Source organism: Electrophorus electricus, chromosome 1 (genome assembly GCF_041902795.1).
Source record: "Electrophorus electricus isolate QZ-2024a chromosome 1, ASM4190279v1, whole genome shotgun sequence".
Taxonomy (NCBI): Eukaryota; Metazoa; Chordata; class Actinopteri; order Gymnotiformes; family Gymnotidae; genus Electrophorus; species Electrophorus electricus.
The window spans coordinates 21,334,873-21,406,961 of record NC_137497.1 but is presented as its reverse complement, the minus strand read 5'-3'; the positions used below and the strand labels follow the sequence as shown (position 1 = coordinate 21,406,961).

Genomic DNA, 72,089 nt, shown 5'->3' with positions numbered 1-72,089 from the left:
ATCTTTCTCTCATACACGTACACACACACACACTTCTCACACATACATGCTACACATCTCTCTCTGTCATTCACTCTAAACCTCTCACTCTCTCACACACACACACACACACACACACACAATAAATGATGCTCAAATAAAAGACTGAGCTGCAGTTGATTTCCGTACATATGACATAAATACTGTTCAACAAGTTACACATGCTGTGGAATCACAACCTCACTGTGTTAAACTCTGTAGAAATCTACACATTAAAGGTGGAAATCTTTGGAAACTGAAAGGTTTTTCATTCTGTTTTCTGAGTGTTGGAGTGACACAGATACAGATGTTGTACACAGTATGAGTGAAATGTATTATAGAAATGTATTGTAAATATTTGAGATGAAATATTATTCTTATAATATGTTACTAGAGTTTAAGTATAATGTTTATCTAGCCAGAAAAGTCTGTATATTTGATTGAAGTAGGTAAAACAAAAGTAGATTAAGAGAAAAATAACATACCTGTGATTATTTTTGTGGAGAGACTTTCATGTTGTTTTGGAGGGAAAAGAAACCGTAGTGTGTTAAAGGGGACTTTTATGGGGAATATGCCTGCCCAAAGACAGGAAGTGACATCACCTCATTTGCTGTTTTTCCTTATTTAAGTTTTTAAGGGAAAATTCAAGAGTGATGTTTTGAAGTTGATTGATATTGGAGAATTTATGATTGCTGGACTTTTATTCTTGTAAATGCTAAACTTTCCTTTTTTGAACATTTTTGTATGTTTTTGATGGGATGTGGTTTTTCTTTTGCACTGGAGCACTGGGAGCCAATAAAAACCTTTTCTTTTGTATCCACTTGGAGTGCTTAATGTTACCGCCAGATATTACTGCATTACAGTAGTCCAATCTTGATGTAATAAATGCATGGACCATCTTTTCTGCATCATGTGAGGAGAGTGTTTTGATTTAAATTGTGAATGTGCTCATTATACCAGGGTACTAATTTTTTGTCCCTAATGATTGTATTCTTAAGTGGAGCAACATCATTAAAGGTGCACAGGAACAGCACAAACAAAGCACACGGGGCAGAGCTGGGCAGAGATCTATTAATAATAAAGACAGAAACAAGGGCAGTTAAATTCCAAACTTATATCATTCTAAAGGTCTGGAGTACCAAGAGCTGAGCAAAGAGAACAGTAACCTCACTCAGCTGGTCCGGAAATACAGTTCAGCATTAACACAGTAACACTACACTAACACACACTAACACTACACATGCTGAGGACCAGAAAATAACAGCAAACCTAATCAGAATTACAAACAACATCACTTATTGGGAAACTCAATCAAAATGTTATCTGGCCCTAAATCAAAAGTACAGTGTGGCAGATTACCTAAGAACACTGTCTGATCCAAAACTGAGGTCCACCCTGACCAAGTACAGACTCAGTGACCACCGCCTGGCCATAGAGACCAGCAGACATAAACAGTCCTGTTTACCTGAAGAGCAGAGACTGTGTCAGCAGTGCCAGGACTATAAGACCCAGATAAAGCTGCACTTTCTGAATGAATGTACAACATTTAGACAGATTAGAACTAAATTCTTTTAAAAAATTAGCCACGTATTTAAAAATCTCCCTGATGAGGAGAAGCTGCCGTATGTTGTTGGTGAACATAAAGATTCAGCACACTGGCAGCGCTGTACATTCACTCCTGCCACAGTCTGAGGGACAGTGAGGGACCAAGTCAGATACCAGAGATACAGAGACATTATTATTATTATTATTATTATTATTATTATTATTATTATTATTGGTATTATTATTATTGGTATTATTATTATTATTGGTATTATTATTGGTATTATTATTATTATTATTATTATTGGTATTATTATTATTATTGGTATTATTATTATCATTGGTATTATTATTGGTATTGGTATTGGGTGTGTTGTAGTTATTATTATTATTATTGGTATTAGTATAATAATAATTATTATTATTGGTATTGGTATTGGGTGTGTTGTAGTTCTATTATTATTGTTGTTACTAATATTGTAAGCGGTTATAATGTTGTTGTCATCTGCTGTTAGTGTTAATGTCTTTATCAAAGCTTTGGCAAGAGAGAGGGAGATGCACACGGGGACCCAGACTGCTGATGGAGGGAGGGAGAGAGAGAGCTATTATCTGTGTGTGTGAGAGAGAGACAGAACTATTATCTGTGTGTGTGTGTGTGTGTGAGAGAGAGAAAGAGAGAGAGAGACAGAACTATTATCCGTGTGAGAGAGAGAGAGAGAGAGACAGAACTATTATCCGTGAGAGAGAGAGAGAGAGAGAGAGAGACAGAACTATTATCCGTGTGAGAGAGAGAGACAGAACTATTATCTGTGTGTTTGTGAGAGAGAGAGAGAGAGAGAGAGAGAGTGACAGAACTATTATCTGTGTGTGAGAGAGAGAGAGAGAGACAGAACTATTATCTGTGTGTGTGTGAGAGAGAGAGAACTATTATCTGTGTGAGCCTGAGAGAGAGAGAGAGAGAGAGAGACAGAACTATTATCTGTGTGAGCCCGAGAGAGAGAGAGAGAGAGAGAGAGAGGGAGAGACAGAGACAGAACTATTATCTGTGAGACAGAGAGAGAGAGAGAGAGAGAGCGACAGAACTATTATCTGTGTGTGAGAGAGAGAGAGACAGAACTATTATCTGTGTGTGTGTGTGAGAGAGAGAGACAGGACTATTATCTGTGTGTGTGTGAGAGAGAGACAGAACTATTATCTGTCTGTGAGAGAGAGAGAGAGAGAGAGACAGAACTATTATCTGAAAGAGAGAGTGACATAACTATTATGTGTGTGTGTGTGAGAGAGAGAGAGAAAGCTAGAGAGAGACAGAACTATTATCTCTGTGAGAGAGAGAGACAGAACTATTATCTGTGTGAGAGAGAGAGAGAGAGACAGAACTATTATCTGTGTGTGTGTGAGAGAGAGAGAACTATTATCCGTGTGAGAGAGAGAGAGAGAGAGAGAGAACTATTATCTGTGTGAGAGAGAGAGAGAGAGAGAGAGAGAGAGAGAGGGAGAGACAGAACTATTATCTGTGTGAGCCCGAGAGAGCGAGAGAGAGAGAGAGAGAGAGAGAGAGAGAGAGAGAGACAGAACTATTATCTGTGTGAGCCCGAGAGAGAGAGAGAGAGAGAGAGAGAGAGAGAGAGAGAGAGAGAGAGAGAGAGAGACAGAACTATTATCTGTGAGACAGAGAGAGAGAGAGAGAGAGAGAGAGAGAGAGAGAGACAGAGAGAGGGAGGGCCACACTGTGACAGACTCTGAATGGAGGGAGAGAGTCTCCACTTCTCCATCTGGAGTTCTGGTCTCCTCCCTCCCTCTCCCTACATCCATAGTCCTGTACGGCCCTCCCTCTCATTCTCTCTCTCTCTCTCTCTCTCTCTCTCTCTCTCTCTCTCTCTCTCTCTCTCTCTCTCTCTCTCTCTCTCTCTCTCTCTCTCTTTCTCTTTCCATCTGGAGTTTGGGTCCCTATGCGGCTCACCCTCTTTCTCTCTCTCCCTCTATTTCTCTCTCTCACTCCATCCAGAGTCCGGGTTGCCGTGCAGCCCTCCATCTCTCTCTCTCCATCTTTCTCTTTCCATGCGGAGTCTGGGTGCCTGTGCACCCATCCCTCTCTCTCTTCCTCTGTCTCTCCCTCAATCTGGAGTCTCTCTCTCTCTCTCTCTCTCTCTCTCTCTCTCTCTTTCCGAGACCTGGACTCCAGATGGAGAAGGGGGAGACAGAGAGAGAGAGAGAGAGAGAGAGAGAGAGAGAGAGAGAGAGAGAGAGAGAGAGAGAGAGAGAGAGAGAGAGAGAGAGAGAAAGAAAGAGCAGCTTGGAAACCTGAACTCAAGATGAAGAAGAGGAGAGAAAGAGAGAGAGAGAGAGAGAGAGAGAGAGAGAGAGAGAGCCCTATGGGGACCCAGATGGAGAAGGACAGAGAGAAATTTTCAGATTTCTCAATAAAATTTATTAAACAATTATATACAAGCACATTCAAACACACCATACAATTTCAAAAAGGAAAAAGAAAATTTAAAGAAACACCAAAATCCACTCCCTCATCTTTCACAATACATCACTGTAACCCCAAATATTTTCAAAAGTAGTCATATCATTCATAGCAGAATAAAACTTAAAATCTAACACTATATGACTCTTCACCACCTTTATAATACTACTGTCACTCTGACCCTCAAACACTTCCTACTGAGCCACACTGCCAACTTATTAAATTCAGAAGTTGACATTGTGCTTTCTTCTTCTGTGTGTAATTATACCCACAAATAAAGAGTGCTTCCTTTTGTGAGACTGTCATTGTTCAGCACATCCTTTCCACCCACAGACCAGAAGGATTTGTAAAACTCCACTGGCAGTCCATCAATACCTGGGGCTTTCCCACCCTCCATGCTCTGAAGGGGAACCTGCAACTCCACCAGGGACATTGGCCCCTCGAGACCCAATACAGCCTCTTCTTCTACCTGAGGGGAACCATCTAAGTAAATATTTTCCAACTCCTGGTATGATCTATATTCGCTGGTATACAGCGTAGTTTAAACTGTGCTGCTCTTCTTCAAATCTCCACAGGATCTGAGAGTACAGTACCAGACTTCAAGGCATGTATCCATCTGCTCTGACCATGTTTATGCTCTACACCAAAGAAAAACTTGGACAGAGAGTACATCTGTGTCATGTTCTGAAAAGGAGAACATACCAGGGCCCCCTGTACCTTTACCCCAAGCAGGTCAGCTAGTTTCGTTTTTTGTTTTTTTTTTACTTTAAGAGCATCAATATCCTCCACTACAAATAGTGGAACCCAGCTGTTGGGAAGGGGCAGAGCCACGCCCCCAGACATGACACAGCCACGCCCCCAGACATGACACAGCCACGCCCCCAGACATGGTACTGTTGTGACTAAGGAAGGCTTTACCTTCTCACTCTCTCGGCCAGTCTGCTTCATTCTGTCTATCACTATAGAGCAAAATCTACATTATTTCCTTTAAATTTGATTAACTGAAAAAACTGTGTTCTTTTATTCACATCCCCGGCCCCATTAAGTGTTGCCACACCGCACACACTCATTTTGAAAATGAACATTAAATCTAAACAAAAAAGTGACACAAAAATTAAGCAATCTTCTTACCATCATCGTTAAGTTGCAGGTTTAGATCAGTAAAACCTTCCTCCTATAAATTGCTTCTCAAACACTGAAAAGACTGTATAAATCCTGCCAGATCTGGAAAGTCCTCTTCTACCCGAACCCCTTTTGCATGTTTTGTATTTTCCAAGAATGTTCTGATCATTTTCAAAGTACACATTTCTCGAGGTCCACAGGGCTGTTAATACAAGGAAATGTTTCTTTCCTGATATCATTCTGACACACAGGTAAACAGGAATGGAAAAGACCTCCTGCAGCTCTGACAAAATCTGGGTCTGTACATTGTCAACAGTAGGTTATGAGGCGACTCTTTGGGGAGATCCACCTTTTGCTCACCTCTTGGCAATACAGGGGATTACATGATAACAGATTTAGATCCTTTCTCTCTCAGTACATTCACTGTAAAGCTACTAACCTCTCTGTCTGATCACAGCCAAATCACTGTGTTCATTAGTAGGACAGAGACTAACAGTGCTGCACCCACACTGACCAGTCAGCTGTTTAATATCAGGAGATGATACAGATGGGCCCAAAACAGCACAGAGGAGTTCCAGAAAGCAATCAACTCTCAAGAAATTCAAACACTTTTAGACACATTTCTTGAACACTCTCAATAAATCTAAATAAGAAGAATTGGCTTTTCAAAACACATATTGGATAACACATATTAAATCTCTTTACAATCAATTATTCAAAAATACAAGACCTGAACAAAAGCATATAACTGAAAAATTTAATATATTAGAACTACCAATAAAAGACTTCTAGAATCCCTTGGACTCACCCATTACTGAGCAGGAACTTAGAAATCAAATTTCTATTCTTAAAACCAAAAAAACGCAAGTGTGTCTGATGGCATTTGAAATGAAATGATTAAACACAGAAGTATAAAATTCCTGAAAAAGACCAAAAGCATCATTTTCCAAAAAGAGCCAGATCTCAAGCAAACACACCACACAAGTTTCACATTATGGACACAAACGCTAGAAACATGTACAAATTATAATTACTCAGGATTAAAGATTATTTCAACTGGAAACTTCAATCCAGCAGCCAGTCAACTGAGAGAGAAAGCAAGCAGGGCATTCTATGCAATCAAACGTCAAATTCACATTCAAATACCAATTTAAATGTGGCTCAAAATATTCCAGTCTATTATACAACCAATTCTGCTATATGGTTGTGAAGTGTGAGGGCTACTCATAATGGAACAAACACCCAGCTGAAATTATGCACTCTGAATTCTGTAAAAATATCCTGAAAGTGCACAGGAAAACAACAAATAATGCCTATACAGCTGAATTAGGCCAATTTACACTATTATTTCAAATTCAAAAAAGGATTATTGAATATTGGCTATACTTAAAAAATGCTCACTACTACTGGTACCACTATAAAGCCCTGCAGTGCCAAGATATGAGCAGAGAAAATAATCCCCTCACACAGCTGGCCGTGACACTGAGTTCATTAACAAACACTAACACTGTAACAGACCAGGACCAGTCTGAAATACAAACAATCAGACCAAACCAAATGATAACACTACAGAAAACCCGTTGGAACACACAAACACAAGCTCAAAGCAAAATGCACTGTTATCTGACCCGAAAATGTCAGTACACTGTAGCAGACTACCTGTACAAAGTGAATGACATTAAACACAGAAACACGTTGACAAAGTACAGACTCGAGGAACACAACCTGCCCATCCAGACCAGCCAATGTAAGTCATGCAGTCTGCATAAGAACAGAGACTCTGTCAGCAGTGTAAAAATGACACTGTAGAGACAGAGCTGCACTTTCTCACTGAATGTGAAACATTCAGTCAAACACAACAAATTTACTTTACAAAATTTGAGACGACCCACCCCAACTCTAAGCATCTATTGAACACTGACAAATTTTCCATCCTATTGGCTGAAAAGAAAGCAGTGCTTTAACTGGACAATATACAGCTCTGGAAAAAAATAAAAGACCACTTCAATTTTTTCTTAAATCAACATCTCCACATGTACAGCAGCCCTTCCATTCAAGTGTTTGTTGACTTCCTATTTTTTAATGGTACCAATTGAGAACTTAAATGAACATTTATGACGGTTATTTTCTGCACTGTTTGCTTAAGTATATCTGTACTCTGTCAGCAGGGCACTTATTTTAAATAAAAATCTCCACAGGTAATAAAAAATAAATAAATAAAGAAGACCCACCTCTCACCCCCCACCCAACCTTCTCAGTCGACGGCAGGAAGGAAAAGAAGAATGCCAGTGCTGATTATAAAAAAGACATTTAATTGGCCAATGAATCGGTCGACCACTACTTCACCCTGTGCTTCATGATAAACAACTGACATGGTGAGGTCTCGTACGGAGGTCTAGGATCCATTCCTCGGCTATGATTCTACACCAATAAATTCCCCTCCAAAAAAAGAAACCCAGTTACCATAGCAACATGTTGTCACGGTTAGTCCCTCCCAGCTTCTGTGTTCCATGTGTTCCATCTTGTGTATTTTAATTCCATTCCGTAGTGTCGTTTTCTCCGCCCCTCGTTTGATTTTCCACACCTGTCCCTCGTTTAGTTCATGTATTTAAACACTGTCTTCTTGCCCTTGTCTTGGTTGTTCATGGCATTTGTGTGTTCATGGTGGTTGTTAGGCTGCATTGTGTTTGGTGAATGTTTTTGAAAGCCCGTATATGCACGTATTTAAGTTTGTACTCCGTGCCTTCGTGTTTCCTAGCCTTTGTTATATCCTGCTTCCCCTGTTTTCCTTCGTGTGTTTTGTTTGTTTGCTCATGTATCCACGTACGCTCCGTGTTGGCTCTATCACCCTGGACTGCTACAATGACTCTGATTTTGGATTTGCCCGTAATAAATCTCGTTCTTCTCCACACTTGCGTCCGCCTCCTTACCGCTCACTTACATTTGTACAGGTCATTTACTGAACAGTTCTGTGGTTACCACTGTATTCATCACCCATTCCACACTGCCACTCAGTTTTTAACTGTTTATATGTGATTGTCATGTAAGAGAGAGTTAAACAGATGAAATATAAATGACCACTGTGAACCACAAACATTACTGGGTGCTGAAATAGATTCAGTAATGAACCTTCATTAATTCTAATTAACAAAAACCTTATAGCCAGACCTGCCTAATCATGAACACACAACTAATTAGATCAGGAAACTAAGCTGTCCTTTAAACACACTTACACACCACCATAAAATAGACTAATAAACATTATCTACATGTAGCCCTGTGGGGAAAGGAATGTGCATATGATGTTATATGTGTATGTATGTATAAGTACTGTATATATTTATTTCCTTTCTTCTTGTTGTTTGAAGGAGAAACGGTGAAATTGTTTAGTTTTTCATGTGTATACTTGATTTCTGTGAGCGTTATTGTCACAGACTGCTACTCCGCCATAAGTCACGTGGTGAGGCCCGCTGCGTGCAGGGGGATCCACACGTACTGTGAATAAATGTTTTGTAACCACGCCACTTCGGGATTACATACACAGGGTTTATTGTTAAGTGTCAATGTGTCTATGTAAACCCTGTCCATGTGTCCCTTTGTTGGTCATTGTCGCTACATGTGTGTTAACTCCTGGCTCTGTAGCAGTAACGATGGTTTGTGTAGTTCCCGTTAATGTGTAAATGTCTTCGTATGCTGCTTACAAAAGGGCTGCTGCTTCTCATCTGTCTGTGAGTGATTTGAGTATAAAAGTTGATTTCTGCCTGTAAAGCGTCCTTGAGTTTGAGAAAGGCACTAAATAAATGTAACTAACTAATAATAATTTTTATTTCTAGTGTGGCTTATGTTTTTTTTTAGTTTGGCCTTGTCTGCTCCTGAAGCTCAATCCCTCTACATACGACCTCCAATAAATCAACAAATACTTCACCCTCAATATCACTGTTCACTGTAGTAATTATGATGTGTGTTAATATGTAAATGTAGTCAGTGATGGTGCAGTAATTATGCTGTGTGTTAATATGTAAATGTAGTCAGTGATGGTACAGTAATTATGCTGTGTGTTAATATGTAAATGTAGTCAGTGATGGTGCAGTAATTATGCTGTGTGATAATATGTAAATGTAGTCAGTGATGGTGCAGTAATTATGCTGTGTGTTAATATGTCAATGTAGTCAGTGATGGTGCAGTAATTATGCTGTGTGTTAATATGTAAATGTAGTCAGTGATGGTGCAGTAATTATGCTGTGTGTTAATAAGTAAATGTAGTCAGTGATGGTGCAGTAATTATGCTGTGTGTTAATATGTAAATGTAGTCAGTGATGGTGCAGTAATTATGCTGTGTGTTAATAAGTAAATGTAGTCAGTGATGGTGCAGTAATTATGCTGTGTGTTAATATGACAGACTGGAGCTTCAGCAGTGATCATAGTTATGACGGAGCACAGGTGGTGATCAGGGTGGTGGTGGTTGTTGTTGTTGTGTACCCCCCCACCCCCCTTTGTGTGGCTCATTCTCTCCACTGGTTCATTCACTTTGAACTCTGAGTATGTTTCTATTCTACATTTACAACAATATCTCTCTACAAGATCCAGATTTGTTTTAGTTTGATTTCTAAACAGTTCTCCATCACTGTAATAGTTACTTCCTGATGCTGAGCTCACTAGAGGACACAGACACAAATCTGTAGAAGTGGTTACTATGGTAACTGCTGAAACATTATGCATACCTACTTGTTAAGATCTTGTGCAGTGATGCTGTTGTGATCTTTCTGTCAGGAACTGGAGCTGAACTGCCCCAATCCCACAATCATTCTAGATCCCGTCACCGTGACCAATCTCGTGCATACACATATAATTATAACTCTGTATGTTTAAATACACACACACACACACACACACACACTACGAGATCCTGTGATGTAATTTAATGCAACTGTAAATACTTTTGTCAAGTCATGGAAAAACAGGCAATTTTGTCTGTAACATCTTTTAAATAGTTTAAATAGTTTAGTTGCCATTTATTTGTCAACATGTTTTATTTAAGAGTTCCCCTTATTGTTCAGGTTATTGTAACGGTGAGTGATAATGAGGCGGTTGCATGTGCGTAGGAGAGCGAAATTTATTAGGGGCAAATCCAGAGTCGTAGTCAGAGTAGTCCAGGGTCATAGAATGCATAACAAAAACAAGAGCTATCTGCCATTCATACAAAGGCAAGGAAGCTGGTGGGCTTTTAGTTTTATTTAAGTTAATTAACTATTTAAGTTCATAAAATTATTTTCACATTTGTTTACACATTGTGTTATATTGCTACATATGTAACGTTTAGGTTTTTATCGTTAAAGGGGAAGCTGGACCTTGTTTAAGAGCATATGGGAAAACCAAAAAAGAAACTGATTCAGGAGGTTGAAACAAGGTGGTACAGCAGCTTTCAAATGCTGGAGCGATTAGTAGAACTCAGGGAGCCTGTAAGCACTGGCAGGCTTACAAAATGCTATTCCTGCGCTGACCTCTGATGAGTACAATAATGTTTGTGAGCTCCTGTCTATACTGTCTCCTTTTCACAAGGCCACTGTGGTGCTGTCAGAGGAGAAAAAGGTATCTGGCTCCAAAGTGGTGCTATTATTGAAAATGGTGGAAAAGATGCTCCAGGAAGAGGTAGCAAAGGCAACGGTCCCAGTAGGTAGTGAACTGGGAGAGACCTCATCAGGCTCATTAGGGAAAAGCTCCACACAGCATGAGCATTATATCGCTGGGACCGCTGCTAGACCCAAGATACAAATCACTTGGATCCTTTATCCAAAAAAGGCAGATGAAGGAATAAAACAACTCACCTTTGAATGTGCCAATGTAATAGGGCACATTCAACCCCAGCTGCAGCTTCAACATCACAGGATGCTGTAGCTGAAAGACCTGGTTAATATTTTTGCATTGGTTTAAAGTCAATTTCAGAGTTATGATCTCATTCATATTATCTGGTTTTGCTTCTCAGGAAACAAACTGTGGTGTCATTTTGATGCCACGTTCATGGAGGCCAGAAGAACTCACAATGTCACTGCTGATGCCACAGTTGAAGTGCAGACCTGGCAGAACTGAACATCAGCAGAACACAGGATCCCCTCCAGTACTGGGAGAGGCAGAGGTGCATATATCCAAATCTCCACAGGCTTGCTGTGGGATACTTGTGCACCCCTGCTTTCTCAGTACCATGTGAAAGTGTTTTCTCCAAACCATTGTGGTTATTTCCAGACAGAGAAACCAACTGAGTCCAAGCACAGTGGAAAAAATATTATTTCTTAATAAAAGTGAATGAAGTCACCAGAGAATTCATAAGCATAACCATTGTCCCATCTTTGAAAAACACTGCAACAGTCTTAAAAACATCTCAACATAAATATCTCATGTCCTATTTGGTTTATTTAAACATTGACTAAAATCAACCTGTTTTTTGACACTAGTAGACCTCCAAAACCATCACCTACACATCAAAAACAGATTAGATGAATGAATGAACTGCACAAAATCATATTAAGTTGTTTTTATTTCTATTGTTGGCAGTGCCTATTCCCATGCTGACACTGGTGCAAAACAGCCAAGAGATCCATCACAAATAGTTGAAATGACAATAAAGGTTTAGCCAGCAGGGGGGGTATGTGTGCACATGAAGCCTCCAGATATGAACCTTTTTTTGAACCAATTGGATGGAAAGCTTGAAGGATTCATCTGGCCATCACTACAAAAACAAACAAAATGTTCAAAAAAAGAGACTTTAGTATTTACAAGTTACAAGTTCAATAAAAGAAATCCAGCAATCATAAATTCTCCAACATAAGTCAACATAAAAACTCCACTCTTGAAATTTCCATTGGAAACTAATACAAGGAAAAACAGGAAATTGGGTGATGTCACCTCCTGTCTTTAAGCAGGACAATTCCCCATAAAGCTCCCCTTCAAAGACAACATGGAAGACTCTCCACAAAAAAAATCAAAAGTAAGTTTTTTTTTAATAGACTTTTGTTTTACCTACTTAGTTAAAATATACAGACTTTGCTGTGTTAATCCTGTGTTTTAATTTACATACATATATATATATATATATATATATATATATATATATATATATATATATATATATATATATATATATATATATAAATATAAATAAATGTATATAAACACAGCATATGTGCATCTCAAACACACAGTCCATATGAACACACTGTGGTGGAGGGTAACTATCACATTACACTCATACTGTGTACATCTGCACCTGTATCACTCCACCACACAGAAAACAGAATGAAAAATATTTCCCAGTTTCCAAAGATTTCCAACTTTAATGTGTAGATTTGTACAGAGACTTCAACACAGCGAGTTATGATTCCACAGCATGTATAACTTGTAGAACAGTGTGTATCAGAAATCAGAAATCAACTGCAGCTCAACAGTCCTTTAGCATCATTTATTGTGAGGTTTTTTGGGAAATTTGTGAGGTTTTTAAAAAAATTTGTGCTCCGGGGGTTCCGTATCTTGGAAGCTAAGCCCATTTCTAATCCAGGACTAGTGTCTGAAATTTTGTCTGCATGTACACTACCAGCTTGGCTGGCTATCATAACGGTCAAGGGTCATGATTCAACCTCTGAGTCTGACACGGCCACTGGCAATGCTTCAGCAGATGAGATCCCACGTTGGGCAGCTGTTAATGCCCCCTTATGCCCATACGCTATATCCTCGATGTGTGAAGCTATCGCCATGTTTTCTCATTGCTTTGTGCCGAATAATATCAATCTGCGTTTCTTACAAACTCAGGGTACACAACAAGACTACTCTCACTGGGTTGATTAGGGCTGTAGTCCTGATTTAAAATGGTCTAATCCGTGACCCGGAGGGGCGTCACCCTTCCTAAATCTATTTTGCCATTTCTTGTGAGCCATTTTCATGGGATTTCACATATTGCACAAGGGGGAGTGACGGCTAGCACTCAAAAACAGTTTTGTATCCCTGCAAAACGTCTCACTATAAAACTCCTCCTAGATTGCTGTTTAACCTGTACCAGAAGCAACCAGGGTAAAACACAAGCCAAATATGATGGCTTACTGGCTCAAGAATATTCCTTTCAGTGTCTACAAATAGACTTTATGCACATTCCACCTTGTGGTCAGTTGAAGTACGTGCTAGTGATTGTAGACAGGTTTTCCAAGTGCACTGAGGCATTTCCTTTTCTAAGGAAGACTTTCAACAGGCCTGTCATCCCACTGGAACTTACGCTAACTTCATTTAGATTAAAAAAAATGATCAAAATATTCTCTTTCATTTAAATCATCACATCCGTGTTCAGGGAATTCTTGCATCCTTATGGGACTCCCAGGAAGTTCAAGAAACACATGTAAGAACCCTGCTGTTCATACTGCCTTGTGTAACCCTAGTCAGATGTTTCTATCAAAAAGAAAACAAAACAAAAAGAAGAAAAAAACTCCCCAAAACTGTGCGAACCATCATAAAACAATAAAACTTTTCTAGGTACAGCTGCAATGTAGCGATTCCTGAAAATTTTTTTCATCAAAAGTATTTTCATCTCGATCAGTTCCACTCCTTGGTCCTCTGTGTTTCTTCGCACCTATAAGGCTTGTCTTGTACGTATTTGTTTGTTGGTGGAGTTGTTTGTGTTAACATCACTTGTTTACACTCACCTGCTGTCAGAGGGTATATGTATTTTTTCTGTCATTTAGGCATCTGATAAAGTGAAAAAGGAATTAATCTACAAAACCAGACTGAGTCGATCTACTAACAGGTGGTAGTGTTATAACACTGACAGTGGTAGAAAAGAAAAAAAAAATTCAAGCAGAATTTATTTTTCATGTTATATTCTATATTAAATAAAAAATAAATTTACTTCAGATCTCAAGGCAGAGCTATCTACTGTATGGCAAATAGTAAATTGTTAATGCATAGATTTAATTAAGTATTTAATGCAGATCATTTGCATTGGCTGAATGAACCTTTCACTCTTCGGTCATGTCTATCTGCCTAACTATCAGGTGTGTGTGTGTGTGTGTGTGTGTGTGTGTGTGTGTGTGTGTGTGTGTGTGTGTGTGTGTGTGTATGTGTGTTTTTTCTCTCTCTCTTTCTCTCACTCACACTCACATTCTCTCTCCCTCCCGCTCTCTCTCTCTCACACACACACACACACACACACACATACACACACACTCTCTCTCTCACATTCTCTCTCTCTCTCTCTCTCTCTCTCTCTCTATCTATCTATCTCTCTCAATGTCACATTCTCTCACTCTCACTCTTGCATGCTGGCCTTTGGTAACACTGCCCTTCACCACCTGCACCTCCTGTTCTCCACCTGTACCTTGTGGCCTCTGCCCCCTGCCCTGTCCTGCGTTGCCTTGCCCTGCCCTTCAACTCACCTGGCTGACTGAGAGAGTACTTGGCCATTCCAGCCAATCCGAGCATCAGGGTCAGCTGTTAGAGGACAGACGAGTGTCACACAGTACACTGATCTAAGCCCTCCATTCACCCCTACACTGATCTAAGCCCTCTATTCACCCCTACACTGATCTTAGCCCTCTATTCACCCCATACACTGATCTAAGCCCTCTATTCACCCCTACACTGATCTAAGCCCTCTATTCACCCCTACACTGATCTTAGCCCTCTATTCACCCCATACACTGATCTAAGCCCTCTATTCACCCCATACACTGATTTAAGCCCTCTATTCACCCCATACACTAATCTAAGGCCTCTATTCACCCCATACACTGATCTAAGCCCTCTATTCACCCCATACACTGATCTAAGCCCTTTATTCACCCCATACACTGATCTAAGCCCTCTATTCACCCCTACACTGATCTAAGCCCTCTATTCACCCCATACACTGATCTAAGCCCTCTATTCACCCCTACACTGATCTAAGCCCTCTATTCACCCCTACACTGATCTAAGCCCTCTATTCACCCCTACACTGATCTAAGCCCTCTATTCACCCCTACACTGATCTAAGCCCTCTATTCACCCCATACACTGATCTAAGCCCTCTATTCTCCCCTACACTGATCTAAGTCCTCTATTCACCCCTACACTGATCTAAGCCCTCTATTCACCCCTACACTGATCTAAGCCCTCTATTCACCCCATACACTGATCTAAGCCCTCTATTCACCCCATACACTGATCTAAGCCCTCTATTCACCCCATACACTGATCTAAGCCCTCTATTCACCCCTACACTGATCTAAGCCCTCTATTCACCCCATACACTGATCTAAGCCCTCTATTCACCCCTACACTGATCTAAGCCCTCTATTCACCCCTACACTGATCTAAGCCCTCTATTCACCCCTACACTGATCTAAGTCCTCTATTCACCCCTACACTGATCTAAGTCCTCTATTCACCCCTACACTGATCTAAGCCCTCTATTCTCCCCTACACTGATCTAAGGCCTCTATTCACCAGTACACTGATCTAAGCCCTCTATTCACCCCTACACTGATCTAAGGCCTCTATTCACCAGTACAAAGATCTAAGGCCTCTGTTCACCAGTAGACTGTAATGATACATTGCAAACTGCCCTGACTGCCTCTGTCCCAAATGCAGAGCTCCAGGGTGAGATCTGTCATTAACTCCACTAGTCAGCAGTCTGGCAGGAATGATCCACAAAGCATCAGCTATTATGGATCTCTGTATGGACCTCCGTTCTCAGACAAGGACTTTAAGGCCCATGCAGTCAAGAGTTTGCCAGTCTAAGACCACATCTTGTTTTATTAATGGACTAAACAAGGTGCAGTTTGTTTGAGTCGAAACATCTGGTTTATGAAGCTCATGTGATACACCCATCATCTTTAACCCAAACTGGATCAACGGCACCAGTCGTTGAAGCTATGGCGGCATTCACGACAAATAAACAAAGAAGGATATACGACTGGAGCGGCTCAAAGTGGTGTGTGTTTTACTGCTTGCGGTGAGCTAGAAGAGTGGTGGATGTTGTGTCATAAGTATCTGGCGAAAAGCCTTTATACAAGAGTATGTGTCCCTGAATTATTTCCCTAAGGAGAGAGAGCATGAGGGGAAAACAAGAAAGAAAAGAGCCTGAGATTTGGAGAAACATGTTTACCCTCAGCACATCTTTGTCTGGCTTCCATGAACAAAGTTGAAGCTCTCAGATGAATACAATCTTCTGAAAGACACAAACAGGGATTGAAACTGTGGGCTTTGGTTTATAAAACTAACACCTTGCCACTTGGCCATCATGCCTTAGAAGCAAGTCATGAACTGGTCTTTAACAATGCACGAGCTTGCACCTTAAGTCTGACAGTAGAAAAGCCTTGAAAGGGTTGGAAGTTACTAAAATATTGACAGCCTTCTGACTCATGAGTAACTGTCATTGGAAGCTGATCGTGCACTATCGATAGCATCAGCGTAAAGCACAGCTGTATATGCTTCCAAAATGAACCCCTTCTAGAGAGGATATATTTAAATTCTAAAGCACATGCAGTTGTTCTAAAGATCAGTCAACTAGGCTGGAGGTGCTGAGTATGGAACCAAGGACCTCTGACATGCAAAGCATGCACTCTAGCACTGAGCTACACTCCCACCACTCTCAAACTTTGAGGTAATAACACTAAAAAGAATATCTGCAACTGTTTGTCAGCTAATTTGCAGGAGTCAAATGTGTAGCAGAAACGTTGCGTTGGGTGCCTGAGGACTGTTCAATTTCTCAATCAACATTTTGGTGTAGTCAACCAGGATCACGTCCATGTCACCTCAAAGAGAAACACCTGGGTTACCTCTGGCACATGGGGTGGTAAATAGTCTACCATAAATTACCTCAAATGGTGACAATTTGGTGGTGGCACTGGGTATCATTCTGATCTCACAAAACTGCTGACCACCTTGTGGTCAGATTCAGAGGTTGTGTCATGACCCTTGACCTTTATGATAGCCAGCTGAGCTGGTAGTGTACATGCAGACAAAAGTGCAGAGACTAGTCCTGGATTAGATATGGGTTTACTGTCCGAGATGCAGAACCTCCTGGAGTGCCAAATCTTACTGAAGTCATGAACAACCCCAAACGCATAATGGGAATCAGTGTATATGGTGACAAACCGATCCTGGAATAGATGGCAGGCCCTGGTCAATGCCATTAGTTCAGCTGCTTGAGCAGACCTGTAAGGGAGAGAGTAAGCCTCCCAAATGAGGTTAGACAGAGAGCAGACAGAATAACCATAGACAAATTCAGAGTCAGACGGTTTAAAACATGAGCCATCTACAAAAATTTAATAGTGCTAGAAAGTTCAGAACGCATGCTAGAGGACTCATGGATAACCTCCATGCAGTCGTAGGGCACAGAGTCAGCAGAATGATTTACCGATGTCAAAAATGATTGTAACAGACTAGCAGGTGAGCACAGGGTCATGTGTGATTTAATGGTTAAGTTCCGAGTGGCACAGAGGATGGCCTCGTAGCCCGAACGTTGCTGTGCTGTCATGTGATGTGTTTGAATGTTATTCAGAATAGTAATAACTTGATGTGAAGTGTGAAGAACCATTGGATGAGACAGTGCCAATTTCTCTACGTCAGTGACCAGCAGGGCTGAGGCAGCCACGGCGCGTAAGCAGGCTGGCATGCCTTGAACAACTGAATCAAAAGGTTTGGAAAGGTAGGCCACAGGGCGATAACTGCCACCGTGCTCCTGGGCCAGGACGCCCATGGCTGTGGAGCCTTGTTCAGAAACGTAAAGGTGGAGGGTCAGATTATAATTTGGTAGGCCAAGTGCTAGAGCAGAGCACAAGGCCAATTTCAGATTCCTGAATGAGTGATGCATGGGTTGAGTCCAGACTAATGTATCAGTACAGTTTTTTCCACAGCCCTGCCTGAGGACTTTATCATGAAACTCAACATGGGTTGTTTTGTGTTGGGCAGAGGGATGTCACGTATGATTCCCCACACTCATTAGAGAAAGGTACTGTAAGTATTTGAGATTAAATATTGTTCTTATAATTTTGTTTCTGGAGTTTAAGTTTAATGTTTATCTTGCCAGGAAAGTTTGTTTATTTTAACTAAGTAGGTAAACAAAGTAGATCAAGAGAAAAATTAACTTACCTGTGATTATTCTTGTGGAGAAGCTTCCACGTTGTTTTGGAGTGAAAATAAACTGTAGCCTGTGTTGAAGGGGACTTTTATGGGGAATTTTCCTTCCCAAAGAAAGGAAGTGATAGCACATAATTTCCTGTGGTGATGTTTCCTTATATATGTTTCTAAGGGAAAATTCACTAGATTTGTGTTTTGAAGTTGATTGATGTTGGAGAATTTAGGATTGCTGGATTTTTTCCCCTTGAACTTGTAAATACTTGTAAATACTGCATTTTCCTTTTTTTGAATATTTGTGTTTGTTTTTTATTGGATATGGCTTTTTGTTTGCACTGGACTACTGAGAGCCAATAAATACCTTTTCTTTTGTATCCACTAGGAGTGTATCCATGTGTCTTTACTAGTGGACCATTACAATGATATTTCCGTATGTGCAGGATTAAAATACTCTACAAATAAATGCTCTTAAAATAGTCCATAAATAAATATTCTTAAATACTCCACAAATAAGTACTCTTTAAATACTGTACAAACAAATAATCTTAAAATACTCCACAAATAAATGAGTCCAGTCTGTGTTTGAAGAAAGCAAGAGTGTTAGTTCGTCCCTCCATCTGGGAGACAGGTCAGAGAAGAGGGAATGGAGAGGGCATGAAGCATTTAAGGCTCACACTTTATAATAACGATAGTTTATAGAGCATTTATATGCTTGTAATTCATAATGAACTAATCATGAACTAATGAGTTAGTGTTATTCATCATGAATTAATATATTAGTGATCATTTATAAGATGTATCTAAGCTCTCACTTCATAATTATCTGATTATGAACAGATCAGGAAGTGAGATGTTATGCTTAATTGGGTTTTTAAGCACTATTCTTTATTACATAATGAATTATGCCATTGCATACGTGCAGGAACAATGCAACTACATTTAATTAAAGTAAATGTTCAGAATGTTGTTAGGTTACTGTGTGTAGGGTTTGGAGTTGGGGCTCCAGGGGCTTTAGGTGGCAGGTTGTATTTCCTAGAATAACAAGAGATGTTTCCTTACCTCTTGCCTTCTTTTAACATGTTTTACAATAAACCCTCTGTGTGGGCATTGTCTTTGAGGACATGTCCTGCTGTAATATTCACAGTCTACATGTCTTTGAGGCATCTTGGGACTCTACATGTCCTGCTGTAATATTCACAGTCTACATGCTTTCTTGCCCACACTTTATAAGATATAAGAATGCCCTGGTAACTCTGTCCGCTCGTGTAAAACATTGCTGTAGTCATAACCAGTTTCTGTCATGTCACGAGCCTTACAGTGGTGAAACCCAACCTGTACCTAGAACTCACTGAGCTTCAGGTGCAACCTGCTTAACCTCCATCCTTTAAGAGGCCTGGAAGACAAGCATCAAGACTCCTTGTTGTAGCCCTGCAGGTGGTGAAGTTTCTCTGGTTGTCTGAACACCAGAGTCCCTCATTGTCTTCATACGCCGACTGAAGATACACTTACCTGAACATTAGTTTTGCACTTATTAAAACTTATTAAAAAATAAAAAAGTTTTAATTGCATTTATGAAATATGCTATTGTGTTATGCACAACAAAGTCACTCTGGATAAGAGTCTGCTAAACACCTTAAATGTTAATGTAAATATGTATGTTACAATTTCAGAATTAATGGTAACCAATTCAGGAATTCAGAGGATATGCACCATTAGTTAATATATTATTAAAATGACAGCTTTACTAATCCTGGCTCCTAAGAGTCTTTGTGAACCTGTTAAAATAATTAAAAAGTGTAGCCATACAAATTATTTGTTAAACAGTAACAAACAGCAGCTGTAGTTTCTAAATTACTTGTCATATAGAAATTATCTGTAGCATTTTACAGCCACTAAGGTGAAAACTATTCAATATACACGAATATCTATAAATGTCTGTAGGCCATTTATAAATGACACACTTTCAAATAAACTTATCATTTTAAGTTGTTTGTTAAGAAATGTATAAATGACTTGGTAATAATTTATAAAACATGTTGGAGCCCCTTATCTAAAGTTGCAAAAAATCTCAATATATAGACATTTACAAAGGTTGGTAAACATTACTATTCTAAGTATGAATTACTGGCTATGACACATTTTTTATTTCCCCGCCTCCATAAAACGACAGAGATAATAACACCATCCAAAGGATTTGACCAAAATGTACCAAAAAGACAAGAAAGGAGCAACAGTATTTTGTTCTGTATAGTACGAGGAACAGAGGTTAATAACTGTGTAATCATCACTATTTGCTGTACTTCACCATGAATTTCACTAAAGTGACACTAATGAACAACCCTGAATTACATGACAATTCAGAATGACTATACATTAACATATTTATAACACATTTGAAATTGTATTTTAACTTTATTTGAACAGGTCTCACATAAACAGTAAAATACACACATTAAAAAAAGACTTAATGTCTTCAGACTAATGTGCTTGTTAATAAATATGCACAGTAGGACTTATTTCCAAGATCATGAATGAATTGTCCTAGAGGGCCATTATGGTGTTTTTTTTTTTTGCTAGCCATTCATACAATTCTATTACTGTCCAGTGCTCCTTTAACAGCTCATCTGTCCAGTTGCTTCTAAACCTCCAAACAGTTTCCTTGTATGTTCTCCAGGCCCTCTCTATATGCTGGGTGTGAGCCCCTGTAGGAGCATCCATGTATGATATACTGTGGTTAACTGTGTAATGTCTGTAGCCAAGCTGAGACAGAGCCTGCCGGTAGACACGCCACTCACCACTGAGGATTGTGGATCCCCTCCTTACATGCCAAATGATAAGTGGCACTAGTTCCCTTCTGGATCTTCTCTGAACTAGGTGAAGAACTGGCTCTCTTTGTTTAGTGTGGACAGTATTTTCACCCAGCATCCCAGAGACGCACTGCCTCCATCACAACACCCCAGCCATCCACCCTCTTCCATACTGTGTAACATACAAAGTAAAGCATTAATACATTAATTAAGAACTATTAACAAGATGAAAGAATTAAAGGTATGAAGCATGAAGACTTGTATGTCCATTATACATTATTAAGACTATACAAAATTCTATACCCACATAAAAGATGCACCTGCATTTCTTCTATGCCTGAAGTTACTCTCATCTATGACAGTGAACTGTCTGCTTCCTCCTTTCCTTCTTCTGAGTTCTTCCATCGCCACCACACAAGCCTCTCTCACTTTCTTAGACAATTTTGACAAGAAACTTGAGAAAACCTGAAGGGACATAATGGTGCTAAATTGATTAAATAACTGAATAAATGGATTTAACACTTAGTAAGATATTGAATGTACTCAGTAAAATTGTAAAGTTTATTTGTTAATTAAGTTAATTTGGTCATGTGAACTGCTCTGGTTATTTTGCTTCTTTTAATCAAACAATTTACTTGATTTGAATAAAACCAATTAACCTGCTCGTTACACATGGATGTTTGCGGTTGCACCATTAAAATATTTCCACACTGCAGAAAGTATCTAGATGTGCTGAACAAAAATCTGTTTGATTACAGTTCAAATTGCCACTCAGTCCACACTTGTTGTATAAAGTAAGACATATAAGCCTGCGTGTGTTAGCTGCTCCCACCTATACGTTGTAAATTAAAGTTACACTAAAACATCTAAGTAAGCTCGTTAGTCTACCATTCACATCAGTCCCAGCAGTCGCTGTTGTGTAGTTTCATTTTGTGATGACAAAGATCGCATTTAATCTCTTTGTGGTACTTTCTTATTTTGCAGCCACTTTATAAATTTTAAATGTTTCCTTTTTTATTTTTTGCCGTCCATCAACTTCCTCAATTTCTTCGGCATTTTGGTCCAATTAAAACCGGATGTGTCCCCTTTACATTTGTTATAGTGGAATTTATGGCATTCCAGATTCTCATCGAGTGTACAAGATTTTAAACTTAACAATGCAATGAGTAATACATCCAAATATTTTTATATATTGTGTATGCTTATATTCAGCAGACACATTCATATTTTCTGGACAAACAGCTCTTTGTGAATTTCATATAAACCATCAACAGTAAAGGTGGAGCGTTCGTGGACGTTGGAGTTCATTCAGGTCTGCGCCTCTAATGAGGAGACGCCGGTACAGGTGTGTTTGGAGTCGGATGACAGTGGAGATCAGCACAGCACCTGACGCTCGTCCTCACAGTACACAAAGAAGAAGAGAGTTCACAGTTCAGAAAGAAAGCCAGGGCAAAAATCATCATCAAAAAACAAAACAAAACAGCCAAGACACTGGAGAGAAATACAGATGGAGAGGCTGGAACAGGTCAATGCTGTACTGTACTGTAGCTACAGTGCAGCTAAACTAGCGTTAGCTAGAAATCAACATTAGCAGATGTGTTTTCAGTAGTTTTCTTGAATACTAACATTAGTGGGTCATGCTTGAACAACGCCATGGTAGTTCACCGTCTTTATGACCTTTAGTACATTTTATTCAGTATGAGTGGAATCTGAACACATCCGCTTTGTTAGATTACTCTGAAAGAAAGCTGTCGTACGTTAGCCAACTAGCTAGTAAACTAGCGCGACTGGAAAAGGTGCCGAACACCAGCTGACTGTCTCCGGATTACAGTGGAGATCAGCACAGCCGGTTTCTCCTGTTGTTTGAAGTTTAGCCCTTCGATCCGTTTTCGGTAGGTTTTACGCTCTGGTTCTTTACTGGCTTTTATTCCCCGTCTACGTGCGTCAAGAATGTAAAAGTGAGATTTAATGGGCGAAATTAGCAGGCTCGACCGACCGACCGAGCTAGCTCGCTAAATCGGTCGCTCGTCTCGGTCATTTATGTGTAAAATACAGAGTGTCTGACTATCTGGCTAGATGACATTAAAATGGCTGATTAAACACACCCAGTTAGCTTGCATGCGTGTCCGAAGTGGTGCTTCACAACTCGAGATCAACCGTATTGCTGTATTGTCTGTTTTGTCTGTATTGCAGACGTGCAGCGGTGTACCGCGTTCATTGTAAGTGTTCACTAAGCAAACCGCGACCATGTCGGTACTATTTTATATGTGGCACTGATGTGTGTGTTCTTCTTTCTACAGTTTGGGTATCGACTAGGGATTCAAGTAAGTAGCCTGTCAAAGATTTATGCGTTCACATGTCGTATTTTGTCTCCACAGACGTGCGTGCGCACCATGTCTCTTCCTCTCGTTACCTTTTGGACAGAATTGGACTGCTCAGTGGCCCAGCGTCAGCCACCTTGTCCAGGCCGTGTGCCTGGCGCTTTGTCGACTTCATCTGGCCGGTCAGACCATCGTCGGGGTCAGGGTGAACAGGTGGGTTGTCGTCATGAGGGACTACGGTGTCATCTGGGACGTAGTCCTCGGCAGCCTCGGCCTCATGGCCCAGACCCGTATTCAACTTTTTGAGTTGAATCAGCAGACACTGATCCAGTGCTGAGTTTACTGGGTTTTATATTGACCTTATTGGCACTGTGGACTATACAGGCTGAGCACTAATAGGCTGGGCTGCATTTTTTATTACGGGTACAATGCCAGGAAGAAAAAGCAGGAGCAGGATGTTCTGCGCCTGAGCATTGGCCAGTCCAACACTCCCATGGTGGCCCTGAAATCTCGCCCTCCCGCGCTGAGTAAGCTCCCAGAGCGTCTGACTCACGAGCACCCTGCTTTTGACCTTAACATCCAGCAGGATGTGTCTGGGCAGGCTTCTCAGCGTGTCAGAGGCTAGCCCCCTCTTCCTCCCGGTGAGACCCCGAGGAGCTCTGGTCCGGAAGGAGATGCTGCTTCTGCCACCATGGCCCCTGCAGCACTGGCTGAGCCCGAAGTACTCCAGACCACAGCGTGGTGTTGGAAGAAAAAGGCAGAGGCCTCTGCTGCCACTGCCCATGGACAGGCCGTCCCACCGAAGCGGCGCAGGCACGAACACCAAGCCTGCAAACCCAAGACCAAACAGTTTGGTCACAGCAGGTTTCGTGGGATGCACTTCATGGCAGCAGCGGGGAAGACTGAGGAGATGCTGGACAGGGTCAGTGATCTGCTGACCACCCCACTCACCCCTTTGTAAATAGTTGTACATAGTTTTATACTTATTCCAATTTTCATTATTTATTCTGTGTGTTGTGAATGAGCACTTCAGTATTATATTATACGTCACAAAGTGAATGAGCACTGACTTATTCTGCTTTGTACTTCACAAAGTGAATGGGCACCGATTTTAAACCACTTTATTAAAGTGAATAAATTGTTGGTAATTAGACACATTCTTACAAAAAATGCACTTGTTATTTTAATACTATTTATTTGATGAACAATAAACAAGTACTATTCAGAGTTCAGTTTCCTGTGTATAAATGACTCGGTTAAATTAACAATTCAATTAACATTCAATTAAGTCAGCATTATTATTATTATTATTATTATTATTATTATTATTAATCTTATTCTTGAATGAACATCCACTTTTAACAATATATATATAATAATGGGATATTTTTTTTTAAATGGAAAAACTGAAGACAATAAAATTGACATTCTGCTGAATGTCTGAATTTTTGCATGCAATCCTAATCATCATTAAAAATGAATATAATTACACACAGATTAAAAAAAAAAAAACAGTCTAACAACATGAAACACATGGTTACTTGACATGCATGCTCAACTGCACATGGCTCCTTAACATGCGAAACAACCTGACCCTCTATCCCATAGTCTCGATCACCTGGGACCGGAATGTTGGCAGGTCACAGAGATCACCTGGGACCGGAATGTTGGCAGATTCTGTGTTCTGGGTGAACCGTGGGTCCGGGAACACTGGAGAGGGTGCAGATGAGATTGCATGCCGCCGAAAGGGCCATGGTGGGTGCGAAATGGTTCTGGAGGGGCCCTGGACTGGCCACAGAGAATGACCACTGGTAACAGTTAGATAATCTCCACCTGCCCCCAATGAGCTCTGTGCCTTATAGTCCCTATGACCTTGTCGCCCCTTGTCGTTCTGTCGAACTTCATTGTTCTCACATGTTTTTCTCATTTGTAATTGTGTATATATACCTTGTGTTTGTACTTGTGTATATATACCTTGTGTTTGTGTATATATGTATATATACTGTGTTCGTATTGTGTATATACACAACCTATGTATATACTGAGGTAATAAAAAGAGTGTTTATAGGGAATAGAGGTTTTTAACATTGAATTAGACATATTAATAACATAAAACATAAGGGAGTATTGAGATTCTGTGTCCTCTCAGTGTAACGCGAGTGCCGAAGGGTGTGGAGCAGGATGCACAGACTCTCTCAACGTGGACAAACATTTATTTACATAGAACATAAAGACTATAGTGGCATTCCCATATAACACAAACAGTGAACATAGAGACACATAACACTAACAATTTTTAACATTAACACAAGCTAGACAAACATGGTTCCGAATGTTACATTTAGACATTAACTCACGCACCTCCTGCTAGGAAGTCGGTCATTTCCCGAGGGAGTAAGTGTCCTGTGGTGGTTGGTCATTCTGTAATGTTGCTGCTGGCCTGAGCGCCATAAGGCGTGGGCCAGGACACACAGACTCCCTTGACTTTGTGAAACATTTATTAACATTAAACACAGAAAACACAGGTGGCAATCACATACAACTATAACAGTGAACATTATTAAACATTTAACACTAACGATCTACACATACAAAAACAGTGAAAACAAACAAAGATGTTACTTGCTATGGGTTTTTTTTTACACAAGAGACTCAAGAGACTAAGCTAGAGACAATGACCAACAATGGTGCACACACTGACAGGGGGTTTAAGTAGACAGTAAACCCTGTGCAGGTGTGTGCAATCCTGGAAGCGTGGCTACAAAACAAACATACAAGATCCCCCCACTGCACGCGGTGAGCCAAACCACTTGACTCGTGACAGGCGAGCATTCTGTGACATTCGTCTTATGTTGGCCCATAAATTAATCTATGAGCCCAACCCAACCCGCTTGTTTATAAATTAAACAAGATCTCCATTTTTTAGATTTTTTGCTTCAGCATTACAGAGTATAAAATAAAAACATTTTAACTCTTCATCAAAGTAACATGCTGTTTTACAAGATGGAATATTTGTCCTGGAGATTCCTGAACCTTTCTCATGTTGATTATCCTGCTGCTGGACATTGCTTCCCTCTGGTTGTTTGCACAGACCTGAAGGTTGCTCAATGGAATGAGTATCTAAATAAAGCAGGAAGTCTGTCTGCATTCAAGATGTCAGGGGAAAAAGTGAAAGAAGTAAATGGATGAAACAAAAAAAGCCCCACCAGAGAACTGTGTCAGAGTGTCTGGACTTGCCACAAGTGAGCTGCTGGACTTTGTTGTTTCTGTTCAACAGATGGGTTGTGGGGTAAAAGGAAACGAGCAGCAGCTTTAGAGAAATTGTTCAGCTATTTTGTAATTCAACAAAACAACAATAAAGAATCTTGAAAACCTCTAAGCCTCATCCTACTCTTTGAACAGCTGCCCAGATTCACAACACAACAGCAACTGCAAAGCAAAAATTATGAAATTAGAGAAGACATCATTAAGTGACAACACACATTAGTGTTAAGCCACAACAAAAATGTGGCACATTGACAATGTTTAATTTTGGTTGATGTGTTTGTGCTGTGGCTGAATTAATGAATTTCCAGTGAAAAACAAGGATTTGAATCTGTCCAAATGTCTTGCTAGCTAACCTATCTAGTTAACTAGCAAGATTCCAACTAGATCATAAAGATAAGCATGAAGAGTAACTGTTAAGACAAAATTTGGAAACTATAACAATTTCCTGCCCAGCAAAATATTATAAAACACTTGTATAACTTTTATATAACATTAATCTTTCCTGTCACTAGCCATTTTAGAGGTCTGCAGAAGTGAAGATGAGAAAGTTTGTACTCAGAGGCTCCTCAGTGCAATGAGGAGTGGCTCATGGGTTCAAGGAGGACTCAGAAGCTGAAGTGAGCATTCGAGCGCAGCATGTTATGCTTGTGAGCTGAACATGGCCACGATCAGAACAGAGTCTGAACACAATCTTCAAAACCAATTTCACACTGGCTTGCAGCAAGCAGTATTCAATTTAAAGTTAGGCCTGCACTGGTTTTGCACCAAGTAGATGCAGAAACCGATTTACACACCGCAAGGCTTTAGTGAACCATTCAATCCCAAACAAGAGTCACAAACAACTGGAGGATAACATCAGAAAAAGCACCTGATGTTTTATTCTACCAGGGAAGCTGCGTCGTCCAGAGGAACTTAGTGGCCCCTACCAGCAAGACAACCTAGAACAGATGTCGGCTGAGCAGTGTGACAACCATTAGCATTGCTCAAGGGAGGGCTTTTTGTCCTCTCTTGGATAGCAAAGCATTCCTGAGGGAGAAAGCAGGATGACTTTCTATTTTCCTTCACTGTGCTCTAAAAAATAAAGAGGGTGTTACAATCAAGCCAACGCAGGAGGGCAGCTCAACAGCACACCAGTATGCTGCCAAGATGAAGACCAAAATGGCTGCCTCTGAAGGAAGGGCTGTAAGATGTGAAGTATGCTTCCCTCTTCAGAGGTCCACAGCATCAATATCAGAAGCCATAGTTTATTAATACTAAGCCCTCTTTAAGAATGAGTTGTAGATGATGTGAACTAGCACTGCAAATGCTTCTTTGTGGGATTGACATGTGTGAAGGAAATATTGTTGTGTTTCTTTCTCTATCATTGTAAAGCGTGAGAAAGCTTAGCATAAGATTAGAAGAGCAGGACGTTCCCTAGAGAACGTCCTTGAAGAAATACACTCCTTCCAGGGAGTTATCTGGTCTCAGCAGAAGCAAACCCTCCCTCGTTCTCTTGAACGCTACGGCTATTATATAAGGGGAGGGAAATCACCCAAAGGGGAGCGAAGCAAATAGGCACGCTCATTTTTTGAAACTAATAACTCAATAAAATCTTCTTATCCACATCTGACTCCTTGTTTGCTGAATTTCCACCACAGAATTTGGCGTAGTCGGCAGGATCAGTGAGAGGCACCATGCGGGGCAGCGGTGACTAAACTTCGAGGACGCTCCTCAGAGAGAGAACTGAGCTGGAGAAAGAGGGAAACCCACAAGAATACGGGAAAGTACCTAACCAGGGAGTGACGTCCCGCTTGACTCCGGTGGTGTGCTCCGCCTGATCTAACGAACATAAAGTAAGTGGTGAAGTTCAGTAATTCAATCCTAGAAGAAAGTGACGTAGTGATCCGCCTGAGTCTACCCTGGGGTGGGTCTGTAAAGTAGCATAGTATATGAGATACTAGGGCTTAAAAATAGGGTCTAGAGGACTCCGGAGTCTGGGACTCCGCCAGCCTAAGAGAATAGGCACACTGAGTAGACGTACTAGTGTAAGAAATAGGCCCGGGCCGACAGAACACCCCGCAGGGAAAGGAGTGGACTCAGTATACTAGCACGATTTGCTGGAGCGGAACTAATCCATATCGGGGGTAGATGGTGTGGATAATAAGATAAAAAATTGGAAAATTGTAGAGAGTAGGTAAGTTTCCTTTGTTCGTTTGTTGCCTGAATCCAAAAGTTAAAAAAAAAAAAAAAAAAAAAGAATGGGTGCGGGCAATAGTAAGGAGTATGAGTTCGGTAAGGACAAGCTCTCCAGTAGCCTATTCTTTCAAATGAGTAAAGATTATGGGGAACATGTAAACAAACATGTCCCGTTTTGGATTAAACATTATGGGTTTAATACCTCAGGGACGCTGAGTGTTGCATACCTGTTAAAATTAATTAAGAGAGTCGAGGTCAAACCTAGAGAAGCTGATAAGAAAGCACGGAAATATTTTGACAAAAACAGTGAGGATATGCTAGAAAAGGCAAAAATGTGGTTAGAAGAAGCTGAGAAAAGGCAGAAGAAACAGGAAGGGCAAAAGAAATGTAATAATGAAGTGTCTCAGTGTGTTTCCTTAGCTGATCCTGACCTCGATGCCGCCCCGCCGAGAGCCCCCCAGCTGATTCAGCAACCACAAGCGCTAGCAAATCCACCTCCTTATCCCCAACCAGGAACTTCATCAACACCAAAGCCGTCTCCATATGACGAATTAAGACGACAACTGGAGGCAATAACCTCACCAGTGGCTCATCGTACCCGAAGCCACACCTCTGCAGAGTCCTCCACAGAGCCTGAGGTAGGCTATGCCCCACAGTTCCCGATGGTGGAAGTGTCAGGACCTGAGGGAGTGATTATGGTCCACCGTCACTGGACTACAGACGACATCATGAAAGCGGCCGACGGACTGAGCAAGCCAGGTGACATCGGCGGACGACGCTTCGGACAAGAACTGATGGCATTCGTGCAGTCCTGCAGACCAACACAGGTTGAACTGAGACGGTTGTTGATGATTCGACTCGGACCACAGTATAATCGCATCGACAGAAACTGGGGGAATGGAGATGTCCGTCTCCATCTGCCGGAGTGGAATGCACCGCCCCAAGGCCAACCTGACCTAAATGGCCCATACAGAGAGATGATAAGAGGACTCATCGAAAGGGTGGAAACGGCCTATCCTACCACCATCAACACCGACGTGATCGCATCATGCAAACAGAAAGATGACGAACCCATCGCTGACTTTCTCGTCCGTCTGACACGTGTCCACACTGACCATTGTGGCATTGACACACCAGCACAACGAGCAGCAGGACCCGGAGAAGTAGGTGCGTGGGAAGCTCATCTGAGAAACAGCTTCCTAATGAATATGAGAAAAGACATCAGCGATCTCATTAGAAAAAACTGCATAGGCTACAGCAGAGCTCCCCTATCTACTATTGAGGAGCACGCCAAGCATCATGAGACGATCCTGGGAAAGAAAGACGCCAAACGAGAGCGTCAACGAGCAGATACCACGCACCAGGCAATGCTAACGCTAGTCCAGACGGCGGGAGACCAAGGGAAAGGTCGCGGACGAGAAAACAATCGTGGAAGGGGACGTGGCCATGGACGAGGCAGAGGCAGAGGCAAAGGAAGAGGAGGAAAAAACGAGTGGATGGAAAAGCAGGAATGCTACAACTGTGGAAAGCTTGGACATTTTGCCAGAAACTGTCCGGAGGAGGATAACTCATATGACGGGGGCACAGACCTGGATCCCACTATCCACGAATGACGGGCGGTGGAGAGGCAGGACAGCAGCGGACCACTGAGTGAAGACGGCAAAAGGGAAGTAACAAATTTAAATTACCAACTATTGCAACAAATTAGTAAGGGGCCAAAAGGCCTTCCTGAGGTAACTGTGAAAGTAGAAGGGAAAAGTGTTAGGTTTTTGGTTGACAGTGGTGCCACCCACTCAGTATTGAAAGAAGGGCTGATAGAATGTAAAATGAGAACAGGATATGGGATAACAGTAATCGGAGTAGGGGGTCATCCCATTGATGAAAGGATGTCCGAGCCTCTCCAATGTAGTTTAGGAAGCAGCCAATTCAAACACAGCTTTTTGGTGTCAGAAACCTGTCCAATTAATTTGTTAGCTAGAGATTTAATGTGTAAACTTGGGTGCACAATTAGCAGCAACCCAGAGGGGTTATTTGTTATGTGGGAAACACCTACACAGGGAGTCCAGCTAGAGGCAGGAGTCCCTTTGTACGTGTATGAATTGCAGTGCACTGCTGGGGAAGTACTAACACATTTTATGACTGAAGTTACTAACACGCTACCTGGTGAGCTGACAGTTAAACAAAGTGATTCTATTCACTGTACAATGAAGGTCCATGAGGGATCTGATGTTGATTTTGAACAGAAATTTGACTTAGGGGGCAGTGACAGTCTGATTATCACAGCTATAGCGTGGGACTGCGAGTGGGCTGCGGGAGTGGTGCAGCTCTCAGATAAACAGAAATCTTTATATTCAATCTCACATGCAGCACCTCATGTGTCGCTGGCTAGCGCACATGTTGACCCAGACTGGCAGAGAGTAGGGTTGTGGACAAAACGCATGTTGAGCACAACTGATTGGATAAAAGGACCCCAGTGTAAAGTCATGTACAGCCCAAGCATAGATGTGTGGAAAATGCCAACCCCGTATAGGCTAAATTGTAAAAGGGGGGTTGAGCTTGTAAGTCCTAATATAGTAATTATGGCAGCCTCTGTTACCCTCTCAGAGGAAGAGGAAGAGGAACTGAAAACAGTTCCTGCAGGGTTATGGGCACAGGGAAAAAATGATGTGGGCTTAATAAAAGGATGTGAGCCTGTCCACATCACCCCAAAATCTGATTACAGACCACACCAGCACCAATACCCTCTAAAACCAGAGGCAGTGGAGGGCATCAGGCCTGTGTTCCAATCATTAAAACAAGCAGGAGTTATCGTACCATGCCCAGATTCACCAGTACGTACTCCAATTTTCCCAGTTAAGAAGCCAGGGAGAGATGAATGGAGATTTGTGCAGGATTTGCAGGCTGTCAACACGGCAGTACACCCTAGAGCCCCAGAAGTTCCAAACCCGCACACCATTCTCTCTCAGATCCCACCAGACAGTAAGTGGTTCAGTGTAGTTGATTTGGCCAACGCTTTCTTTAGCGTACCTGTGCACAAGGATAGCCAATTTTGGTTTGCTTTCACTTTTGAAGGAAAGCCATACACATTCACGAGATTGTGTCAGGGGTATTGTGAATCACCAACTATTTACAATGCCGCCTTACATCGAAGCCTAGAGGCTTTAGAACTCCCTGAAGGAACAGCCTTGCTGCAATACGTTGATGATCTTTTGATTTGTGTTAGAACACGAGAAGCGTGTAAACAAGCCACGGTGGCACTGCTACATCATTTAGCAGGGGAAGGCCACAAGGCATCCAAATCCAAATTACAGTTTTGTAAGCAGCAAGTGCATTTTTTAGGACATGACATCACTGAACAAACGCGCATGCTGACTAAAGACCGAGTGAATGCCATTTTGACTATACCAAAGCCCATGACGAAAAAACAACTGTTGTCCTTTTTAGGAATGTGTTCCTATTGTAGGACATTCATACCATCCTATGCAGAACATGAGGGACCACTCAGAGAATATAAATTCCTCACAGCCGGAATGGACGCCGGAAGCTGAGGCGGCCTTCACAACACTGAAACAGATGTTACAAGTCATGCCAGCGTTGGGCATTCCAGACCCAAACAAATCATTTGAACAGACAGTAGACGTTAAAGGGCAATATATGACAAGTGTATTGACACAGAAACATGGGGACAAACAAAGGCCGGTGGCCTACTTCTCAGGAAAATTAGATACAGTCGCAGCAGGCCTACCTTTATGTGTAAGAGCTGTGGCAGCCGCCGAGAAGGCACTAGTGGCTTCCAGAGACATAGTAGGCTACGCCAAGCTTACCCTATATGTGCCTCATGCAGTGTCAAGAATACTGCAAGATCAAAAGGTGGCACATTTGTCCACTCAGCGATGGCTTAGATACCACACTGCCTTACTAGACATGCCAAATGTTACTGTGAAACGATGCACAACTCTAAACCCCTCCACTCTATTGCCTACAGGGGAGGAGGGAGAGCCCCATGACTGCCAACAGGTGTTAGAAATTGCAACATCTCCCAGAATAGATTTAAAGGAGGAACCAATATTTAATGCGGACCTGGAATTGTTTGTGGACGGTTCAGCTAAATGTGACTCTCAAGGCACTAATCGAGCAGCATATGCTGTTGTGTCACACACAGAAGTGGTGAAAGCAGAATCACTCCCATCTAATTACTCAGCGCAGGCAGCTGAACTTGCTGCACTCATACAGGCGTGTAAACTAGCACAAGATAAGACCGTGAACGTCTGGACCGATTCCCGGTACGCGTGGGGAGTGGCACATGACTTTGGGGCTATTTGGAGACATCGTAACTTCCTTACGAGCTCAGGAGCAAAGATAAAGAACCATTGCCTAGTAGCAGAACTGTTGGAAGCAATCCAACTACCAAAGAAAGTGGCCATCATAAAATGTGCAGCACACACAAAAGCAGGGGACCCTGTGTCGAGAGGAAACGCTTATGCAGACAAAGTAGCTCAACTCACAGCCACACAACCAGTCCATACACAAATGGCACAAATAGATAATGGAACCAGGATAACAACCAAAGATATCCAAAAACAAGCTACTCCACAAGATTATGTGAAATGGAAAAAAGGGGGGTGCAAACAAATAGGCGGGATATGGGTACACCCAGAGATAAACAAACCCTGTCTCCCCACGGCTTACATGAAAGGACTAATTGAGATTGCTCATGGGAGGAGTCACATGAGCAAAGGGGGGATAGTGGAAAGTATAACAAAATATTGGTATGCACCAGGAATAAACACACACACCAGTAAATTTTGTTCCCGATGCTTGGTATGTGCACAAAACACACCACACGGAGACAATCATACCAAACACGCACCCGCCGGACACCCGCCGCCTAGTGAGCCTTTTCAACATTGGCAAATAGATTTCGTAGAACTGACACCAGCTGAAGGAAAGAGATACATGCTTGTGTGTGTGTGCATGTTTAGTAAGTGGGTGGAGGCCTTCCCAACGGGAAAACAAGATAGTGAGGCAGTAGCAAAAGCGCTATTGAGAGAAATTATTCCCCGGTGGGGGTTACCACAACGAGTGTCCAGTGACAATGGGACACCCTTCGTACACGAAGGACTAAAAGCTTTGACTAAATACCTAGGGGTAGATATGAGAAAACACTGCAGTTACCACCCTGCTAGTGCAGGGGCAGTAGAACGGACAAACGGCACCATTAAAGGAGGTCTAGCTAAAGTAACGCAGGAAACAGGCATGAATTGGGTAAAATGCCTTCCCCTCGTCCTGTGGCAATGTCGAACCAGACCACAGGCACGAACAGGGTTATCAGCTTTTGAGATAGTGTTTGGAAGGCCTCCCAACACGGGGGTGGGTCCGCCGGACTGGGATACTAACCTGATCAATGAATCACTTTTGCAGTACTGTGTGTCTCTGCACAAATCTCTTTCCCATGTGTCTAAGCAGGTGAAGGCAGTTCTTCCTGAGGTGACGGATACTCCACTCCACACCCACCAACCAGGTGATTGGGTGCTGATAAAGGACTTCAGAAGGAAGCGGTGGAACCAGCCCAGGTGGAGAGGACCATTCCAAGTGCTGCTGACGACTAACACCGCCGTCAAAACCGACGGACGAGCAACGTGGATACACCACACTCATTGCAAGAAGGCGCCAGAACGACCTGAGGACTCATGATGAATTCTCTGTTTGTCACTATCCTACTCACTACTCTCGCCCCGATCGCGGGACGACAACTCCTGCCAGAGGAAAGATGCAAAGGCAATATCGTTTGTGCAATGGCATTGGTGACGGCAACCACTGCCAAGCCAAACCAGTCTTGCCTAGTGTGTCACCCCTTTCAGGTGCCATGGACGCCCATACCCATCACCCACGACATGGCGACCCAGATGACCAATAAGACTACATGTGAACTAGATAGGCTAACAGGACAGCTCTATAATTTATCTAGAGAAATCATAAGCTCGATGAAAATACCCGGCTGGGCGGGTAATTGGAAGAAAACTGGAAAGAACTATGAGTTCCAGTGGTCAGGATGTTGCACACCAGTACTCCTAACCCCGCCAGTGTCTATTTTCAAACTACGTGGGGCACATGCACACACCATACATAAACGAGGCACTGGCAAGCAGCACCCCGCTAAATACAATGGCTATACCCTGGCCGACCCATGGACCACCCCTGCATCGGCAATAGGTTGGTCTATATTTCTGGGAGGAGGCACCACTGCAGCCTTGAATAAGATTAACGGTTTAGCGTGGCAAGTCCTAACTCTGGCCAATAGGACTGAGACGATTTTTACACTCCTAAACCAAGAATTGCACCAGATTCGCCAAGTAGTCCTGCAGAATAGAATGGCCTTAGATTTGCTCCTAGCCGAGGAACGTGGGGTGTGTAAGAAGATAAATGTATCATGTTGTTTTCACATCCCAGATTATTATGATAATATAACAGACCTGATTACACATATGAAACAGGACATCCAGGAGCCGTCCCCAGCAGACAATTCATGGTTCTCATGGTTCACCTCGGCCCTGGGCCCGTGGGGACACTGGGCAATGACGGTGCTTTTTCCTGTGCTCATTGTCGTATTGATGGTTATGTGTTTCCTGCCATGTATTATGAATTGTTGTGTCACCTGGGTGACTAATCTTACTCGTGTACAGTATCAACTGTTGCAAGAACTGCCAAAGGGGGTGGATGAGGATTCTGAGGAATTTAATGACCTCCAGGCACTATTCACTGAAAATTAAAGTCTAGATGATGTTGATGATTGACAAAGAATCAAAGGGGGGAAGTGTGAAGGAAATATTGTTGTGTTTCTTTCTCTATCATTGTAAAGCGTGAGAAAGCTTAGCATAAGATTAGAAGAACAGGACGTTCCCTAGAGAACGTCCTTGAAGAAATACATTCCTTCCAAGGAGTTATCTGGTCTCAGCAGAAGCAAACCCTCCCTCGTTCTCTCGAACGCTACGGCTATTATATAAGGGGAGGGAAATCACCCAAAGGGGAGCGAAGCAAATAGGCACGCTCATTTTTTGAAACTAATAACTCAATAAAATCTTCTTATCCACATCTGACTCCTTGTTTGCTGAATTTCCACCACAGCAATAAATAATGAAAATGCCTCAGAGAGAGCGAGATAGAGAGAGATGGAACGAGAGAGAGAATGGACTCAATAAATCTCTCAGTCCATGCTTTTACTATTACTAGCTAATTACTTTTCATTTCCCAGTCTAGGTCCAGCTCAGACAGTGCACCATCTGTGTATAGCATCTAGCACCAAGGGGTTATTGAGCTGGTCCTTTCTGAGTTATGAAAGTTCCATCGATGAGACTGGCTGGGTGCTGGGCTGGTGACATAGATGGAAAACTGTATTGTTTTTGTCATGGTTTTAAAAATAATGCACAGTGAAATGTACTCCTGGGTCAGATTGGCCAGCTATAGTATGAATCATCTGATTAGGAACCAGATAAGTCAAAACAATGACTTGGGCAAGTGTTTAGGGCTCTAGGTCTCTGGTGATACATATCTTGGTCAGCCCATTTAACAGTGTGTCTGTAGCTTTTCATTAACTTTTTATTGCTTATTGGTCACTGTGTATTGCCTTTTCTTACTACTCAGTTTGAAATATCAACAAATAGGACAGAACAAAACATTATCTTTATGCTATGGTCAACTAGTGTTACTGGCAAACCCAAAGAAATTGGTTAGAGTGGGGATGGTTTTGAAGTCGTATCAGCAAAAATTAGCATAACATAGATGTTTGTAACTTTGGGATTCGCCTGTCTACTGAACTTTTGGATGAAGAAGTCACGGAGCTGCTCTCTCAGTAGGACTCTGCTCTGAGTCTCCCTCCTTAAATGTAAGATATATTTTCTTCAGTAATTTGTGGCCTTTAGAATGGCTCCCTTAATTACAGCTATAATAGTGTACATGCCAGCTGTGTTGAATCGCACAACGATGTCAGAATCTGGCACAATTTAACTGTGGAACTAGGTGGAGAGAATCTGACAAGCAGTACATTGGTAAGGTTTGATGCATATCCCAAGATAAGTCATAAAGCCTTGAATAAAGATGAAGGCTAAGAGAGCAAAAGTTATGTAATTCTTCAAAGATGAATACTAAACGTACAATTCTGGCAAACCATGTCAATTACAATCCATTATACTGATGTGTTTATTTGATTCACTGGAAGACAACGAGTGACTTGTGTTTGGAACATAGTCTTCCTTCCCAAAGTTATACTGACTTCTTATTCTGACATTTTTTAAACATGTACAGACAGTTTTATTCCCTGGAAAGTAACATATACACACACAGACAGACACACACACACAAACACACATATATCAGATATTTTGTCAACTTTCAAATATAAAAGGCACAGCACTAATTTCAAATATAACAGTGTACTGTTTTTATTTTAGCTCTGCACAAAGAGCGTACAGCATGTATGTGCATATACGTGTACACGTGTGTGTTCAACCGTGTTATACACAATGCTGCAGTGGCCTGCTCTGCTTCAGCTTGCTCTTTACTGTGCTACACTTGACAGAGAGCTTTTCATGCTGCCTCTTGAGAATGTCTAATTGGCTCTGCAGGTCCTCGCATGCATCCTTCACCTTCTCAAAATCCTGGAGCAGCTTCTTGTTTCTCAGCAGGCTGCAGCGCTGGTGCAGGCGCAGATTGTCTGCACGCAGCTTGTCTTTAGCTATCATTACCCCTGCCAGAGCTTTCCGCTTGTTGCCGATCATTGCCTTTATCTTGGCCAGATTGGCTAGTTTGGCCTGGATCTCCAGCTCCACAAAGTTGATCGTTTCCTTGAGATGTGACTGGAACTGAGAGTGGAGGTACACAATACTGAGATTATTTTCTATGCATTCAAGACTCTACAGTACAATACATCTTCCCATCCTACTCTGTGGCAATAAATTTATTGCATTTTCAGTTTTAAATGGGGGCTCGAAATTTCCAAGTTTTGTGGTGGGATTTATGGGATGGGTCTTATTATGTTTTCAAGTCTACTTGACAGTTCCATGGCTATCTAAAAAATCAACAGAGGTTGCACCCACATTAGTCTTAATCTACTAAGTTTTATAGGACGTCATACCTCTCTAGTGCTGGTAATTCCTTTCTTTATTCGAATAATCTCCTCTTCATACTCCAAGATCATAGTCTTATAATTCTCATTTTCAAACTTCAGTTTTTCACACTTTGTCCTCTCCTCCAGTTCTCTAATAGATTCTTCCCGGCTTTGTACCCTCATCTGCAGCGCAAGGTTCCGTATTTTTGCAGCAGTGAGCTTATTCTCCGTCTTCTGCTCAGCTGCAAGGAGCCGTTTCACCTCAACAAGAGCTGCCCGCTTCCCCAGCCGCCGGGCGAGAGCCGCAACGACTACTTCTTGCATCATCATGATGAAGGCTTGATATTCACAGTCCCACTGCTTCTTCTTCTCCTGGCACCGGGGCCGGAGTTCTTCAACATGCTGCTGGTAGAGCTGTGATTTGCGCTGCCACTGCAACTTTAGGTCCTCTAGAATTTTTAGCTGGTCCTGGTAGCCATGGCGACTCCGCCTTGTACACACAGGCATTGGCACGTTTTCCCTTTCCAACCAGTCAGCTATTATCATCTGCTGCTCGCTGTTCAACTGGCAGAGTTCATCCCTTTCTGACAGGAGGCTCTGCAGAAGCGCTTGGTGTTCCTTATACTCAGCTTCAAGGTTACATCTCTCCATCTCCAGCTGCTCTTTGGAAGCTTCAATGTCATGACATCCATCCAGACCAGTCTTCTGCAGCTGCTCATCTGAACCTAAAATTACAGGGCAGAGTTATACTAAAGAATCATCCAGTTCTATTAATTAACAGATGGCAACAGCTGATTTTGCCCTCTTGAAATTGAGCTATGTTCAGATGAGAAGGCTCAGTTTAAAAATATATTATGACTCTTCATATGAAACCATATGTTAAAAACCAACAGGAATGAATTGCCATGTAATTTTCTCTAGAATGTATAGACTTTATAGTTCTTTACCTTTTTTTCTCTGAAATGGTAGTGGATGGCTACCATTGATTGGAGGTAGAACAAGTTGAGCAAAATGTGTGCTGCCTCTAGTTTCTGGACTGTGCACACCCACATCAAGAGCCTAAACAAAGTATACAAGGTATTTTTCACACAAGAATCTACATACTGACACACAAGCACACATAACCATACACAACCTTCCATCATAGCCAAACAACGTTTTAATTAAATGTACTAAAAATGTATTTCTATTTGTTTCTTTCATGGGGCACCAGTACAAATATTTTTAAGGTATCCCATATAATTTAAAGATTCAAAAACACATGCTCCTTCATTTCAGCATTTAAATAAAATGTGTATACACGTACCTGAACATTGTTTGATTTCTGAGCACTGTGGTTTGGTCTTATTGGTGGCAGCTTTGTGCAGCCACCTTTCCTCTGTTCCATATCTTCTGGCGCCTCTCGTCTTTTGATGTGAATTCTAAAGATCGATAAGCCTTTTAGTTTTTGGGGAACAGACCTCAGCCAATTACAATAAGCAGCAACAAAGCAAATGAGTACTATGGGAATGGTGAAAGGCATGATTAATGTGATAACTTGTGTGACTTCACAGCCCCTTTATTACATCATAATTATGCCACAAGTACCATCTCCACATCAATATCAACTTGCTAAACCTGCTAAACCTTGCACGGTTCAAGGTTTTTTTCCCTTTAGATTTTAATCAATTTATCTGCTCTTTCAACCACACGGAAATCAAGCCAACGTGTATCAGAAACAGTACACGCTGTAAACATCACACGTGTAAAACCTAATAATGAAAGTTGGAAATCCGCACAGATAGCCAAGCTAGCTAGCATGTAGCAGGTGACTCAGGAATGGAGCTGGTATAGATGTGGTCTGCAAGCTAGAGATCAACGCTGCACCCTGCTCTTTAAGAAAATGAGCTTCAACCTTTCAGTAAACAGATTGGGTTTTTGTTGGGTTAAAAACATTTTCTTTATCAAGCTGAACTCAGAGGCCTTCAGATGTCTCTGCAGATTTGCTAGCTAGGCAATAAATAATGAAAATTCCTCAGAGAGAGAGAGAGAGATAGAGAGAGATGGAACGAGAGAGAGAATGGTCTCAATAAATCTCTCAGTCCATGCTTTTACTATTACTAGCTAATTACTTTTCATTTCCTAGTCTAGGTCCAGTTCAGACAGTGCACCATCTGTGTATAGCATCTAGCACCAAGGGGTTATTGAGCTGGTCCTTTGTAAGTTATGAAAGCTCCATCAATGAGACTGGCTGTGTGCTGGGCTGGTGACGTAGATGGAAAACTGTATTGTTTTTGTCATGGTTTTAAAAATGATGCGCAGTGAAATGTACTCCTGGGTCAAATTGCTTAGCTATAGTATGAATCATCTGATTAGGACCTAGATAAGTCAAAACAATGACTTGGGCAAGTGTTTAGGGCTCTAGGTCTCTGGTGATAAATATCTGGGTCAGCCCATTTAACAGTGTGTCTGTAGCTTTTCATTAACTTTTTATTGCTTATTGGTCACTGTGTATTGCCTTTTCTTACTATTCAGTTTGAAATATCAACAAATAGGACAGAAAAAAACATTATCTTTATGCTATGGTCAACTAGTGTTATTGGCAAACCCAAAGAAATTGGTTAGAGTGGGGATGGTTTTGAAGTCATCTCAGCAAAAATTAGCATAACATAGATGATTGTAACTTTGGGATTCACCTGTCTACTGAACTTTTGGATGAAGAAGTCACGGAGCTGCTCTCTCAGTAGGACTCAGCTCTGAGTCTCTCTCCTTAAATGTCAGATATCTTTTCTTCAGTAATTTGTGGTCTTTAGCGTGGCTACCTTAATTACAGCTATAATAGTGTACATGCCAGCTGTGTTGAATCGCACAACGATGTCAGAATCTGGCACAATTTAACTGTGGAACTAGGTGGAGAGAATCTGACTAGCAGTACATTGGTAAGGTTTGATGCATATCCCAAGATAAGTCATAAAGCCTTGAATAAAGATGAAGGCTAAGAGAGCAAAAGTTATGTAATTCTTCAAACATGAATACTAAACGTACAATTCTGGCACACCATGTCAATTACAATCCAATATACTGATGTGTTTATTTGATTCACTGGAAGACAACGAGTGACTTGTGTTTGGAACATAGTCTTCCTTCCCAAAGTTATACTGACTTTTTATACTCACATTTTTTAAACATGTACAGACAATTTTATTCCCTGGAAAGTAACATATACACACACAGACAGACACACAAAATGTGTGCTGTCTCTAGTTTCTGGACTGTGCACACCCACATCAAGAGCCAGATGAGAAGGCTCAGTTTAAAAATATATTCTGACTCTTCATATGAAACCATGTGTTAAAAACCAACAGGTATTAATTGCCATGTAATTTTCTCTAGAATGTATAGACTTTATAGTTCTTTACCTTTTTTTCTCTGAAATGGTAGTGGATGGCTACCATTGATTGGAGGTAGAACACATGGAGCAAAATGTGTGCTATCTCTAGTTTCTGGACTGCGCACAGCCACATCAAGAGCCTAAACAAAGTATACAAGGTATTTTTCACACAAGAATTTACATACTGACACACAAGCACACATAACCATACACAACCTTCCATCATAGCCAAACAACCTTTTATTAAAATGTACTAAAAATGTATTTCTATTTGTTTCATTCTAGAGGCACCAGTACAAACATTTTTAAGGTATACCATACAATTTAAAGATTCAAAAACACATGCTCCTTCATTTCAGCGTTTAAATAAAATGTGTATACACGTACCTGAACGTTGTTTGCTTTCTGAGCACTGTGGTTTGGTCTTATTGGTGGCAGCTTTGTGCAGCCACCTTTCCTCTTTTCCATATCTACTGACACCTCTCGTCTTTTGATGTGAATTCTAAAGGTCAGTAAGCCTAACGACTGATTATAATTGGAGTGTGGACAAACACTAGCTAGCTACAAATCACTTACACAGTAGCGTGTGATTGGCTGCGCCAGTACCCGCTCCTATTGTGTTAACAGCTTTATGAATATTAATGAACTTTCCGCCGCTCTCTCCACCCCCGGTATGAAAGCTTCCTTCCTATTGGCTGTGCCAGTTCTCTGTATGACGCAGAGGTCTTTTGAACATTCCTAGTGGTTTTAGAAGAAACCCTCTGATACACATAGAAATAGAAATAGAAGCAATTTACTGCTGTGTATACACTCTCACAGCACTATATTCTAAATACGTACTGCTGTGCAGAGTGTAACGGACAGTAATTTGTCTGCTGTCCCTTTAAGTTGTGTTTTACGGAAAATGCATGTGCATGAATGCCACACAGGAGAAGACTTTTTTTTGTACTGTACATGACGGACCTTACTGGACCCAGCGATTCTTTTGTCCTTAATTTCATTTCTCTGTTAATGTGTTTATGAGCTTTGGACGTTTCTACATTTCATGTATGCACTGTCAACAGGATTCCAAGAGCAAGCCGCTGTCACGTAGTGAATAAACCGGCAAGATTATTGCATAACTGAGTTGAGTCTGACTCGCGTCTCCTCCACATGCTTCACAGGCTTCTCTCTACCAGTGCCAAAGCTCTTTGCTAATCTGGGTTGGAGCATAATTTAAATAGGACTAACTCCAAGCGTTACAAGAGGCACCTTGTGGTTGCATAGTTAGAGTCCATGGTCCATTCTGCCGCCATCCACATTTCTACACATTTTCTAGCCCTTTATCAATGGTTTGCTTCTGACCAAACGACTGCAGTTGCCAATATATTTTGGGTGGCTGACCACTCTGCAGTGACAGTGACATGCAGGAAAACTCCAGCCACCCTGCTGGGCACGACACACTTGCAACACTCACTATCTCAGTGCCTCCACTGTGCCGATGCTTTGAAAGTATATGTTCCATGCTAATAACCCTGAAAAATGTACAACTTATTTAATTAGTCTACTATTGCATATTGAAGATTACACAGTGCATGGGTATGCTCAAATGAAATGTGGCCAGAGTTCCTCAGTGTGTTTTTGATTTATGAAGATTCATGAAGAGTGACATTGACATCTCAGGAAATGTTTGAGATATCATGCTTGTCCCTGGTCTAATTCTCTCACAAGCAAATATATTAATAAAGCAGAACTAAAGCAAAGGCAGAATTTTTGGAACTGTTACTGAAAGACAACAGAGTAGCATAGAAGGATAGAAGAACATCACAGAAAAAATAATGCACATATCACTAGCCTAAGACCCTTTAAACACAAGAAATGCTGAGAGCTAAAACTAATATTTCCATATTTTGTTCATTTATTGCCTCATCGAGAAACAGTCCAAGACATACATTATCCTACAACACCATGCATTATTCTCCATGACAAAGGATTTTCAGGCACATGGCCATATTAACAAGGCAAAATGATGGCCAAACAGGACTAAAACAACAGCAAATTATGAATATTGTTCAGCTTGCACATATGGGACTATAAAATGCTTCTGGCACTAGGCATTTGTTTATGACTCAGAGGCTTCTGATTTGTTTAAATAATCAGCAGATTTTTGTGTCACATGACACTTGATGAAATACAAAGTCATTGCTTCAATTATGCATTTACACACCAGTAAAAATGATTTTATATATATATATATATATATATATATATATATATATATATATATATATATATATATATATATATATGAGAGAGAGAGAGAGAGAGAGAGAGAGAGAGAGAGAGAGAGAGAGAGAGAGAGAACACTGCAAACGTGAAAGAAGACCTCCACTTTTATTCAGTACAAGAACGTTTTTGTTTTTTTTTGTTTTTTGTAAAATCCATTTTATTAAACTTAGTGGTGGACATCTCAGCATTCACAACTCCTCATAAATACTAAACGTTAAAGTATTTCCACACTTTTTGCCTCTACATTTGAATGTCATCCTATTTAAAAAACAAAATAAACATTAGAAGATAGTTCTTCTTGAACGTACTGAGTAGAGCTTAAGTCAGCAATCACCAACATTATTTCGTGTAACGTTGCTGCTGGCCCGAGTGCCGCAGGGCGCTGGGCAGGACGCACAGACTCCCTTGTGTTTGTGAAACATTTATTAACATTAAACACGGACAACACAAGTGCCACTCACATACAAATATAGCAGTGAACAGTATTAAACATTTAACATAATACGAAAACGGTGTCACATCCATAACTCGGATTACCGACAGGAGGCATTAGATTTTGGGCGGGACTGGTAGGACATACTGCAGTTGGGAGCCAAAGGCACTTTTATCCAAGCAGAAACGGTCTTTGCTATGATTGAACCGTACACAACACACAAACAGCGGCACAAACGTAAGTACACAACGTAGCAATCTGCAGAATTCTAGCTGTTAGCTGGTTAGCTCTTTGTAAAATTTGAAAGTAGTTGTAACTGGATATTTGAACATTTTTAGGGAGGTTTTTCAAAGGCTTGAACGAGCTGTGTGTAGGTTATGTTAGCGATACAGCAATGCTAGCGGGCTAAACCATCTGGCTAACCTTAGCTAACCTAGCTAGCTAGTTGGGATAACACTTTTGTTAATTGACTGCCTAATCCAGTGGTCACCAACCTTTTCATCGATAAACATAATATCATATTCTCAATTATGAGCAAATTAGACATGTGAGATCGACTTGATAGATAGACTGGTTGGCGACCAGCGAGCTAAACCATCGATAAGGGTGCTGTAGCTAGCTAACATTATTTCTTCCATCAGTGCAGCTTGATTTTCATTACGGTTCTTTGTAAAATTGCTAAACCTTTATTTACTAGTTAGGTGTCCAAGTTCAACACACGCAAAGGCTGGGACACTTCTAAGAATGTGGAAGAGCGCAGGGAGCAGGTCAGCAGCTTCTTTTAGAAGGAACTCCTTTAGAATTGATTTATCCTGACTACAAAAACAACTGCTCCCCATGTCTGTGTAATTTCAGTCTAGTTGGTTGGGTTTATTATTTAGCCAAGAGTGAAATAATAATGAAATTTACAGTATACTTTTACATCACCATATTGTTTTTTATAAACAGTGAACACTATACATGCAAATACAACACTATACATGCAAATACAAGAAGTATTCAGATTTCTTTTCAACAGGAGTTTATAGTGCTTAGTGCTATGTTTATTTATGAGGGATATGGGGACCCTAGCTGGGACTTTCAATATATGAAGAATTCTTGGCAGACCTGGAATAAGGCCAAGCCGGTGTGGGACAAGGCACATGGTGTAAAACTCAATAAGACTCCTGGGACTGAAATAGCTGTTTTTGCTGCCACACAGCTGAAAGGATCCTCCTCCACTTGTGAAGCGTGCACTGATAAGACAGGCCACTGCTCAGGCAGATGTTTCTGTTTCGAAGGCCACACACACATCTGAGCTGAAGCAGGAAAGTGAGAGGGGGACTTCTGGAGGAAGATTGGACGACAAGCCACACCCACCCTCTCTACTAACCTCGCCTCTACAGTAGGTTGAGACTTCGGAGCACGGCTCCAGCCACCCCGTGAATATTTCTGCTCTATTCATGATGCTGGGTGAGAAACTGTGTAGAGTTATGCCTCCTAACATGACTGATATTAAAAATAGGCGTTTATCACATTTTTGTAGATGGCCCATGTTTTAAACCGTCTGACTCTGAATTTCCCTGTGGTTATTGTCTGCTCTCTGCCTAACCTCATTTGGGAGGCTTACTCTCTCCCTTATAGGTCTGCTCAAGCAGTTGAGCTGATGGCGTTTACCAGGGTCTGCCATCTACTCCGGGATCAGGTTGTCACCATCTACACTGATTCCCATTATGCGTTTGGGGTTGCTCATAACTTTGTTAAGATTTGGCACTCCAGGGGGTTCCGCACCTCGGACGGCAAGACCATTTCTAATCCAGGACTAGTGTCTGCACCTTTGTCTGCATGTACACTACCAGCTCGGCTGGCTATCGTTAAAGGTCAAAGGTCATGACTCAACCTCTGAGTATGACACGGCCACTGGCAATGCTTCAGCAGATGAGATCCCACGTTGGTCAGCTGTGAATGCTCCCTCATGCCCGTACACTATATCCTTGATGTGTGAAGCGATCGCCATGTTTTCTCATTGCTTTGTGCCGAATAATATCAATCTGCGTTTCTTACAAACTCAGGGTACACAACAGGACTGCTCTCACTGGGTTGATTAGGGCTGTAGTCCTGATTAAAATGGTCTAATCTGTGACCTGGAGGGGCATGTCACCGTTCCTAAATGTATTTTGCCATTTCTTGTGCATCATTTTCATGGGATTTCACATCGCACAAAGGGGGTGACGGCTAACATTTAAAAACAGTTTTGTATACCTGCAACACATATAACTGTAAAACTCCTCCTAGATTGCTGTTTAACCTGTGCCAGAAGCAACCAAGGTAAAACACAAGCCAAATATGATACCTTACCGGCTCCTGAATATCCCTTTCAGTCAGTTGAAAGTACTTGCTAGCGATTGTAGACAGGTTTTCCAAGTGAACTGATGTGTTTCCTTGTTCTAAGGAAGACGCCCGCACTGTGGTTAAAATCCTAGCCAAGGAGATAATATCGAGGTATGGTGTGCTTCGGGTAATAACATTCAAATCAGGGACCCATGTTTCATTTCTAAGGTAACTCAGAAACTATGCACCTACCTAACTATTGACTGGAAGTTTCACATCTCATGATGGAAACAGGAAAGAAGTAGATAGATCTACTGCCAGCAGTGTTGTGTGAGATCAGAATGACACCCAATGCTGCCACCAAATTTTCTCCATTTGAGGTCATTTTTGATAGACTCCGTCTCTGCTTATCAGCCATAATGTAACTGCTTGACCAAGAGCTCTTCACCCGAGGTCATCTGCTCCCTCTTCTTGCATACTTTACCCCTCCCTTTCTCTTTCGCTCTCCCCATCTCTCTCTACACACGCAAGCAGCTCATGGCTGGGTCATGCTGACTGCATCTAATCTTTACTAACCTGCTTCTTTCCTGTCTACGTAGACCCTTGGAACATTCCTCATTTTTCCCCATCATCCTGTAGATTTAGATAGTAGATATAGGACACATATATACTCTGTGCTTTCCTCAATAAAGTGGAACTCTTGATTCACTTCATCCTAATCCAGATTACAGAATAATTCACACAGTCATAGCCATTTCACCTATTGATATCCAAAGAGCAGAAGTTAGAATTCAACACGCCTATCATCCCACTGGAACTTATGCTAACTGCATTTAGATTTTAAAAATTGATCAAAATGATTCCTCTTTCATTAAAATAGTCACATCCGTGTTCAGGGAATTCTTGCATCCCTACGGAACTCCCTGGAAGTTCAGGAAACACGTGTAAGATCCCTGCTGTTCACACTGCCTTGTGTAACCCTAGTCATATATTTCTATCAACAAAAATACAAAACAAAACTCCCCAAAACTGCAAACCATCCTAAAACAATAAAACTGTTCTAGGTACAGCTGCAATTTAGCGATTCAAGATCGATCAGTTCCACTCCTTGGTTCTGTGTTTTTTTGCACCTATAAGGCTTGTCTTGTACATATTTGTTTCTTGGTGGAGTTTTGTGTTTACATTGCTTGTTTTACACTCACCTCCTGTCAGAGGGTATATGTATTTTTCTGTCATTTAGGCATCTGATAAAGTGAAAAAAATGATTCGCTCATGATAAAAATGTAGATTATTCTAGAGTTCTAGCCAGAATGCGTGTTTGGCTGTTGTTAGTACACAGTGTTAATTCTTTAACCAGGGTATTTGGAGTTACCTGAGTTAGCTGAGGATGTGCGTTATACCCTGCACAGATCACTGGCCTGCTTCCACACACCGGAGTGAGGTGTGAAGGGCTTGAGTTTAGGAAGGTGTGTTGGCCTAGATGAAGTACAGTCATATGCAGACCAGGGGTCATGTGGGCTGGACCTGGAACCTGCTGGTGTGGCTTCACCTGGGGTGCCCTTGCCCGGTGTAAGCAGTTGCATAGTTCCACATGTCCTTCAAATGTAGTGGGATTGCCTCCCTGTTGTGATGTGACCAGTTGTCTGATGTGATACACTTGTGATTGCTTTGAAATACCTGATAGATTCAAATTCATACATATCAACATTATAATGAATATTGTAGTAATTGGTGACATAAATGTTGATTAGTAATTGATTTGATTCCTTTTTTTTCTAAAAGGGAATATTAAAAACAATAAGTGATGTGAACGTTGTAATTGGCTGCTTCTTCCAGAGGGAGGTGGCAGACTGTTATACTCAGAATGCAAAAGTCATTGAGAAACAACTAGAGAGGAAAGGAATGAGTAAGAAAAGACTGCAGGAACTGGTGAGACCCCACACACATACATACACACACACCCCTACACACACACGCGCACACACACACACGAAAGAAAAGAGCTGGTGAGAACACACACTTTCTGACAGTCATGCTCACAAAGATAACCAAATAAATATACCCACCGTCTCCCTCACACGGTGGAACACACCTGACTATCAGGCGAGGGTAAAAGCTCTCGTGTAGAACCGAGGGGGAAATTTGTCTGATTAGGTGAACAGCACAGGCTGTGTGTTCCACATGAGACTGCGTTCACACGGCATGTTCAGTGTGTTATATATAATGAAAAACACCTTTGTGGTGTGTTAAATATAATGAAGTGTGTAGATATTCAATGCGTGCTAGTGTGTGGCACAGTGTGTGTTTTAATGTGTACATGTTCTGTGTGTGTGTGTGTGTGTGTGTGTAACTGCTTTGCTCTTTTTCTTTTTTTCAGCCTGAACTAGAAACTAAGAAGGCAAAGATGAAGGGAACCATTATTGATAACCAGTTCAAATAGTGTGTGTGTGTGTGTGTGTGTGTGTGTGTGTGTGTGTGTGTCTGTGTCCTGGTCACGTCGGGCCAGCTGTGTGTTCTGATGAGACACATGATCAGAAACAGAAATGACAAATTAGTAATATGTGTAAATATCCACCCCCTTAACCGCGATGCGTCAGAGGTGGGAACCGCGTTTTACTGCAGCGCATTTGATGTTTGTCCTAAATGTGCAGCCTGTGTTTTTGTGTGTGATAACATGAGAGAGGAAGAATTTTTCTAAGACAGCTGGAATTTTTGTACATGTTGTGGTTTTTTTTTACATTTATTTTTCCTTTTAATAAAGCTTTACAGAGACTACTCTACCTCCTGATGGCTGACATCATGATGTTTTACTTACCTGTCCATCTACCTTACCTGTCCATCTACTGGTCTGCTCTTAATACCATAGAAACATTGTTGCTGAGCATGTCACTGGTTCAGACCCCAGACTGGGCGGAGCTGCTGGTGAGGATGATGGGAGATTATGGGATTTCACATCCCCAGTGCCAGAGTCCTGGCCGAGAAACGAGGAGCTTCTGGAAGGTTCCGCCATCAGTATCTTGGCCCCATTAATCTGGTACCCTGGGAATCCCACCTGCTAGTCAGGCATAATCAGAGGGGAATTATATTCAAAGTGGAAAAAAATAGCCATTGATCTGGTTTTAGTAGTTTATGAATATTTCAGGATTATTCGGTTATTAGATTAAGCAAATATTATAGTCATAATAAGGGAATATTATTATTATATTGAATTATTACATCAGAAATCCCTGTGCTTTGACCTCCCTGATCTTCAGTGGGAATAACAATCTTTACATTACCAACAGGACCACACTCGATAAAACCAAGGCTCTGATGATTGTGTGTGCGCGCGTGCACATGCACTGCCAGTATTGTATAGCATAGTAAGTCCACTCAAACACTGCATGAGGCATTTATGAGGTCAGTAAATGTGTTTATTATTCAAAACAGTGAGTTTTACTATATTTTGATTGTCTTAATACTGAAGTATATAGTTAAAACTAATGGAAATACAAAACAGCAGATTATAATAAATACTCATCTTTTACTGGAGCAAAAGTCATACACAGTGTCAATACCGGAGGCTAAAAGGCAACAAACAGCTCAGCTAACGATAACCACATGTTTGAGCTAATGTTAGCTAGCTAGCTAATATTAGATATGAAATGCCTAAACCCTACCGTTAGTTAACAAGCTAGCTAGCATTAGCATAGTGAACTAAATACCCAAACTGACGTCCTCTGTGGTTGCTGCTAAAGTCCGGGAGTTTTTTTCTCCTACCACTGATAGCTAGCGAGACAGGACAGTTAGCTCATTCAAATAAAGGCTACTCAGCTCTGGACCTCGATATTCTCTCCGTGGTTACGACAATGGCTACACTTTCCCCAAAACCGACGGCGCACAATTTCAATCATTTCTAATCTCCCGGTTTCATGAGGATGGAAGGGAAAACTTACCCGATATTCTGCCATGATGCGATCAAAGTGTTATAACAGAAAACTGCCCTGCGCACTAAAATATATATACTCGCTATGTGGCGTCATAATAGACTTGGTTACCCCAACAACAGCCATTATGAAGTAGGCAGCAGGGAGTGCTGTGAAACTGTATTAATATTCATAAAACGGCCAATCATGATATTAACACATTATTCACAATAATTAACAAGACAGAAGGAACATTCTTGATTAATGTCGTCTTGAAAGCCTTGTACAGACTATGTCATATGGTTAAAAAGCTATAATAACAAACCAGACTGTGGAACAGGTCAGATATAATAACAATAATTTAAACAGGAGTACATAAAATTCTTAAGAAGTAATATGGGCTAACCCATATAATTAGTATCATAATGGGTAATGTTTGTCCATGACACATGAATTGGAATAATACCATTAATTGATAATAAATTACTTCTAATTAATTATTGACAGAAAAGTAATCCACGTAGCTGTTCTATAGCTGATCTTATATTCTGGTCAGTTCTCATTTGGTTGCCATCATTGCATTTCTAGTCCGATCTCATTTGTTCTCTGTGTTTGGTTACTCTTGCTGCATGTTGCTTTCCTTGTTTAGTTCTGTATCTTCGTGCTCAATATTGTTTGTTCATCTTATGTAGCCCAGTTCTGTGTTCCTGTTTGTCTGTGTTTATGCTCACCGTTATGTTTTATTATTGGTGTTCTGTTAGTCGTTCTCTAATGTTTTATTCCCTCATTGCCTATTTCTCACCATCACCCTGTTATCATCTTATTTTTCTGTTAGTCTGTTTGTTCTTCAACCTAGCCTTCATAATCATTATAAATAGTTGTGCAGAGGAAATCGAACTCACCTTACCTACAAGGCAGTAGTTAAGAGGTAGGGGGCTCTACAAGAAGAAAATGTGACATTCTTCCATCAGTCCATATAAATGGAATGTAATACATTTTCAGTGCAAAAATACACCTGCCTGTAAATATTTTACAAAACCTCTCTAGCTTTGTCTGATCATAATTAAAATATACTGTATTTGGAAACAAAGGTAAGACAACAGTGGTAAAACATTCAGTGATTGGAAGTTCATCATAATGAATTGCTGGCTGGTCACATTACCCAAAAAGTTGGGTGTTTTGTTTTGTTTTGTTTTTTAAATAAACACCCTGCTGTGACACAGCTCAGAGGTGATGGTACCAATCCTCCCCAGAAAGCAAGACAGAATGTGTGTGTGTCCAAGTTGAAACCTAAGAGATGATCGGCCCTTTTCTAAATTTATTTCTACTCCATAAAAAAGTTTTTGTTTTTCACAGACCAAGGTGTCATGTTCCCTTCAATAGTTGTTACAAAGGCACTTTCGATCATTTTAAGAAAGAAATGTTGAAATGGAAATATGTAACTACTCTTTGGATTAGTGATGAGTGTGATAGATTATTTTATCACCTAATCAGTGTGTGAGTGTTTGTAAAAGCTGATATCTATGTGTAAAGCATCCTTGAGTCTGAGAAATATATATAAATGTATATATTATTATGTAACTAATAAGAAGAAGGAGGAAGAAGAGGAAGAGGAGGAAGAGTCTACTCTGATGTGCAGGGATCCCCTCCACTAGAACCACTTGATGCAGGAGACGTTCTACTGTACAATGTAATCAGTGTAGATGGACCACACACAGGTGATGTATTTTCTGTTTATTAAGTTACTTAAAACAATAGGAACGGTTCATATTACTGGTCAGTAAATGTGTTTATTATTCAAAACAGTGAGTTTCACTATATTTTGATTGTCTTAATACTGAAGTATATAGTTCAAACTAATGGAAATACAAAACAGCAGATTATAATAAATACTCACCTTTTACTGCAGCCAAAGTCATGTCGGTGTCTGTGTTCTTTCCTACAACGACAGCAGACTTATAAGCAACCAAAAATCACACAGATAGAAACATAAAGAAAATAAAATCTTGCTATTTGATTTACACATGAGGTTACCTGAGAGTATCCTGATCATGACTGTGCTCAGGTAGGTTAAAGTCTTACCTTCTACGGTGACCCTAAAGGTGAATACAATCTCCTTATTCCTGATGTCCCATATGATGTAAACGCCACTGTCAGCTCTACTTTACCTTCCTGACAGTTCTTGAGATCCTCCCCATTAGGCGATGTATCCAGTGTGTCTGCCTGGTCTTAGCTTCAGCCACACCAGATACAGTGGTACTTACTGTCGTCGGCTTTGCAGATCCGGGGCCGTCTGTGGAGGGACAGTAGAGGAAATGGGCCATATCTTTCTTCTGAATAACATTAACAAATGATAAAGCTCCTCCAAGCACCAGACCGCCACTGATGAATGCCTGGGTCACATTCACATTTTTCCTGGCCTTAATTCTTCTGAGGAGCTCATCATACACAGCCTCAATGACTGAACTGTGGAACTCCTCAGGGAGGTCCATCCTATCCTCCATACGCACTCCAGTTACACTGAACAAAAGTCCATGCACACATTCAGCTGCAGAGGTAAAATGGCCACTCCATGGTTGTGTCACCTGTGACCCAGCAGCAATTGTACAGAATTCCTTTTGTACCTTCAGGAAAACTGTACGAAGACAGTGGTGTACTGCACAAAGTGAGACAGTAGGGAACCCAAAGCGTGTTGTGCTCGTTTGGGGTTCTGAGCCATATGAGGTTCTTTCATTGGTGGAAGCCGTTGTTTATTTTACATCAATCTTCTGTAACTCAGCATTACAAACACCAGTGTAAACAGAATAGTTCCAAGTCAAAAGGCTGAAAAATGGACTGCCGAAAATCGGCGGGGCTACATATTGAAAATACAGTGTCAATACAGGAGGCTAAACTAACTCTAGCCACATGTTTGGGCTAATGTTAGCTAGCTAGATATAAAATGCCTAAACCCTACCGTTAGTTAACAAGCCAGTTATATATATATATATATATATATATATATATATATATATATATATATATATATATATATATATGTGTGTGTGTGTCCTATATCTACTATATAAAGATACAGGATGACAGGGAAAAGTGGGGAATGTTCTAAGGCTCTACGTAGAAAGGAAAGAAGCAGGTTAGTAAAGATTAGATGCAGTCAGCATGACCCAGCCATGAGCTACTCGTGTACGTAGAGAGAGATGGGGAGAGCAAAAGAGAAAGGGAGGGGTAAAGTATGCAAGAAGAGGGAGCAGATGACCTCGAGTGAGGAGCTCTCAGTCAAGCAGTTACATTATGGCTGATAAGCAGAGACGTTGCATTGGGGTCTACCAAAATTACTTCAAATGGAGACAATTTGGTGGTGGCACTGGGCGTCATTCTGATCTCACACAACACTGCTGGCAGTAGATCTATCCACTTCTTTCCTGTTTCCATCATGACCTTTGTTAACCTTTCTTTCAAGGTATGATTCATTCTCTCAACAATGCCAGATGACTGAGGATGATAAGAGATGTGAAACTTCCAGTCAATAGTTAGGTAGGTGCATAGTTTCTGAATTACCTTAGAAATAAAACAGGGTCCCTGATCCGAATCTATTACCCGAGGCACACCGTACCTCGGTATTATCTCCATGGCCAGGATTTTAACCACAGTGCAGGTGTCTTCCTTAGAACAAGGAAACGCCTCAGTCCATGTGGAAAACCTGTCTACAATCACTAGCAAGTACTGGCAAAATAGATTTAGGAAGGGTGATACGCCCATCTGGGTCACGGATTAGACCATTTTTATCAGGACTACAGCCCTAATCAACCCAGTGAGAGCAGTCCTGTTGTGTACCCTGAGTTTGTAAGAAACACAGATCGATATCATTCGGCACCAAGCAATGAGAAAACATGGAGACAGCTTCACACATCAAGGACATAGCATATGTGCATGAAGGGGCATTAACATGAATCATCTACAAAAATGTGATAGCCACCTATTTTTAATATCAGTCATGCTAGGAGGCATAACTCTACACAGTTTCTCACCCAGTATCATGAATGGAGTAGAAATATTCATGGGGTGGCTGGAGCCGTGCGCCGAAGTCTCACCCTACTGTAGAGAGGCGAGGTTAGTATAGAGGGCAGGTGCGGCTTGCCATCCGCTCCTCCTCCAGAAGTCCCCCTCTCAGCTTACTGATTCAGCTCAGATGTGTGTGTGGCCTTCGAAACAGAAACATCTGCCTGAGCAGCAACCTCTCTTATCAGTGCATGCTTCACAAGTGGAGGAGGGGATCCTTTCAGCTGTGTGGCAGCAAAAATGACTATTTCAGACCCAGGAGTCTTATTGGGTTTTACACCATGCGGCTTGTCCCACACTGGCTTGGCCTTACTCCAGGTCTGCCAAGAATTCTTCATATATTGAAAATCCCAGCTAGGCTCCCCATATCCCTCATAAATAAACATAGCACTAAGCACTATAAACTCCCTTTCAAACGAGCCTGTACATGGATAGTGTCTAAACCCAGCACATTCAGTCCAACCAGCCAGACTATCAATGTACAGATCACAATGTGAGCCCAAACCACACTGAAACATCCAATCCTTTGGGGTTTCCCCCTTTTTGGGTTTTACATAACTAACACCAGAACCCATGGGTCACCCAACAAAATGACAACGAGTATACAACTATACAAAGAGCTCTCAAATAGGTACAGAGCTTGGAGGGTTCACCAATAAACAGTAAATTGTGTTTCAATAAGTCTCAGGCAGGATAACAAATCTTTACACATTGTATACATAATTCAACTCGTGCCAATAGACGAGATTTCTTCCACCTTTTCAACAGGCAGGATAACAAATACAAAATTCAACATTCGGCTCGTACCAATGGACGAGATTTCTTCCACCTTATTTGAGACAAAAACGCACCTAAATTAAATTTAAACTAAATTTAAGCACAGAGATATTGAGCAGGAAGAAGACACATTAAATACTAGGGTGTCACTTACCTGCACAGTATCCCACTTCTGACCCAGACTGTTAGAAACTGGTTCAAAGTGACCAGTCCTTCAGGTCTGATCTCTTCCAAGTTACCCTATGCCCTCCATCCTCTGTAGTCAGATCGATCTGGGGAAGTCAAGAGACACTGGCACCAGGGTAGTGAATCAAGAGTTCCACTTTATTGAGGGAAGCACAGAGTATATATGTGTCCTATATCTACTATCTACATCTACAGGATGACGGGGAAAAGTGAGGAATGTTCTAAGGGTCTACGTAGAAAAGAAAAAGACAAGGTTAGTAAAGATGTTATCTGCGGATGACCTCGGGTGACCAGCTCGCGGTCAAGCAGTCATGTCATGGCTGCTAGGCAGAGACCTAGTATTGGGTGCCTGAAGACAGAAAGGCTCTAGTATCTAACAATGATCTAAGTCACAATTATAGACAAACACACACAAATGCACAGTTGTACTGATCATGTCTGTTATTAAGCGCAGTGAGTAAACGTCCACAGTGTTGGCCAGAAAAGGTCAGTGCACATTTAGATTTACTTAATACTCACCATATACCTAATACTCATCATATACCTCTTGCGCACCAGATATTTAAATTCCACCTCCAACTCCCCTAGTCAGATTGAATTTGCTTCATTGTACTTCATTGAACTGTTACTAAAGCAGTGTTAAAGCGGCACTAACGCTATACTAAAGCTATTTTAAAACTATACTATAGCTATACTAAAACAATGCTAAAGCAGTAGTAAATTAGTACTGCAGTAGCATCAGCTTGTCCCATGTTTTCATGAAACGTTTACCTTCTGCTGTATTTTGTGGTTACTGTGGAAAAAGCATCATTATCACTTGTTTTAATGATGTATTGTTTGTTTAGCTCGTGCCTTTGTATTGCTGTACTGGTGGCTGGGAACAGCATGACACAGCCTGACCTCTGAAATCTCTCGGCTTGATGTTTTTCTGCTCAGCAGGTAAGTTTGTGTGTGCATGTGAATGTGTATATGTGTGTACACGAGTGTGTATGTGCATGTTTGTGTTTGTATAGACAACTCTGTACTCTGCATTGCTATGTTCTCCCTCTGTCTCTCCCCAGACACACTGCAGGTGTGAGGAAGGCTATCCTCCTCCTCCTCCTCTTCCTCCTCTTGCTGCTTTTTGGTGAGTCTGCTTTTCTGAGTCACTACATTTCAAGTCATCTCATGTCCGAGCTCCTGTGTGGTGAAAAAAAATTACATGCAGCACACCAAAAGCACAAAGACAGAAACACACATGTACCGATGCAGTGTAAGCTGACAGGTGTGCCGGAACAGTTAGTAAACGACGGCAGCTGTATTCGTAACAGATGATTTGATGACTACAGCGTTAGTGACGTGTGTAGCTGACAGGGGCTTTAGTGACAGGTGTGTTATTTTTTACAGGAGCATGGTACTGGTACCCCTTTGTCAGTACTCAAATGTTAGACACTGAAGAAAAGACCACAGTTGATCCCACGCAGCTCAACACACCTGTCCAAGCCCCTCTGGATGTGAGTACTCTCATTGGTTGAAGAGTCACTGCAGGACTGACACCACACACGTTTATTGGATGCCTCCTATGTCCTAGAAAAAATACTGTTTTATACTACTCACAGGTAATAAACCCACTATTTCAACATTCTTCTCTCTCTTGCTCTCTCTCTCTCTCTCTCTCTCTCTCTCTCTCTCTCTCTCTCTCTCTCTCTCTCTCTCTCTGGTGCTGCCTGCAGAATCATGTGCTCAGTGTGAAGTTGTCAGCTATCAGGGACGAGATGATGAAGTGGTCTGAGGACAGAGCGAGAAACATGGAGGCCATGCTGGTGAGAAAATGAGAGACAGAGAGAGAGAGAGAGAGAGAGAGAGGAAAAGAGTGAGAGAAAGAATATGAGAGTCAGAGAGGGAGAGCGTCATAATAATTCAGTGGAGCACAAAGGATTGTTTTTCAAATGAATGGTGTGGACTGTCAGGTGTACAATATAATAAAATCACTCTACAGTATCACCCAGCAGAATACAGAATACATAACAAATGAGTAAAGCAAGATATCCTGAAATAAAAAATAATGTATCACTTAGATGACAATACCAGCCAGAGAATTACTTTCAGTACTTGTAAATTACTGTAATGAATTGGCACTTGAACTAAAAATGTAAAAAATGGAAATAAGGGTTTGACAGCACCAATATCAGCTATAATTCTCTGAAATGACTGTGTGTGTATTTGTGTTTTTGTGTGTGCAGACACTTCAAAGAAATATGCAGGCACTGCGAGTTAAAGTGAAGAAGTAAGAGGGCCTTTTCTCTTCCTTTATCTCAGCTCACTCATTAAACCACTTATTGCGCGAATGTTTAGGACTTTTTGCATTTTGTCCCCCCAGTATCAACTCTCAGCACCAGCGTCAGATTTTCCATCTGAGATCCAGCCTCCAGGCAGCTTTGGAGCAGCTAAAGGCATCATCTCCTCCCCACCTTGTCACAGAGCCAGCAAACGTCTACTCAGGAAAATCCTCATCAGAGGATGGCGACTACCCACAGAGCACACAGTCCAGTGAGTGTGTGTGTGTGTGTGTGTGTGTGTGTGTGTGTGTGTGTGTGTGTGTGTGTGTGTGTGTGAGAGAGAGAGAGAGAGAGAGAGAGAGAGAGAGAGAGAGAGAGAGAGAGAGAGAGAGAGAGAGACAGTTAGACAGAGAATCTAACTTCTCTCAGGTTCTGTTCAGGCTTCAGCTGAGGCAGAGTTTGGGTTCTGAAAAGCGCTCACTCCTCACCATATTAAACAGACCTTATCAACATCATTATCACCTGTTTGAATGATGTATTGTTTGTTTGTTTGTTTAGCTCGTGCCTTTGCAGTGCTCTACTTGTTGATGGGAACAGCATGGTACAGTCTGACCTCTGGAATCTCTCTGCTTGATGTTTTTCTGTTCAGCAGGTACATTTGTGTGTGGACATGCGTGTGTGTGCATGTGAACGTGTATAGGTGTGTCTGTACGTGAGTGTATATGAGCATGTTTGTGTATGCAACTCTGCACTCTGCATAGCCATGTTCTCTCTCTGTCTCTCCACAGACGCAGTGCAGGTGTGAGGAAGGCTATCCTTCTCCTCCTTTTCCTCCTCTTGCTGGGTTTTAGTGAGTCTGCATTCCTGAGTCACTACATCTCAAATCATCTCATGTCCGAGCTCCCGTGTGGAGAAAGAAATTTGCACTCAACACACAAAAGACACAATGACAGAAACGCACATGTACTGATGCAGTGTAAGCTGACATGTCTGCTGGTAGCAGTTAGGAAATGACAGCAGGTGTATTGGTAACAGATTTTTTGATGACTGGCATGTTAGTGATGTGTGTAGCTGACAGGGGCTTTAGTGACAGGTGTGTTATTTTTTACAGGAGCATGGGACTGGTATCTCTTACTCACTGCACAACTGTTGCACACTGATTGATCCCACGCACCTTCACACATCTGTCTGAGCCCCTCTGTATGTGAGTACTCTCACTGGCTGAAGAGTCACTGCAGGATCGAAACCACACACGTTTATTGGATGCCTCCTATGTCCTAGAACACATACTGATAATAAACCTACTGTTTCAAAATTCTTCTCTCTCTCTCTCTCTCTCTCTCTCTCTCTCTCTCTCCAGCCTGAGGTCTACCCTGTTAACTGCCGGGCGGTCCGTGGTTCCCAAAGTTTCCTGGTTATCGCTCTGTCCTACCCCGTCCAGATTACCCACGTTACCTTGGAACACATCCCTCGTAACGTGTCACCCACTGGACACATAAACAGCACTCCAAAGGACTTCACCGTTCATGTGAGTCATAAAAACACACACATACCCACACACACACACAACACCAATGTTGCCTGAGGCTGCTGTAATGATTTTGTTATGCATCTGCATCTAATTTTATGCATTATGCTGTGTGGGTTTTTAAAATAGTGTATTTTAACCAATGTTAAATAAATGTAGCCAATGAAAGCACAATAATAGTTTTAATTAATAGTTTTAATTAATAATGTCATCTCTTGATAGAGCTGCTCCTGTTTAAGGGGTTCCAAGGTGTAATGTCTTCACATTCATATACACTCCTGCACTTCCCTTGGACTGACACATGAAAACGAGGAAGGAAAACCTCTTGGAACATTTACTTATGACCAAGACAGAGAACCCATCCAGATCTACCAACTTCCTGTAAGAAAGTTGTACAGTCACTCACCAAAACACAGAAAGATGGAAATATTTACACATCACTTTTTATTCCAATAATGTTAGCACTGTTGTAATGCTAGGAGTGTTAATATTATTAATAATGTATTATTGGTGTTAGTGTATTTAATGTATTTATATATACTTTACATATTCACACACACACACACACACACACACACACACACACACACACACTACTATAAGCAATATCTGCTGTACATATAACTGAGTAGGTATGTGTGCAGTATTTGTATAAGTACAATACTTATGTGTTTTATATTATGCTGTAAAATATGGATATTTTGATGATAAAATATTGACAAAGCATTTACTGCTGCTCTTTCTGTCCTCCAGAAAATATGTAAAGAACAATGCATTACAGTGTGTGTTTGTGTGCAAGCACACGTGTGTGTGCATGTGTGTGTTTGGACAAGGATTGTCTTTGGTGTGCATGTGTGTTTGTGAAGGGATTATGTGTGATGTATTATAGTGTTATAGTGTCCATGTTATAATGTTATATAATATTGTAGTATGTAGTGATATATTAGAATACGATGTGTTGTTTGCAGGAGTCTCCCAATGAGGTGTACTGCCTGGTGGAACTACCGGTCCACAGTAACTGGGGTCACCCAGAGTACACCTGTCTCTATCGCTTCTGGGTCCACGGCCTACCCTGCAGCATCTGACAGGCAGAACACAGAACAAGAGAATGAATAAATAAATTAACAAATAAGCGCCCTTTTTTGGTTTTACCATCACATGACAAGTTCAGGTCATGACTGGGGGGTCACTCTTTTGTACTCAAGTTGTTAATATTCATTGACACGCTGGCCCTTTAAAACATCTACAGTAATACATCCTCCCTCTAGTGGACAAATTAATGTACCACATCCCAAATGCATGTCAAAAGAACAAGTTCATCCTTGTTTCACTGATCTTAGGCCAGTTTTGCTGTTGCTCCACTTAAGAATAAAAGAATTATGGACAAAAATTTGTACAACACTCAAAAAATAGAACATAAATGGTGCCACACTAAGCTTGTAGTCTTCCAGCTTGCATGGAAGGAGAGCCTTCTCAAGTACAGAAAAGCACTTATGAACACTCCAACAGCTTATCTCTCGACCCTAATAGAAAATAACCAAAATAATCCTATATTTCTTTTTAGTACAATTGCACATCTACTTAGAAATAAAAGTCACTCCAATACTCAGATTACAACATCACAGAGTAGTAATGAGTTCATGAATGTCTTTAAGGAGAAAAGTAAGCACATTAGAGATAACATTAATAGTATTAACATGACATCCAGCAGCTACTTAGAGATCAAAACAACCAAGCCAAAACGACTCTAGAATCCTTTACACCGATCCAAGACCCAGAACCTACATCTCTGATCTCGTGCTCAAAATCCTCCAATTGCTTACTAGAGTCACTGCCCTCACACTTCCTTAAGGAAATCCTACCTGAAGTAACTGAACCTTTACTAAATTTAATAAACTCCTCCTTGAACATTGGCTATGTTCCTAAACCATTCAAGTTATCAGTAATTAGACCATTTATCAAAAGAATGTGAGCTGTCAAACTATTGGCCAATCTTAAACCTTTCATTTATTTCCAAGATCCTAGAAAAAGCTGTAGCTCAGTAGCTAAGGTCATATCTGAATCTCAATCAGATAAACTAAGTCTTTCAGTCAGGGTTTAGGCCTAATCATAGTACAGAGACAGCACTAATTAAAGTAGTCAATAACCTGTTGTTGGCTTCTGACCAGGGTTATGTCTCTTTGCTTATATTATTTGACACTAGATCACATCATTTTACTACATAGACTCAAAAATGTTGTTGGGATTAGGGGATTATCTAGCCAGTCGCTACCATTTTGTTAACATAAATGGAGACTTCTCAGCATATAACAATGTTAGTTATGGTTTCCCACAATGATGTAGAACCTTTGTTTTTTTCTTTATATATGCTACCTCTTGGTGACATTATACGTAAACACTGTTCTACTTTTCACTGCTATGCAGATGATACTCAGCTATATGTCTCAGCCAAACCACAGGACCTATTTCATCTTAGCATTATTGACATATGCATAAAAGATATCAGATGCTGAATGTTGAGGTACTTTCTCTTACTTTATCCTGACAAAACAGAGGTGCATTTATTAGGCCCAGAGACAGCTAGGTCCTTGCTCTCTAATTACTCAGTGAACCTCAATGATCTCCCAATCACATCTTCTCTGTTAAAGATCTTAAAGTTATTATGGATCCCAGTCTCTCGTTCGAAGCTCATGTAAATAATATTTCTAGGACCACCTTTCTCCACCTCAGGAACATGTCAAAGATTAGGAACATGCTCTCCTCACATGATGCACAAAACTAGTCCATGCATGTACCACTTCCGAATTGGACTACTGTAATGGTTTACTATCTGGCTGTACCATTAAGTGCCTAAACAAGCTTCAGCTAGTTCAAAATGCAGCAGCCAGAGTTCTTACTAGAACTAGAAAATTTGATCACATCACTCCTATTTTAGCTACTTTATATTGGCTCCCAGTAAAATTTCATGTTGATTATAAAATACTTCTAATGAACTACAAAGCACTGAATGGGTATGCCACACAGTACCTAGAGAACTCCTAGTGCATTACGATGCACCACATCTGCTTAGATCAAAAGGTGGGGGCTCTTTACTAATACCAAGAATAAGAAAATCTACCACAGGCGGCAGAGCCTTTTCCAATAAAGCTCCCACACTGGAATAACCTTTCTGTAAAGGTTCAAGACTCAGTCAGGCATTTTATTAACTACTTCCCATCTTAGGTAAAGGTGTAGATCTGGTGGTCCATGGGCACTGAGAGGGCAAATATACTTACAAATTATTTAATATTTCTGTTTTATTTATGTGTTGTTTAGCCTAGATAAGGAGAATGCTGTATAGTTTAATTTCAGAGAATGTGTATTAATATATATTTAGTGGGATATCAATTGCTAAACTTCAAATAATATCAAAATGATCACTATTATTAATATGCACTTTTTGTACTATGTACTTTGTACTATCTTTTTTATGTATGTGTTATTTGCATTAAGAGAATGTTGCATAGAATAATACAAGTTTATAGAGGTATAATTTAATGTTTATTTATAAAGTATTTAAAGATTTAATATATTTTCTAGTTTTCCCCAGTGAGATCACCATGAGGGGAGCTGGAAGTACAAAGAAGAATGTTTTCCCTGATGTGAAGAACATCCCAGCTCCACCCAACAGACCTACGGAGGCAATGGTAAACCCGAATATTCTCCTTTTCGTTTTATTGACTCACACAGGGGAGAAAGCAGCCACTATTTCCCAGAGATTTTCCCCCAGAGGAAGGAATATAAACCACAAGTCTCTCAAAACCTGAGAAAGTCCGGCAAGGGCACAAGATTAGCGGCACTGCCAAAGGCCACCGATGGAAAAAATGGTGAAAAGTCAACAGGCAGACTCCTTGAAGGTCAGTGATGCAGCCACACTCAATTCCCTTCTCTGGTTGTAGAGCCAGACACCAAGAGCGTTGGTGTGGGTGTGAAGGTTGATCACATTCCACCAGCTCTATCCATCTCAGGGCTACCCACCCTCCACCCAAAGCTGCCTGCTTTCAAACAAAAAAGCCCCAAGCCTGGTGTGACCCTGCATGTCCCCCACAAACATGTCAGGGAAGTACCAGGAAAGGTGCAAGACAAGGACAGTGAGGTGAACTCCACATTTTACACCAGGCCAGAAGTGGGTGAGGTCCTCTACCAGGACCTGGAGAGCCTAAAGTCAGACCGCCAGCATGACTCCAAGATCGAAGCTTCCCGGCACCAGCAAGACCTGAGCTGCCACAATCCGCTGCTCATCAGGAGGGCAACCTTACATAAGTTAGAGAGCAGAGCTGCGTGCCCAGCTCCGCCTGCCGCCTACCTGGTGCTGCAGTGCAACCGTGTGCCCCAGGTGTGCAAGACTGAGGAAAAAACAAAGAGTCAGGACAAGTGCCAGGCTGGCCAGGCTGCCTCTAATCCCCCTGAAGCCAAAGACACATCTGTTGTGAAGATGTGTGCAAGACTGAGGAAAGACCCTGTTTCAGTCTCTCTGCTTTAGTGTATCCATGGAGACAGTCACCATCGTCTGTCCTTGGCCCTTTTCCTACCACCAATACCGGGAACCTCTATGTCCTCATGGCTATGGACAGATTCATGAAGCTTCAACATCTTTAACATTATTTGAATCTTTTGTTACAGGCATTGTTAATTGTTTACATACTTCAGATCATTTGAAATGGAATGTATAGATTAGAGTTTTTGTCTAATGATCATTCTTAAATTGGGAAAAACTGACAATGTTTAATGACCCGTTATGTCATGAGACTGATTGCTGAGTGACTTTAAATGAACTGCAGTGAACTGAAAATGAAATGAAATGCCTATTTACCATATATTTGTACTAAAAAGACGTTTCCAAAACATCATATAGTCCAGAGAGCATGTATCTGACCACAATGGTCAAGCCTTTAATGGTAGCCCATGGACTAATGGGAGTGATGTATAGCTCCATTATTTTGTTCCTTTAATTAGTAAAAATATATCTTCATATGTTTTTACTGTTCATGTGCAAGTGCAGTAGATCAAATCCAGCTTGTGCAAGAGAAACATGGTGAGGTCCAAATGCACCAGCTAACTGACAAATTTATTATATGGAGGTTTGTTATTTTGTAGAGGTCCATTTAGTTTAAAGTATATTGATTTAAAAAAAAAGTTTAATCTTTGGTGGCTGTAACTTTCACCTGGTGCTGAATTTCACTCGGACATTTATTCGTCCGGTTTGAAAGACTTATTTTTTTCTTTGTGTTTTTCCCTTTATCTCAATACAGATTTGTATAGACATGTTTTACACTGTGGTGATCCTACCCTTTAATGGCAATGCATTTTATACTGTAGCTAATTCTGTACAATGAAATTTAGGAGTATAGGTCTTACTTTGAGGACACTAGGCTAATTTGAAATTTGTCTGTATGTCATTTTCAGCAGGAATAACCTGCTTCTCAGGGAACATCAGCAGAGATGAGATGGCCAGTGGCAGAGGGGAGATTGATGAGACCTTCCCAGCACCACCTTGGGAGGGACCAGAGAGTTCAGGCAAGAAAAAAAAAAGATTATTTGGTCCATAACAAACCATTCACCAACATGTTTACTGTTGCAGGTTTTTAATGAAAAAATATCAGATCAGTATTGATATTGGGTGACATTAAAACACAGGATGTTGACATTGGATTGGTACAGAAAAACTGGTATCATGCCATCGCTATTATTTACAGCTGTGTGATAACAGGCTGAAATCGTGAAGAGCTGATAATGTCCTCGGGCATCAGATTCAGTGATGATGACACCTACTATTACAACGTCCTTCTAATGACCTACAAAGCACAACGGTCTTGCTCTACAGTACCTTAGCAAATTCATGAGAACAGGAGAGAATATACAGCAGTGCCATGAGTTCTATATGGCATCAGGTAAAATTGACTTTTTTGGGTATTAAAAGCAAAAAACAAAAAACAAACTCTATTCCTGATGCTACTCCATTATGTGTGTGTGTGTGTGTGTGTGTGTGTGTGTGTGTGTGCGGGTGCGCGTGCGTGCATGCGTTCGTGCGTGTTTGTGTATAATACAACATTTAAGCTACCTTGGTCTTTCCTTGTGTTTCCCTTCCTTCTACTTTCACTTCTGTTTGCTGGTTTTCTCATCACTCTTTTACAGCTTTGTTGCCTAGCCAAAGCTGTTATAGTGCTCTGATGAGCTAAGTCACAATTATAGAGAAACACAGTCTAACAATAATTAAAAACACACAAATTCACAGTTGTACTCATCATGTCTGTTAGTAAGCATATTGAGTAAACATCCACATTGTTGGCCAAAAAAGGTCAGTGAACACTTAGAACACTTAAAAATGTACAACCAGGGGCCTGTATCAGAAAGCAGGTTTAGTGAAAACTCAGTTAGTTGGCTTAGAGTTGAAACAAACTTGAGATTTTCTGTTTCACAAAGAGGGTTTGGCTGACTGGGCTCACTGCACAACACCGGGTATTTGCTATTTATTTGATGGGCTATTCATTTTTATCTGATGGATGAGCAGCCAAGACAAAATGATGCTGTACCTGTAATCCTTAATCAAAACCTGCACAAAGGAAAATGTTTTTAAGATCCAGATTTAAATAATTGCACATAATATGGAGCGGTCACCATTTATAGGATTTAAAAGTAAAAGATGTCCAAAACAGATGTCTGTCTTAGAAAAGCAATGTTAATCACCTCAAAAACGATGGACGTGCTAATAGCAGTTTTCCTGCACGCACTGCCTTTAGCAAAATGCATGCCAGCAGTTTGGACTTACTCATCCATGCAGTCTGTACTTCACATGTGGACCTGCTATCCAAATGCATCATTTTTTCTTTCTTTTTCAATTTTCATTTGATAAAGCTGTGATTGCATATGAGGTCATTTAAAACTAAACGTTTGTAATTTGCAGGACAACCTCGGCCAATGGAATGTTTGCTGTCTAACACTGAAGCTTGAATATCTGACAACAGTTTACCAGGCTTGAATATCTCTACAGTTAACCGGACATTGAGAGTGCGTCCAAACGCACATGGCCTTGACAGACACACATGCCTGCTCCCTGCTTTCATAGACCCAGTCAGTGCAAACACAAGGAAATAAAGGTAGAGGCATATCGGAATAGCAGCAAATGAATAAGAACAACAGGTGTCTTTGTAACACATTTCAAGTAGAAACTAGTACTATGTAAATTATCATGTCAGGTTTGTGTTGGTCAAGAGCATGTGCCATAATCGGTTTGTCCGTCTGCTTATGCTGTGGTATCTAGAATGTCTCACAGTCATTAGAAAAATAAGTACCAGAATCCTTTATTGTTTTATTTGAAAGTATGTGATCTGAAATAAATCCTCTAATTGTAGGTATTTAGCTCGAAACTAGAGTTGTATTATATAGAATGTCATTAGGTTGAATGGGAATGTAAAATAGTAGCTAGTGGGACCTCTGTGTTCCGTCCCACTCAATGATGTACACCAGGTTGTGAATAAAAGGGGTTTCCTTTTATTTTCCACACTATAACAAGTTCAGCAACCACATTTAATTTCACTGAGGGGTCAGCTAGCAAGCCCACAGGAGGTATGTCTCGCTCTGCCATGCACCTCCCAGTAAATGTTACAACTTCTTCCATAATAACAATATAATAAAATATATAAATTAAAGGAAGCTGTTGTCATATAGTGTAGTCGTTTGAGTATAAATAATGATCTCATAATAATCTTATCTACATATTCTTATACATTTACAGAGTAACATTCACTCATATACTCAAATTTCATATCATACATAGAAAACGTCCATCTCATCCATTGTAGTTTTTTTTCCTGATCAATAATACAAAAAAAAATTAAAAAATGAACAGCACCCAGCGATGAACCTCAATTATTTCAAGCTAACTATAAAACAGCTTAAGTCAGCATTTGCTTGCAGGTAGAACACAAAATATTCAGATTAATGCATCTGAGTTAAAAATTAAACACAATGAAATCAAATTAAATTGACTCACCTACAACAAGCTCAGCAATCACATTTAATTTTACTAAGTGGTCAGCTAGCCAGCCTATACAAAACAGGGTATTGTTAGAAATTCTGCACATGTAATTCACTTAGCTTCACATCTCACACTGCTTATAATTATAAGATAACGTATCCACATTCGTAATAATGTGATGAAATCTGCCAACAATAGTGAGACTGAGCATATTAAATAATAAGACAAACTGATCACTTAGTCCACATATTTCTAAATGAGAAGAAAAGTTCTTACAAACAATATAAAGCACACAATTATATATGGGAAAACAGTTACATTTGTCATTAAGAGAAGCACTACTTTATAGATAGAAAGCATTACGTATTACACAAACGTCATAACTGTCCTAATATTAATAGTTCAACAGTCTTCCTCTGTCTATTATGCACACTGTAAACATGTTAAATATCTGCCTTGCTGTTACAATGAAATGACTTCCGGCACCCTGAAAATTGTTTTACACACACGTAGCTGTAACGAGGTGGCCTGAGTACCGAGGGCAGGGAGCAGGATGCACAGACTCAATCGACATGGACGAACATTTATTACATACAACATAACGGCACTCACATATAACATGAACATGAATACGTTTAACAATAACGAGACTAATCTTGACAGCCACAGGCTACACCAACAATGATCAACAATACTGTACGCACTAACAAGGGTTTAAATACACAAACAAGATGAGGTACAGGTGTGTGCAGGCATGGCCATAAACATATACTCCCAAGTCACGTGGCAGGCCAAACCGTGTGACTCGCAGGAGGCAAACGTTCTGTGACAGCAGCCACACTCATACACACACAAGCATAGTGCAACTCTGTGTTTACGCATCAATGATTGAATGTGCAAGTGCATGTATATGCAAGTTTAAATTATTATGCACAAATGTAAATAGTAGGCTATTTATGTGAAAATGTTTCATATGTATGTGCAAGTACAGTTTCCCTGATTTCTCTTTAAACGGGCCCTCATAGTTCAGCAGTAATGAGGCTAGTTAGATTTTGCTCAGAATTAAGTACACTTTGGAATGTTATATGTATCACAGTCTCCGGTGGTGAGCCATACATGGTTAATCAATCCAGGTTGAGGAATCTGTTAGAGTCGCTGCATTAATGACATATCTGTTTGCATTGTCAGTTGTTGCTATGGCAGCAATTAAATTAGGAAATTCAAAGAAAAACAACTCATCTCCACTCTTGGAACTTTAGAACCCCCTCTGTCCCGTGTCATAATGTCACACATGAGTGGAATCCCATGAACACCTTTACAGATCAGTCTGTGGAAAGACACTGAAGAGGACAGATCGAACAATGAGGCGTTTCTGGAGCTGGTGTGCTGGAGGTATCGAGAATGAATATATTGATACAAAGGAGGTGGAATCCAGGAGAGACTTAATAAAGAAAAGCAAAAGAGGAAAGCAGAAGTGGAATCTAAAAAAATTGAAGATAGAGTGGAAAAAACGTCCTACAGTTGGTATGGATATTTGATTATTTTTTCTGCTTTTTGGCCTTGCCTTTCTAAAAGGATTAATTTAAATCTCATGTATAAAAAAACAGTAAACTAAATAATCTTTACAATAAGGGACAAAAACTGACTTATTGAAAATGCTTTTATCCTTTGATCAGCAGTGACTAAAACTCTCATTTAAAATATGCAACACCACTTGAAGTATTAGTGCATTATTAGTCTATTACAAGGTTTTAGGCTCTTGTCAGGCTGTATGTAGTACATACAATATGTGTTCTATATATATCCAGAAGTAATGATACTTGCTCCGGCAGATTTGAAGATGGCCCATGAACGAACTGAAAGGACTGTGGCAGCATGTCTAAGTGAAGTGACTGATGGATATGACTTGTACAGATCAGCCAGGACCAAGCAGAGGCACTCTGTGGCACCTGCTTCACCAGCCCTGAAAAGGGTCAACAAAGACACCAAACCAGGTGTGGATACAAAGCAGTCAGTCATCTTCCCTCTAGGGCCAAGAGAACATGAGTGGCTTGTGAAGTGTGCTGCAGGACAGCAGGATCAAATCTGCCAGCTTCTGCTCCAGGACATCAAGCTGGCAGAGAAGAGAAACTTCATTTCTGGCTTCACAGTACTTCACTGGGCTGCTAAACAAGGAAACAGTGAAATAGTGCGCAAGATCCTTCTTCTTTCACAGCAAGGTGGGCCAGGGGTTGACGTTAACATCAAGAGCTACGACGGCTACACCCCACTACACATGGCTGCTATTCACAGCCACGAATCAGTCCTGAGTGTTCTGGTGCGTGATTATGGTGCCAACTGCAACATACGTGACAACAGTGGCAAAAAGCCCTATCAGTACTTACACAAGGACGCCTCACCCAAGGTGAGAGAGATGCTTGGCGACCCTCACGCTGCGGATTACAAGCCCCCAGGCTATGAGCAGCACTTTTCAGATCCGCCCAAAGGGCTCAGCACTTGGAGTAAACTATTTCAGTCCAAGCACAGAAAAATACTTAGATGCGGATCAAGATTCCACTCAGCCTTGAAGCAGCTTCACCAGCCTTGACCAAGATGTGGACAGGATAGACTACATTAATTTCCCGAATGTTTCCCTACAATGAACTTCCCAAATTAAATAGCATATCCTCAAATAAACATTTTCTCTAACTTGTCTTTCACTCCTGATTTCTGTGATCAAAACCTTAAGCTTTGAAATAAATCATTTGCACATAGATGTTTGAAATATTGCATAGTCATATCTGCCTTGAACCATTGTCTGTTTTCCTTGAATATTCTCTAATGTTTTGTCTTTGAGTAATGAAATGTTTTTGAGGTCTTTCATCAGCTGTGTAAGCAAAGTGCTTCTGAGTTAGTAGTAGGAGAAGCCAGTTTATATATGAAAAATTAGTAGTGTGCTTTATATTGTTTGTAAGAACTCTTTCTTTGTATTTATAAATGTGTAGACTAAGTGCTCAGGTGAAATTAGTATGACAAAAATGTTCCAACCTATTATGGCTTAAAAGACAATTATCACCTATCCCCAAATATCAGTATTTAACTTTGCTCTTGTGTTCCAGTTGTTTTGTTTCCCTCTTTCTGTTCTTTTAATGTACTATACTGAATTAATTTATGTTTTGTAAGGTAACTCGAGGTAAATGCCGGACACAATCAAAGCCTAAGACTGAGACAAAGAAGCTATAAATTTGCATGAACACATCTGTTGAGCCTTTCCTGCTTATTCCACCCCTGAGATCAGTAGTTAAAAACTGATTTCAGCAGAGTCATTTCAAACAGAAGTAACTACAAGTCTAGAACCCCTCACGAGAAGAATATTGTACTTAGAATAACATCTTATTTTATATGTTTGTCAGATACCCAGTTTGTTAGTCTGTCTAAACTTGATTCATTTGCTCGTCACTATTCAGTCAACTTAAGGTCATCTTCTTTTGGCATTGGTAGAATTTAGATTAGTGCTGTTTGGCCGACAGTAATCACCTGATTTGGTTTTCCAACAAACTGGTATGTATGGCAGGAATGGCAGTATCCAACATCACTCCTAATCGATGGCCAAAAGAAATGTTGTAGAATGTGGTGAGTGTTTTTTTTATGTGCGCTTAATTGAAAACGTGGCAAAAGAAGAGCCTTTCTAAAGAATATACATAAAGCCCAAGAGAGAAAAAAAAATTATTTACATCAAAGTTGGAGGTGGATTCACGCTCCACACCCACTACGGTTGCCAGGAAGACCCATCGCGCTGTAAATACATAAAGCACATTCATCAAAATGACAACACTTGTGATACATTTCACAAACGTGCCGCAAATACACAAAGCAAATTCATCAAAATGACAACACAACCCAGTGCAAATTCAGGAAAACTTACGCAACTTCAGAAGTGCTGCAAATCCAGTCACAACACAATGGAAGTTTGCCACAACAACAGAATGGCTGTTTGCAGAGGACACGGGGAGGAGATGGACTTCTGAGATCAGCGCCAAGTCTTTTGGAAGTGAAAAGTAAGTTTTTCGGTTACCATGGTTTTATTATGATATACGTGATACAGAATGAAAGACCGACCTATTCGTGCATATTTATTTATGCTAGGCTGTAGGCAGCCTTAAAAATGATGATTAAAATCCAAAATACCTACAATTAGATTGTTATTTATTTCAAATCACATTTTGTATGCATGTAGCTATAAACATCACACTTCAGATAAGATAAGAACAAGATAGTTGACCAGCATGAGCAATAACCACACTGGTCAACCAGTATAATCAGATTTGACCAGTATGACCAGTATGATTCATGAAGGTTCAACACCTTTAACATTATTTGAATCTTTTGTTACAGGCATTGTCAATTGTTTACTTACTTCAGATCATTTGAAATTAAATGTATAGATTTTTTGTCTAATGATCATTCTTAAATTGGAAAAAACTGACAATGTTTAATGACCCGTTATGTCATGGGACTGATTGCTGAGTGACTTTAAATGAACTGCAGTGAACTGAAAATGAAATGAAATGCATATTTACCATATATTAGTACTAAAAAGATGTTTCCAAAACATCATATAGTCTAGAGAGCATGTATCTGACCACAATGGTCAAGCCTTTAATGGTAGCCCATGGACTAATGGGAGTGATGTATAGCTCCATTATTTTGTTCCTCTAATTAGTAAAAATATATCTTCATATATTTTTGCTGTTCATGTGCAAGTGCAGTAGATCAAATCCTGCTTGTGCAAGAGAAACATGGTGAGGTCCAAATGCACCAGCTAACTGACAAATTTATTATATGGAGGTTTGTTATTTTGTAGAGGTCCATTTAGTTTAAAGTATATTGATTGAAAAAAAAAAGTTTAATCTTTGGTGGCTATAACTTTCACCTGGTGCTGAATTTCACTCTTTGGACATTTATTCGTCCGGTTTGAAAGACTTATTTTTTTCTTTGTGTTTTTCCCTTTATCTCAACACAGATTTATATAGACATGTTTTACACTGTCGTGATCCTATACTTTAATGGCAATGC

The 72,089-nt window shown here is 40.8% G+C and overlaps 1 protein-coding gene and 2 long non-coding RNA genes across 3 annotated transcripts; 2 read left to right on the top strand and 1 right to left on the bottom strand.

The window, feature by feature from the left end:
• The first annotated feature begins 28,102 nt into the window (after positions 1-28,102).
• LOC145657502 (uncharacterized) lies at positions 28,103-35,173 on the top strand. The gene is made up of 2 exons (XR_014123239.1): positions 28,103-28,477; positions 34,287-35,173. It is a non-coding gene; the product is annotated as an uncharacterized LOC145657502 (long non-coding RNA).
• Positions 35,174-35,197: 24 nt separating this feature from the next.
• Positions 35,198-38,123, bottom strand: LOC145659467 (cilia- and flagella-associated protein 184-like). Its single transcript, XM_081722203.1, has 3 exons — positions 37,951-38,123; positions 37,463-37,678; positions 35,198-35,209 (listed from the first exon to the last, which is right to left on the bottom strand). Exons 1-3 carry the CDS (start codon positions 38,104-38,106, stop codon positions 35,198-35,200), a joined length of 384 nt encoding a protein of 127 aa, XP_081578329.1. The 5' UTR covers positions 38,107-38,123.
• Positions 38,124-44,149: 6,026 nt separating this feature from the next.
• Positions 44,150-45,349, top strand: LOC145657496 (uncharacterized). Its single transcript, XR_014123230.1, has 3 exons — positions 44,150-44,231; positions 44,692-44,761; positions 45,196-45,349. It is a non-coding gene; the product is annotated as an uncharacterized LOC145657496 (long non-coding RNA).
• Positions 45,350-72,089: the final 26,740 nt, after the last annotated feature.

Bases quoted from the DNA above. Each gene is read 5' to 3' on its own strand.
- LOC145659467 (XM_081722203.1), bottom strand. From the start codon at position 38,106: ATGAGGGTACAAAGCCGGGAAGAATCTATTAGAGAACTGGAGGAGAGG. The intron at 37,679-37,950 runs GTATGACGTCCT...CTCCACTCTCAG, and splicing joins GAATTACCAGCACTAGAGAG to TTCCAGTCACATCTCAAGGA.